This window comes from Leptinotarsa decemlineata, unplaced genomic scaffold (genome assembly GCF_025532065.1).
Source record: "Leptinotarsa decemlineata unplaced genomic scaffold, Ldec_3_MD MMD2_P_RNA_scaffold_14, whole genome shotgun sequence".
Taxonomy (NCBI): domain Eukaryota; kingdom Metazoa; phylum Arthropoda; class Insecta; order Coleoptera; family Chrysomelidae; genus Leptinotarsa; species Leptinotarsa decemlineata.
The window spans coordinates 571088-643176 of record NW_027412528.1 but is presented as its reverse complement, the minus strand read 5'-3'; the positions used below and the strand labels follow the sequence as shown (position 1 = coordinate 643176).

The 72089-nt window shown below is 32.0% G+C and overlaps 3 protein-coding genes and 1 long non-coding RNA gene across 7 annotated transcripts; 2 read left to right on the top strand and 2 right to left on the bottom strand.

Annotated features, from left to right (window-relative positions):
* The first annotated feature begins 11672 nt into the window (after positions 1 to 11672).
* On the top strand, positions 11673 to 12814 carry LOC141482687 (uncharacterized). Its single transcript, XR_012465665.1, has 2 exons — positions 11673 to 11840; positions 11901 to 12814. It is a non-coding gene; the product is annotated as an uncharacterized lncRNA (long non-coding RNA).
* A 953-nt stretch (positions 12815 to 13767) lies between these two features.
* Positions 13768 to 14851, bottom strand: Dph5 (diphthine methyl ester synthase). Its single transcript, XM_023162209.2, has one exon. It carries the CDS (start codon positions 14617 to 14619, stop codon positions 13801 to 13803), a length of 819 nt encoding a protein of 272 aa, XP_023017977.1. The 5' UTR covers positions 14620 to 14851; the 3' UTR covers positions 13768 to 13800.
* A 13589-nt stretch (positions 14852 to 28440) lies between these two features.
* Positions 28441 to 54852, top strand: Tmtc4 (Transmembrane O-mannosyltransferase targeting cadherins 4). The gene is made up of 10 exons (XM_074176315.1): positions 28441 to 28596; positions 36869 to 37095; positions 37145 to 37523; positions 37874 to 38086; positions 38141 to 38343; positions 40775 to 40952; positions 41011 to 41327; positions 49963 to 50104; positions 52796 to 53093; positions 54656 to 54852. The coding sequence occupies exons 1-10, from the start codon at positions 28594 to 28596 to the stop codon at positions 54778 to 54780; spliced, it is 2085 nt and encodes a 694-aa protein (XP_074032416.1). The 5' UTR covers positions 28441 to 28593; the 3' UTR covers positions 54781 to 54852.
* Positions 54853 to 55601: 749 nt separating this feature from the next.
* On the bottom strand, positions 55602 to 70008 carry LOC141482680 (uncharacterized). Of its 4 annotated transcripts, XM_074176327.1 has the most exons (4): positions 69990 to 70008; positions 67026 to 67132; positions 65989 to 66147; positions 58337 to 64509 (listed from the first exon to the last, which is right to left on the bottom strand). In XM_074176327.1, exons 3-4 carry the CDS (start codon positions 66137 to 66139, stop codon positions 64319 to 64321), a joined length of 342 nt encoding a protein of 113 aa, XP_074032428.1. In that variant the 5' UTR covers positions 66140 to 66147; positions 67026 to 67132; positions 69990 to 70008; the 3' UTR covers positions 58337 to 64318. The 4 variants fall into 4 exon arrangements, with proteins under 4 accessions (XP_074032424.1, XP_074032428.1, XP_074032420.1 ...); XM_074176323.1 differs by lacking the exons at positions 58337 to 64509; positions 69990 to 70008 and adding an exon at positions 55602 to 57531 and having other exon boundaries at positions 66895 to 67035; XM_074176319.1 differs by lacking the exon at positions 69990 to 70008 and having other exon boundaries at positions 66895 to 67035.
* Positions 70009 to 72089: the final 2081 nt, after the last annotated feature.

Sequence of the window (72089 nt, the reverse complement as noted above, 5' to 3'; positions counted from 1 at the left end):
ACAAAGAGGTTAATTAATGTACAATAGAAACAATAATGGGCCCAAAACACTTCCCTGTGGAATGCCAACATCATTATCTAACTCAGACGAAACTTCAGACTTGAAACGTACCCTTTGGCTACATTGCTGGAGGTAGTTATTTAGCCATTGGTATACCTTGCCCCTTATCCCATATTGCTTGAGTTTAACCAACAATATTTTACGATCAATGGTTTCGAATGCTCTCTTCAGATCAAGGAACACAGTAATTACATATTTCTTATTATCCAATTGAGTTTTTATATGGCATAAAGTTAATTGTAACGCGGACTCGCATGAAAACTGTTTTCGAAATCCTGACTGATTATTCATTAAAATACAATTTGACTCAACATGATGTAATAACTGATCGTATACAGCCACTTCAAGTAATTTTTCGATAGGTGGTAATGTATTGATTGGGCGAAATTCGTCAGCTTTATTGGTATTAGGAACTTTTTGAATTGGTACAATAGTGCTAATTTTCAAACTTTGTGGAATTTCACCAGTAGTTAACGATGTATTAACGAAATTCAGAATAGCATGTCCTATAGTTCAATAAACAAAAAAATAATAAATTGAATTAGGTATTCGCGGCCGAAATTTTCATTGTTACGATCTTCATTTGGGTTCGAAGGCCGTCGTGGTTTGGAACTGTATCCTAACGTTTCGCCAGCACGAGTGGCTTCTTCAGAGGTTTATTCATCTTGATGGTGAGCCATCGTCATCGGTGAACCATCAAGATGAATAAAGTTCTGAAAAAGCCAGGAATGGAAGAATTTCCAAAAGCCCACGGCTTTCAAACTCAAAAAGCAATGACACTGAAAACCTCAGCCGTGAAAGTCTAAACCATTTTGTCAATGAAATATATAATAAATGTTCAAAATGGCCACCACTCTGCTCAAGACATGATCTGATTTTTCAAATTTTGAAATAAATAAATAAAAATAAATAAATATCTGGTCTTATTGTTGTGTAACTCTTCACAATTCTCTTCTTCATATCCTGTGGAGGAGTATTAGGGTAGTGGCTTATACCATATACTTTTCTCATAACCCTATAAAATATCCATACTGGTTAAATGTGGTGATATCGCTGACCAGTTATAAATGCCACCTCTTCCAAATCCATTTATTGTGAAATTTTCTATCCAAATATATCTTCACAGATCGTTGGAAGTGAGCAGAAGCACTATCCAGTTGTAACCATATTCTATGTCCTATATTGAGGGGAACATGTTTAAAAATTTCCCAAAATTCATATTTCATGAACCTTAGAAAGTTTGTTCCATTCGGAGTATCTTCGAAAAAAATGAGGTCCATTTCCACTGAAAACACTAATGCTGATCAATGTTTTCTGTGTCATAATAATGAACATTGTAGCTATTCACGAGGCCTTTATTATAATATTATACCATTTATAATACATAGTCAAAAATTCATTCATTTTCTCCTACATGTTCACTTGTCCATAAACAAAAATCAATTCGATGCTATGACCATACAAATTCTGATGGAGCTGTATGTGATAGGGACGATTTTTATGTTTTCACAAGATTCTGCTGATGCTGGACTGACTTGGGACAGTGTAACTTGAAATTTGTCTGGAGCTTACGTTTGGATTCTCTACTACAGACCCCCCAAATTTGGTTTATTTATCGGTGAATCATCAAGATGAATAAACCTCTAAGAAACCAGCCACACATGCTGGCGAAACGTTAGGATACAGTTCCAAACTAAGACGGCCTTCACACCCGAATGAAGATCTTAAGTGAAGTTATCCACATCCATAGAGTACACTAAGAAAAAAATATCGAATTATTATTTTTTCATTTACCGACTGTGTTCACCTACTATTTTTCAATATGATATCAAAAAATTTCTTAACATGAAAAATCGACTTTGTACACCTACAAAATTGAAATATATTATTCCTGATGATCTATTCGACCAATAAAACTTCACGTTATAGTTTTCCAGGCCGTGTAGTATGTCTCAATTTTGATATTTTCATCTCATGTTCACCCCCTCAGACGGCCTGGAAAACTATGACGTGAAGTTTTTTTTTTGTCGAATAGATCATCAGGAATAATATATCGCAATTTTGTTAGTGTACAAAGTCGATTTTTCATGTTAAGATTTTTTTTTTATATTTTCAGTTTTTTTTTGTCGAATAGAGCACCAGGAATAACATATCTTAATTTTGTAGGTGTACAAAGTCGATTTTTCATGTTACGAACATTTTTAATATTTTCACTCCCTCAGATGGCGTAGAAAACTATAACGTGAAGTTTTTTCTGTCGAATAGATCATCAGGAATAACATATCTCAACTTTGTAGGAGTACAAAGTCGATTTTTCATGTTAAGAAATTTTTTGATATTTTCATCCCATGTTCACCCCATCAGACGGCCTGGAAAACTATGACGTGAAGTTTTTTTTGTCGAATAGAGCATCACGAATAACATATCTCAATTTTGTAGGTGTACAAAGTCGATTTTTCATGTTAAGAAATTTTTTGATATTGTCACCCCATGTTCACCCCCTCAGACGGTCTGAAAAACTATGACGTGAAGTTGTTTCTGTCGAATAGATCATCATGGATGACATATCTCAAACTTATAGGTGTACACATTCTATTTTTGAAGATAAGATTTTTTCAACTTTCCACCTAATTTTCACCCCCTCAGACGGCCTGGAAAATTATGACGTGAAGTTTTTTCTGTCGAATAGATCATCAGCAATAATGTTTCAATATTGTAGGTGTACAAAGTCGATTTTTCATGCTACGATTTTTTTAAAAATATTTCCACCCTATTTTCACCCCGTCAGCCACATTACAGAGTATTATTCTATTTGTGGTAGGTCCATGACAGAGCAATATAAAATAAAATACATATTCAAAAAAACTACAATTTAAAATATATTCCCTCATCTCTGATTATTCAGAATTAAATTGGGTGAAGGGTGCTCCCCAATGGCATGTGTTGTAGTGATGTGTTTGTTATCACACTATGTAGTTTCCCATGAACTCACACCGGCCTCCAAATACTCCCCCGCCGAGTGGAAGCAGTGTGACATCTAATATTTTCGAATTAGTATCTTGAACTTATGGGTAGGTAGCTCTTTAATGTTTGAGACATTTTTCATGATCAATCTGTATATTCAGATTTGGCAAGTTGTCATTTTGAGTACTTCAATAAATTAGAAGTTGTCAGTTGACCTTGTACAATTTTTGATCATTCTGATCGTAATCCGTAACTGTTTTGCAGCAATAAAAGTTTCTAGACGATTTTCGAAACCTTGTTTCAGTTACAGTCGAAATATTTGAGATTCGTGGGTGAGCGGGTAGCTTGTTCTAACGAATCAGTGACATTGTGGCGACAGTGACAGGACTTTGATTGATTCACGAGTTTTAAAACGTAGGACGCGATCAATTTGTATTTAAGATAAAACCCATTCAGTAATTACCGTTGACGCGTGTTTTATCGTGATGGAGCAGTACAAGAAGCATCGTAAAATTTTTCGCATGGCTTTTTCGAAATTCGCAAATGAGTTGGAACAGCAAATAACGGCAGAAGGAACAAAACCGCAGGATATTGAAGTACAATGGGATCTTCTACAAGAAAAATATGAATCTTTGCAAGAGGTCTCTTTTGGAAGCGAATGCCTCGGAAGATGAATTAGAAGCAGAGATGGATTCATGTTACACATATGCGAAAAGATTCAAGGTATTGAAATATGAATATGTACAATCGAAAAGAGCAATCAACGTTTTCGGGGACGACAGAGCTCCAGCAGTAAGTAAAATATCGAGTAGGCAGTCCGGAATATCGGATATGAGAAAATTCAAATTACCTACCATAGAATTTAAGAAATTGAATGGGGATATAAGAGATTGGCTTTCCTTCTGGGGGCAATTTAGAAAAATTCATGTTAATTCTGAGATAGATGCCGCTGATAAATTTCAATACTTGTTTCAAGCCACAGTTCCAAATAGTTGGGCTAGAGAATTAGTCGAAAATTTTCCTCTCAATGCTGATAATTATCAAAATGTCATTGATAGCTTGAAATCTCGTTTTGGCAGGGGTGATCTTCAGATTGAAGTATATGTTCGAGAACTTTTGAAACTCGTTTTGAATAATGCCATGTCGGTGAAGAAACTAGGTCTCACTAATCTATATGATAGAATCGAGACACAATTGCGATCACTCAAGACTCTAAGAGTTACCAGTGAAAATTGTGCTGCAATGCTGTTTCCTTTGATAGAATCGTGTTTGCCGGAGAATTTGCTGGAGGGATGGCAGCGTTCTCTCAGCTTTTATAGGAAAGATTCAAGTTCTAGTTCTTCTTTGGCGTCTGAACAAACTTCAGAAAGCCGATTAAAAAAACTTATGTTGTTTTTAAAATCCGAAGTAGAAAATGAGGAGAGAATTTCTCTAGCCTCTCAAGGTTTTGGTTTACACGCTACTGATAAATGTCCCAAACAAGGTTAACCAAAATTATCTTATTCGGATCTGAAGCGGCAGTTCAATATATATATATACCATCAGCGACTGGTTTAATGAACTGCGAAACTGTCAAATGTATTTTTTGTCAAGAAACGCATGAGAGTCACATTTGTTTCAAGGCACAAAATCATACACTCGAACAAAAAAGAAATGTATTGATCGAGAAAAATGCTTGTTTTAAATGTCTGAAAACTGGGCATACTTCGAAAAAGTGTCGAAGCCGTCTCAGATGTTTGATTTGTAGCAAATCACATGTTGTTTTGATGGGTCCGGAATTACAATCAAATAAACCCAAATTCGATCAGAAACCCGAGAATCAAAACGAAAGAAAATGTGAAATGGTACCTATGAATCACGTTGTGACAAATAACATAGGGACTCACGACTCACGTATTTTTACAGACTTTACGAGTCAAAATAACAACTGGTGAAAAATCTAGAGATGTTCGCTTAATCATAGATACAGGGTCTCAGAGGTCATATATTCTCAAGTCTACTGCAGAGTCGATGGGTTTTGAACCAAAACGGATGGAACAAATTATTCATTCGTTATTTGAAGGTTTAAATACCTCTGCGCAAGTATATCATTGTTATGATGTTAAAATAATCAGCCGTAATTATTGCTGTACACTTGAACGATCAGCATATGATATGCGATGGTATTTCTCCTGTGTTCAATGGACCTTGGATGGACGAGCTCAAGTCTTTAGATATTCAAATATATGATATTCCTGAATTTGATCCGATCGTGTTACTTATCGGGGCAGACGTAGCTGGGAAATTATACACTGGTCGAAAGCATAATGATATGTTATGAACAGTCAAAGCGATTAGACGTATGAGTGTGTGCTCCGCAAGCGATTGTATTTAAAACGCATAAATCTTGGTATAATTAGTGTGAAACAACAAAGTTGTGAACAAAAGCTGTACCACTTCTATTGATTGATATTTAGTATGGTCCTCAACCAGAAGGACTTCCAAAAGTTAGTCAAAGACACTATGAAGGCGATAATGTCGGATCACACCTTTATGGAGTCATTGATAAAAAATGTTACCAATCACTTGAATGTTAAAGTGAATGGAACAATGTCGAAACATCAAGAGAAGATAGAAAAGTATGAACTCAAGATGAAAGCACTTCAGAGTGAAAATGAAAATCTTCAATCTCAGTTAGATAAGCACGACCAGGTCTAGAGAAGAAACTGTGTACGTATATTTGGCATTCAAGAATGTGAAGACGAGAATACGGAGAATCTAATATATAATCTGATAAACAAAACCATGAAATTGAAAATTAATATATCAGCGACCACTGAATATTGTTATCGAGTTGGTCGTCCGATTATAAAAAACCAAATGGGGAAAGAAACCAAACAAAACCTCGAGCGATACTCATTCGTTTTTCAAATTATAAAGATATACAAAAAGTTATGTAAAATAGAACGACAATTAAAGGCAGTGTCGTGGTAGGTAATTAGAGAGGATCTAAGCAAAGCAAAACTCGAGTTGATGAAAGCAGCAAAAACCAAATATTTATATAGAAACGTGTGGACAATGAACGGTGATGTCTTTGTGAATGATGGCGGTAGAAGAAGGAAAATAATTGAACGGAGTGATTTGAACTGAAACATAATGAGATTACACGATTAGGCGCGGTGACACAACACAACTGATCTTTTTTTCTTTTGTATATACTTTAAATTCTAATAATCTTCTCGTAAATAATAAAAAAATACTCTTGTTACATTTATATATTTATAAACGTACAGATACACAATAGCTAAAATGGAAAATATATCTTATTATCAGAATTTTAGGGGGCTGAGAACAAAAAGGGGAATTCTTCATTGGAGATACTATGATTAAAGAGAATAGTCAAAGGTTCTAGAAGAAAAAAACAAGTACTTTTTATTATTTTTCTCGTCATTTCGTACATATCAGGGCAAGATGAATTTTTCAGTTTTAGAATAGCATCAAGACTTCACTTTCAGTTATTGGATGGAGAAAAAGAGAGTCTTATAAAAAAGAGAGTGCACTTAAAGATTTAGTCACATCTTTCGTTACCTTTTGTTTACCTCTATTGCTTTCCGTGTTTATCAAATTCCAGCATGTTTTAACTAAATTGTCAGATTTCAATATCAACTGATTATAAGCTTCAGCTTTGCATCTTTTCATCGCTTGATTGTATCTCAATTTGAAATTATTATAGAATTTTTTGAAAAAAATAGCATTTGAACTGTCCGAAATTGTTTTTATTATTGAGAAAAAGTCTCTCAAAAATTCTTTTAAACCATGCCCTTAAGTAACCTCACAGAGTAATAATAAGACATAGTGCCATGCCTGTACGGTGCCTGTATACCAATACATGTGTTTTGAAACAGGTATCGTACTATCCTTTTCTGTACAACTCATGCGCAGGGGTGTGGCGGGTAATGAGAGGTTATGGAGAGTTTGTTTACATTTGAAGTAAGTTGGACCATAAGACAGTGGCGGTTGGTTTAGTTGATAATCGGAGGGATGTTATCTAATAAATAAAAATGGATATTTGTTGGTTGGTTGGTTGGTAAGTGATGAAACTTGACATGTATAAGTAATTTTTCATAGAGAAGTTTTTTAGGCTATCAATTTTTCTGTAATTTGCCACTAGATGGCGCTGTAGAACCACTTTTTTGAAAGCACTGTTCTATAACGCTGCGCACGCATAATTTCGTTGATTCTGATTCTGTCAAAACATTGGAACAGCAGCGATACAGCAACATGTACTATAGTCTATTTCAAAAGAGTGTAGAGTAATAAAATCTCATTAAGTATTCAAAAGCGCTACAGGGTGATCCGTCAATAAATTCTGTCACTTCCCTAGTCCGCATTGCAAATTTATGTCGTTTCATAAAGAGCAGGTAGGTATCACCCTGTTTTAAGGGATTTGTCCATTGTTATCGACGGATAAATACTGAGCCAGAGGCGCGCTAGTGGGATAATTGCCAAAAGAATATGCATTCATAAAAATTATATTAAAGGAAATAAAAATTTAATACAGCAGAACAGTGTTATTAAAAAAATATAAAATGTAACAATAAAATATATACGAACCGAAATCGGGAAATACTCACAAACACACACGAACGAACTTTACGTATTGAAACACTTGTGGGGACTTTAAATCAATTTATTCACAAAAACGACAAGAACTTTACTGGATACGTTATTACAATTTGACACTTGAACAATACTAAAACTGTGAACTTCCCTTAACGTTTAACAACACTCTATTTATACCCTAATTGAATGTTCCAGAGATTACTAGGTACAATTTTCGAGAACCTTCCGAGAAAATAATTATTCAGACTACCCTTAATTCTAAACCCTAACCTAAGCAAAAGTGTCATTGTCACTGATACACTGGTCTCTGTCCAGATTGCTTATCCCGCTACAGTATATTTACAATTCAATTAAATTATTCTACATCAGTATAGTCTTCATCCGAAGAACTGTCATCATCCCCTGGTGTTATAATTATAGGGTCAACCACCTGATCGACCAAGTTGTCCAGTTCCCACATTTTATCTTCCTCTTTTAAAACATGCTGGATTGCTTTTTGCCAGTTTTCTGATGTGATTTCCATAATGGCTTGATCAAACAATACCTTGACATCTTTTATTTTGAATGTGGTATTGTGCCTTGCAACATATCCTTTAACTTGTGCCCATATAAGTTCTATAGGATTTAATTCGCAATGATATGGCGGTAGGCGCAGCACAGTTACTTTATACTTTTCTGCTACGTACATCTTCTACGGCATATTTCATGAAGCGAGATTTATGTTGTTTTACTATAGCTAGTAGTTCCTTCTTTACTGAATTCGTCTCAAACTGAATACCTTTATTTGACAGCCAGTTAATAATTTCTTGCTTTCTCCAAGCTGAAGTTGGTACCTTCTCTAAGCGCCTTGAATGGTAGCTTGCATTATCCATAACCACGACCGAATCAGCTGAAAGAAATTTTAACATTTCCCCGAAGTAGTCTTCGAAGACATCCGAATTCATGTCCTCATGATAATCTCCCGTCCGGCACGACTCAAAGCTTAACAAACCTTCTTTTAAAAATCCGTCTTCGCTTCCAATGTGAGCAATTATAAGCCTCTTCCATTTTCCCGAAGGCACTTTAATACCCGTCGAAAGGCCTTCTATGAAAGCTTGGCGAGAACTTGTTATATTTTTATCTTGCCACTTTTTTTTGACTATATAACCTTCGGTTATCCACGTCTCATCAAGATAAAAAATTTTCTTTTGCTCTCTGCGGTACTGCTTTATAGTTGTCAAATATTTTCGTCTCCAGCAAACAATTTCATCACTTTCCAGTAATAGTGCCTTTCGATTGTGCTTTTCCCAGGCAAAATTCATACTTTTTAAAGTTTTCCATAAAAGTTTTCTGGATATCAAAGGAATATCGTTATCTTGGCTTATCTCGATAAATATTTTTTCAAGAGTGGGTATTTCCTTTTTAAAATAAAACGAATGAACTTTTCTTCGAATGTCACATTTGGTGTCTTCATCTAAGATTTTTATTGGTCTTCCTGATTTTCTCTTGCATGGACTTACCTGGCCTGATATCTTTCTTTCTCGCAATAATTTAAAAATCGTGGACTGTCCAATTCCAGTCATTCGGGCACATCGCTCAACACTTTCTTGCACAGACAAACTAGGGTGATCGTGTTTTATGCAATCATATACATTTAAAATTATAACTTTTTCGCAAACAGATAGCGGAGAATTTTTTACACTTCTTTTCTTTGGAGTAAATGTCCCCATTTTATAACTTTTTCACTATTTCTATATCACAATATCACTGTACGTTTAATTGGTGTAGTAACAATTACTATTATAACTCGAATGTTTAAGACACCATTACAATATATTTAAACCCTTTTTCTTAATTACCTGGGTTTAATAGGTATTGCATGATTGGTGGGCAGGGTCAAAAAGGGATTATTATAATGACATGGCACCTCGGAACTAAGTGTTAACCCTTTTTTGAGAAATCATGCTCAAGTATATGAACCCAAATTGCATATTAAATAAGTTTACAAGAACCACTAAAATTAATCTTAATCTTTTTTTAAGAAATTTTACTTACCTAAATACATGTAGGTACTTAGTTTTAGACCAAATTACTTCCCAAAAATGGCCTTTTATTATTATCTATGTCTGTAATTTTTAATTTACTTTAATTATTAAGTTTAATAATCCTAAGATTTGCCTACGCCCATGGACGACAACGAAATTCAGGCAAATTTTATGACACTTCATGATTTATTACTCTACACTCTTTTGAAATAGACTATAGTATATTTATAAATGAATCAATTCAGGTGAAAACGTATTCTTTTCGAATAGTTCCTACAGGAAATTTGATTTATTATTTACTAATGATTATGGAAATGAAGCCAGTTTTTCTACCGCCTACTAGATTTTTATTTATGTATGGCTTTATAATAAAGCGCGTGGTTTACTGGGTTGAAATTTAATTATTCCAAATGAACTAATGCATAACAATGATAAATGTTAATTTCAAAAGTAATGAACTTTGCTTTATAAAATCAGATGAAGAAATTTGTGATTTATTCTCGATTTAGATAATCGGATATAAAGATTTTTCGATTAGAAATCATGAATATTTATAAATACGATTTAGGTTTGATATTATTATGTGATTCATTTAAAACTGGTATCTAGGGGTCTTTGTGGACCGACATTATGTTTTTTTTTTCAATAATTCACGCTGACGAATTCTATAATTACGAAAACTCGTTAATGTAAATGAAAAAAAACTGTATTCAAAAATGAAAAATATGTTTTTCATATGTGTGCCATAGGTCATATCCATTCTTTGCAACCGGTGTTATATCTGTTATTGCTCACTTAACAACTAACTTACGTCACACAAAGAATATGATCTCCGTTTTGGTTTTTCTTCCTTTGCACGAAACTTTCGAGTTGCATACAAACAATATTTAATAACAAATGACGGTTGTAATTTTCTCAACCTCTTTTTATTGGGCTATGTCAAATAATGAAATAATGTAAACCTAGTTTCAAAAACTTCATTTATAAGAATAAGATCAAAAAAACGATCATTACACACATCAAAAATATCCCCTTTCATAATTTCGGTCCACAAAGAACCTAGATACCAATTTTGAATGAAATCACAGAATAATATCAAATTATAATTATCAAATTCATTCGTCATTTCATGTTTGGCATACCCGACCTGCAAGAATTTCTGCCGACCTGCAAGGTTTATTTTCAATTTAATGAGGAATGTGGAATTTTTCCATACTCAGAGGATGGGGGGTTGAAATTTTTTTGTCGAAAATGATTAACCTGATCGAGATTCATGTTTGGCATACCCGACCTGCAAGAATTTCTGCCGACCTGCAAGGTTTATTTTCAATTTAATGAGGAATGTGGAATTTTTCCATACTCAGAGGGTGGGGGTTGAAATTTGTTTTGTTGAAAACGATTAACCTGGTCGAGATTCATGCAAAAATTTCTGTCCTCCTACAAGATTATGAGAGCAATGTCTATCTACTGAGAACAATTTGCTGACATGCAAAATAGTTATACCCTATATAAATTTATTTAGTTTCTGAGAAAACATTTATTTTATCTATTTCTCATTTCTTGCATTAGGGTTTTCTTGACTGTTTTTGCTAAAATAGTTATGACTGTGATAGGTCCGTAATTTTTCACATCATTCGTATCACCATTTTTGTAAATATTCCAAATTATAAATCATATTTTAAGATATTTGATTTGAGTTTAGCGGGAAAAGTATGAGTGACAGATGACATGGTGTGAGAGTAATCATATGTATATTTTACAGTTGTAAATCTGTCAAAATCAAAGGTGTCAAAATGAAATATAACAATGAAACTTTCTATGTTTTTTTCTATCACTTTTATTTGTAACTAACGTTACTGCGGTTTCGTCCTATAATGACATTTTCAAGCTTGTAACGGAACAATATACATCTCGGCATCATTTATAATCTACCAACAATTATTATAGAACTCTAACCAGAATTGGAAGGGTTGCGCCTCTCACCTATAGATGTCAGTAAGAGAATCAAAAGGTACGAAAATCTTCAGTTTTGATATTTATAAAAAGCCATCAACTCTGAAAAAACCGTGTGCTTCGATTAGGAACGAGATTAGGAATTCTTGTGATTCATTGAATATTTCATGTTAGAAGCCTTAGGGTGTGTAAATCTAGATATTTTTTTTTAAATATTACGTTGTTATCTGGTTCTAGGTGAGTCTAGTCGGTTTAATTATTGTTCGATTCTATTAACTAAAAATTCGATTGTTCTAGCTCTGTTATATTCAAGCAACCAAGAAATAAACTTTGTTTTGTGAATCTCTCAACTCAGTTATCTCTCTGTGAACCCACCTACAACCTAAACCCAGCGGGACTAAAAGAAGAGCCTTCTTTTAAAGTTCCTCTACAAACTACTACAATAAACAGTTTATTGTATTGTTTTGTCCTATAAGGACATTTTCAAAATAATACAATAAATAGTTTACCTATTGTTTCGTCCTGCAGTAACGTTAGTTACAAATAAAAGTGGTAAAAAATATAGAAAGTTCCATTTTTCATAATGATCTCCTACCACGTAGTAATGGCTACATCATTCAATTTATAAAAATAACAATATATTTTTAAGATACAAAAATTTTATAGCATTTCAACACACATTTCAAAAATTGTTAACATGATTTCGCAATTTACTACAAATCAATCCATACAGACACGATCTTCAAAAACTAATCACACTAGTCGTGAACCATACTAATCCAAAAAATAAATTTGATTAAAAAAACAACCTATCAGAAAAAAAGAACTTCAATACATTTGTCTTTAGATAAATGTAATTTTCAACTACAATAGAAAGTTTCATATCTTAATGAAGACGTGGAGAAAAAAAATTTATGTTGAGGTGGCAGTAACAAGATTTTATTGGTCAGAGAAGTAAAATGGACATTTGATTGACTAAGAATAATTAGTTTCAACTTCAACATTCAGTCTAACATTTGCCGAGTTTGTTTTTCTGTCATGTAGGTATTATGCCATACATTCCTACAAAATCGTAGGTTTCATATATACAGGGCTATTCAAGTTCGAGTCTACGCATGAGGTTTCGTAAATGGTAAGAGAGAGAGAGTTTTTGAGTACTATAGAATGATAATATGTGAGATATACTGAAACAATAAAATTTTTTATTTTTTGCTGAATTTTTTTGGTGTAACGGCATTGACTATTTTGGTCATTAATCTCGTGTAATATATGTATGTTTATTACATATGAATAGTAAGCTATGGTGGTGGCCATAAGGCAGACAACAAGAAAGAAGATACAACTTGAAAGACCAGAACTGTCATCAAAACGATGAAGTTTGTTCCCGTTTATGCTGTTTTCAAAGGCTGGTAACATCATGTTCTGGTTAGCAATGTTAATAACTTCCCAATCCACCTAGGGAGCATTATGGCTATTCGCAGTCCATCAGCCATGTAACGTTGCAGAATCATCATAACTTCAAGTTGATAAATTTTCACAAGAAAATTATTTGGTCGAGGTAGGGATCGAACTCACAACCTTCCGATCTTGAGTCGGCTGCACTACTACTCCAAAATTCACCGCTGTTACATCTTTTTTTGCAGAAATATTGAAAATCTGCTTACACATTGTCGTAACAACTTTTATTGAACTACCATATTATATAAAAATATTGAAGTTTTTTACAAAACGTATTGAACGTATTGAAAAACACACATTAATGTGAGATTTTCAGTTGAAAGTTTATAAAACCGCTTTACCATAGCATCTTGGGGTGTCACAGCTGCCCTCTTTTCTGTTCTCATGATGTTAATCAGAACTCAATGAGTAATAAAAAAATCGATTTATTGTTTAAAAAATGAGCTGGTACTGACCACTAATGAAAGTTCCGCGAAGTTCTTAGTTTCAAAAATATTAGAGAAATAAACTACCGTACGAGTTGAAGAGTTTGATTTCACCTTGAATTACAGTTTTCAAGAATTCTTTCATTCGGAAAAGAGTTCTTGTAGAATAAATATATCATAATTCTCAGATTGTCAGAGGATTCCTTTGCAGTTCTTGTGTTTCACTCTCGAATTTCAATAAAAAACTCTCCATTCCTATAGAAAAATTGAATGGAAGCAAATTTGGATAAAATATATTTTATTTAGAAACGTTATCACAATCGATATTGTTCTAAGAATTCTTGCTCAAGAGGATGTATTTCTGGACCTACTATAATGAGAGAATGTAAAGGTCCACCCAAGTCAAATTTCGACATTTCACGTAAACTACAGGCAACAATTTTTTGTGTATCTGAGCCTACTCTTGCAAGTCCTACACATAAAGTTTCATCTGTTATTACTACATTCTCAGCAGTTTTCTTAACCTTATGTACTATTTCAAGAAGTTGGTCAGAGGCTTCACTTACAGACATAAATCTAGGAGGCATATATTCTCTTTTCTTTCTGGTCAAACTTTCCACTGTAGGTTCTTTAACTTTAATGTCCAATAAACATAAGGTGTGTAACTTGTTTTGATAGTTTTTAGTTATTTTTTCAAAAAAACTGTCTGGTTTCCAGTTCTCAGTCCAATAAGGAATTGAAATGGTTTCTCCAAAGCTGTATAACTGTAGACCGCAGCAACCTACAGCATTTAAAATTGATGCATTATGAACTACTTGAAAGGAAAGGCCCCTATCTCGTGCTCTCAAAATGAGATCTGTATGTGTTGTTGCTCCAAAAGGGTCTCCCACAACAAGTAATGCAATATCTTGTTCTTCAGATCCACTCAATATATCATCTGCACCTTGTTCTACTAAATCTCTATCAGCTATCAATATTTTCCGTCCATAAAACTTCTCGAGAACTTCTACACCACATGTTAAAATTGAAGTATAGGCTTCTAAATAGACTCTATCACATTTCCTGACAATTTCCAGACCTTTCACTGTGATATCTTTGCAGTCTCCCAGTCCCAAACCAATAATATAAAACATTTCTATTTATTGTTGTAGAAAAAGGCCCTTATTTGCATTAAAATAATTATGAGGTGGCCAAAAATTTTATATAAACTGTGAATAAAGCGTTTTCAAAACTTCCCAACTTTTCCTGCTTGTAATTTTATTACCAGAATAACCTATTTTCAGTTTTATTTTACTTCTCTCTCTCTTCTCCCTATTTTTGTATGATCATTGCTTCCTTCTCCCTTCTCCGGCGCATTCGACCTCCACCACAGATTACGTGCCTCCACTACCACAGCCACAGAATAACCGCCGCCATGGAACAGAAGCTACATCCGGAGACGCAAGTCTTCTTGCTGAATTTCACTAGTTCGAACTTCCATTGTCTACTATAAAATGATTTGAAATCCCTGAAACAACTAAAAAAGAAGAATTAAAAATGAATAGCTGAAAATAACAATTATATTAACCAAAATAAACCTGAAATGAAATAATAGTGAAATAATCTACAAGTAAAAATAGAACAATAGAACAATTAAATAAATAAAAAATAAAGGAATCAAAAAAAATAAATAAAAATAAAAGTGGTGAGATTGAATAAAAATGAAGAAATGAGAAAAGAAAATAAGAATAAAAAGTTGAGAGATTCCAAGTCACGTTAGTTCACGACGTTTCGATTGTTAGTATCTACAATCGTCTTCGGGTGATGACTGTACTGATTCCTCCGAGAGATGACTATTTATAGGTCGTTCGAGTACTTTCACTTATCTCCGCTTTCCATTTTCCGCTTCACTGGTTTCGTGGGAGATGACCGTTTTGGCGGTAGTTGGCCAATTTTCGCTTGATGATGGGTTTCCATATGTTGCGTATTTCTACGCTGGCTTGGCTGAAAACGTTGTTGGACAACATGTATGCGGCTTCCTTGAATTTTCTCCTAAACCAATGTTTCTCTCTGTGCAAGATCTCAGCTTGGGACCACTCGATGTTGTGTTGATGGGTCCAAACATGGTCTGCTATTCCTGATTTGCTGGTTTCCCCTCGCTGTGTGTGTTTCTTGTGCTCGGCAATGCGAACATTCAATGGACTCTTATAGTTTCACCAATATAGGATTTTACGCACTCACAGAGTATCCGGTACTCGAACGACCTATAAATAGTCATCTCTCGGAGGAATCAGTACAGTTATCACCCGAAGACGATTGTAGATACTAACAATCGAAACGTCGTGAACTAACGTGACTTGCAATCTCACCACTTTTATTTTTATTTTGTTTTTTTCATTCCTTTATTTTTTATTTATTCAATTGTTCTATTTTTACTTGTAGTTTATTTCACTATTATTTCATTTCAGGTTTATTTTGCTTAATATAATTGTTATTTTCAGCTATTCATTTTTAAGTCTTCTTTTTTAGTTGTTTCAGGGATTTCAAATCATTTTATAGTAGACAATGGAAATCCGAACTAGTGAAATTCATCATGAAACATTGTCAATCACCTTCAAACAAAAGTCTTCTTGCGTTATGCAACCCTGCGTCCGTTTTTTGGTCTTTTTACCCCTTCTGTGTATTCTTCTTTGCTTTATTTTGTATCTGTTCATTTGTTTTAAACCATTCCTACAAATTTGATTCTTGACCATGAAAAAAAATTTGTCAGTATTAATATGCTTCATAACTTGAATGAAACCCAGTACAATCATATTTGAAGAGTTTCAACTTTAAAGTTAATAATCCTGGTTACCAATTGTTGGTTAACCATATGATCTAGCAACATTTTGACCTTCAATAGGGCATGAACTTCCAGTTCTGAGTTTAATCTGTCACTTTGAAGACTCCTTTGAAGTGCCATATCCGTCCAATGTATTAGTGACATCACCTTATCACCTTAATGTTTATTTATTATCTCATCTATGACTTATAACTTTCCTTATAAATGTATTGGATTCTTTAAAAAGTTTTCTCTGTTTTAATGTCATGTGTTTTCATAGCTCCATATCTCAATGAATATCTATTCTATTGTGTCGTGGTATATACTTGTCGATAGATAATTTTGTACAATATACATTGAAGCTGTTCATTCTTTGGCAATGCTAGTGTTAATCAACGCACTGTTTAACATTGGTTTGCGAAATTCTGTTCCAGAAATTTTATCCTCGAAAATGAGCCCCCAAGAGGTCGACCTACAGTATCCAGGGCGACGATTTGAGGACCCTGATGGATATATACTGACCTATCACAAATGGTGCGTGGGATGGCGGAAGAACTGGGCGTCAGCTCTGATGCGGTTTTTGATAGTTTAAATTGTATTGGAAAAGTCAGTTTGAAAAGTCAGTTTGAACGATCGACGAAACTTTTGTCACGTTTCGAGGTATTTTCTTTGCTTTTGCGCAACCAAAACGATCCATTTTTGGATCGGATCGTCACGTGTGGTGAAAAGTGATTTCTCTATGACAACAGGAGACGTTCAGAACAATGGTTAGACACCGATGAGCCATCCAGATTTTTTCCAAAGGCGGAAACTTACCAAAAAAAGACCATGATCCATGGTTACTGTATGGTGATCAGCGGCTGGTGTGATTCACTATAACTTTCTGCAACCGTGTTACTATCACAGAGTGCTATTCTGAGCAAATCGAAGAAATATACCAAAAATTGCATCAGCAGCTATTGGCACTGGTCTACAAAAGATGTCCGATCCTACTCCACGACACCGCCCGTCCGCACACTTCACACCTTCCTGCCTCACCCATCATACTCTCCAAACATCCCGCCAACTGATTACCTTCTTTTCAAATACTTCGATAGCTTTCTCTCCGGTAGAATCTTCGCCAATCAGGAACAGGCAAAAACGGCCTCCGTCGATCAGACACCGATTCCCGAGCACCCAATTGTTTTGCTGGCGGAATTAATCGACGTGTGTTACGTTGGCAAAAGTGCACCGATTCAAATGTCCCCTATTCCAATTAAATTGTATAAATATTCACTGATATAATACAGTACACTTATAGAAATAGACAAAACTATTGAAACAACCAAACATTATTTTCATTATACCCACCAATTTTCTTTCATAATCTATATATATATAATGATTTATCACATATTTTTTCCAACTATATTCACATGCGGCTAAACAATACATTTGTATCAATAGAGAAGAGAAGTTGCAAAACATCCATTGTAACTTTGACACAACACGAATTCTTTTAATTTTAAAAATAATCTGTAATAACGTACAGTAAAAACCAGATATGCACATTAAGTTTATAAGTATGGATTGTAGATGGGAGGTTCTTGTGAAATTTGTAGTGCAAAATTAAAGAAAAAATAACAATTTGTTGACTATAATTAATCTGTTTATTATATATCGTTTTGAAAGAATGAAGAGACAGAATTCATTTATACTTTTATAAGTAGTATCTTATCATCCAGGCAGAAGTAGCGGCCATCGAACACTGTATAGGAATGAGCTGAGCTCAGCGCTAAGCTCATTTCAAGTTTTCTCAAGACTGGTGGAAGTTGTCTAAGTGCACTCGAAGAGCTAAGTAACCAAAAAGGGTCACTCTAGTTTGGGTTCCCGGACATGAGGGTCACAAGGGAAATGAAGAGGCCGATGTTCTAGCCCGTGAAGGCGCATCCACGGCTATGATCGGCCCAGAACCCTTCTGTGGGGTAGCAAAACCGTGTATAAAACATCCATAAATTCATGGATGCAAGCTGAATCGATAGATTGGTGGAAGAGTTCATGAAGAAACCATCGCTCAGATTCGCGGAAGATCTGCTAAACGACAACCGTAAGGTTGTAAAGGTAGTGGTGGGTATACTAAAGGGGCATAGCCGACTCAGGAAACATATGAGCAACATGGGTCTGACAGAAGAAACCCAATGCAGGTTCTGTCAAGAAGAGGAAGAAACCGCACTGCACCTGCTCTGTGACTCAGTAATATTACTCTGAGATCTGTGAATGCGAAGCGATAGCAAGGCTGCGACACGCAAGATGAGGGCAATGCTGTGATGCGGAGAAGAGAAACTACGGAATCCCCGTCACGACATACAATACACTGGTACAGATATGTGACGTCACTTGTGGAACGTACAGAGATATTATGTCACATTGGTATGCGTAATTTGAAATATAATGAATGGCTGGTTTTCTATTACTTTTTTCTATCCATTCATATATGTTAATAGAATAGTAATACATTTTTAATCAATGATTGTTAGCAATGCGGTGGTTTCTTAACAATTGAATCGAGAAATATTTTACAGAGGGTTACACTCAGCCTGAAATCGTGTTTTTTTTGTTCTTTCACCATAATTCATGCATTTCTGTTAGGCAGTTACAAAAAATATTGAAAAAATTGAATCTGAAACGAAAAAATGTTGAAGAATTACCCATGTAGGATGTGGTTTTTGGGGTGTTAGAAAAAATTGAAGATGGTAGTGGAACCTGCCTAGGATACAAATCGTTATGGAGGAGGTTAAAATTGGTATATGGTATCCAAGTGAAAAGGAATACTGTTTTGGAAATATTAAGAATAGCTGATCCGGAAGGTGTTGAGGCAAGATCACGTAGAAGGCTAAAGCGACGTAAATACATAGTTCCAGGACCCAATTTTATATGGCACATGGATGGTTATGACAAACTGAAGCCATTTGGTTACGCAATCCACGGAGCTATAGATGGATTTTCCAGAAAAATATTGTGGCTACGAGTAGCTTCAAGTGATAACAATCCTAGGATAATAGCGTCATATTACTTAGAAACAATTAGACAATTGAAAGTTGTGCCAACATTGCTGAGAACAGACTAAGGAACAGAAAATAGCATAGTTGGATGTTTGCAGAACTATTTAAGGTATTATCACAATGACAATTTAGCAGGATTCAACAGTCATATTGAAGGAAAGAGTATTTCCAACCAAAAAATTGAATGCTTCTGGTCACAAATGCGACGACAGGGTATAAGTTATTGGATAAGTTTTTTCAAAGATCTCAAAGACAGCATGAACTATAATGCTAGTGATCAGCTAATTGTGGAAAGTCACAGATACTGTTTTGGTTCTATTATTCAGGGTGAACTAGACCTTTTGGTGAAAGAATGGAACACACATACCATAAGGAAACAAAAAAATATAGAACTTCCATGTGACATACCACAAATTATGTATGATATTCCCCAGCTATTTGATACAATTGACTATGGAAAAGATGTGGAAGAAACAGAAATTAATTATTTGGAAGAAACTTTTTCACAAAAGCCACTTATGTATGATCCACTCATTGAAGAACTATTGAAAATTTTATTTTCCGGTATCAATCTACCAAAAACATTGAAAGAAGGAACGCGTTTGTTCTGTTTTGTTAGAAACAATTAATTTCTTTTTGAAATTCTTTTATTACTCTACAATATGAGGATGAGTTTTGTTTCATTTAACAGAGAATATATTGGTTATGTGCTGGGCTGTATCGATATATTCAAGAACTATCCACATTTCTCATTTTAACTATTATAATTATGAATATGCTTTCATTGCAGCCACAATAATTTGTGAGCTGTATTTTATTGTGATTCGGGGGAGAATGATTATGAATATCTCCAATAAAGCAGTTGAATCTATTTTAGATCTTATATGTCATTATTGTCATTCCAACCCGCCAGATTCTATTACAATAGGGGCCAATTAATAGAGGACTTTTTCGTAAAAAAAATTCTAGTATAAAACCGAATGTGCCATATGAAAAACAGTCAATATTTCAATAGCAACTGTCACTTAATAATTCCTTAATAATTACCTATGTGTCTTTGAAAGTGGTTGACGATGTATTAGTACGAATACAATTATTCGAGTCTTCCATTGTCTAGAAAACAAAGAAAATTTTCTGTATCTGTCAAGTGAATTCACACACTTGATTAAGACAGTATATGTTACTGTTGAAACGTCGTGACTCAAACACATGCAGAGAATTCATTTTCTTGGTTTTCTAGATAATCCAGAAAAATTCTACTTGCACTTACCTATGTATTATTTATTTAATATTTGACTGAATAAATATCACATGTCATACAATAGAAAGAAATTAATTTTTACAAACATACCTAAACCATGGGTCGTAATGGTGGATCATTCGCTTCTAAACCATAATACCTTGGATTCAAATCCCAGTAAGGTCACCAGTTCCCTGCGTTGCAACCCACGTTAAAAGGTATGCTTGTACAAGCCTCTCAAACACAAGGAAAAAAAGGTATTTTGAACACAAATATATTAAAAACATTATTACAAATGATAATAATAGTGAATAAAACAAATATCTTATTTACTATCCTAAACAAGAGAGACAGAAGATTTGACTTGGTCCCCTTGTTCAGTAACATTAAATTTGAGTAACGGGTAACGAGATAGGGTACACCCCCCATTTTTCTATAGTTTGGAAAATACAGGTTTCAAATTATTAGGTTACTATAGTACTATAATTCTCTTATCTTGACTGGAGGTAACCACAAACTCATTTTTTCAAATAACAATATAACCATTTTTTTCATTATCCGAAAGAGGTTTGAATTTATGAGAAAAATTGGAGGTACAGTATAGATTATTTAATCGTTCAAGGTAAGCCATAAAAATCAAACATAAATCATGCTACTAGGAAACATCATATATAATGTGTGGCTTGTCACATGCAAGTTTTTTTTTTGTTTCCTTATAGTATGTGTGTTCCAGTCTTTCGCCAAAAGGCCTAGTTCACCCCAAATAATAGAACCAAAACAGTATCTGAGACTTTCCACAATTAGCTGTCATCATAATTCATACTGTGTTTAATGTTGAAGTTAGTATGTTGGCAATCCTGTAATTGACATGTGTCATCTGTTAGTTTTTTTTTTTAGCTCTGTACTCGTGTGAGTTGCATGTTGTATGTTATGTCGACGAAGTGATTACTTATTAAAACGTTAATCAAGGTGTGCCTTATTTAATTGCCCAGTATCTATTTGATGGTATTTCAAGGCGCAGTTCAACAGGTTATGGGCCCAGACAACCTTTTCTTGGACTTTTGAAATACTAATATAGAATTGGGATAGAGGTTGAAAGCGTCAGAGGAGTGAGTGATTATTCTGGAAACCAAAATGGCGATGGCAGTGTCACTTGGACAATTGAAACAATTTGATGGGACCGGTTACTCAAATTGGGAGTTTCGTATGAAACTAGTACTGGAAAATAATGAGGTACTAGATGTTCTGGAAATTACGGACGAAACTACGAGACAAACTGCAAAATTCAAGAAACAGGATGTCAAAGCTAGGAATATCATAGTGCAGGCGTTGGCGGATAATATCCTTGATAGTGTAAGAGATGAGAAATCTGCAAGAGATATCTTTTTGACTCTTCAAAAGACATACACAAAAAGTGGACTATCAGTTCAAGTGAATTTACAGCGAAAGCTCAGAAACATGATGTATGAAAGTGGTTCCCTTGAAAGTTTCATAACGAAATATGAAAAGACTGTTCAAGATTTGAAGAGTAGTGGTGGAAAAATCCAGGATGAAGAAATTATTTCCCAGTTGCTGGCTGCGATGCCTGAACATTACCAAGCTATTACTACTACAATAGACGTTCTATACAGCCAGAACCCTACTGAAATGAATTTTCATTTTGTGAAAAACAAACTTTTACAAGAAGAAGCTCGTCAGAATAATAGTAGTGCCTCTGTTAACAGCGAGGAAGCAATCGCTCTAGTCAGTGGAGGTGGAAAAAAATTCCGTCATGAAAATAGACAAAGACAAATACACAATGTGAGAAACATAAATAATAGACACAGTGTAGGCAATAGACAATATTTTCAAGGTAACAGTTCTAGCAACATAAATTTCCGGTATAAGTGTTACAAATGTGGCAGACCTGGACATAAAAGAGTTGACTGCCCGGAGCTACGAGGAGTGGAAAAGTCACGCACTTATATCGCTTCAGAAACAGAAGAAGAGGACATAACCTTTTTGGCTAATGTTGGTCATACTGAAACAGGGATGTGTGTCACTGTCAACAATGTCACTTCCCATAATTTTGACAACTCCACAATTATTTCTTTTATTGTTGATTCTGGGGCAACAAATCATTTAATTTGTTCAAATACAGGAAAATATTTGAAGGAGGAAAAATTCGTGGATTATTCCATTGGTGTGGCCAAAAGGGATGTAAAAATCAAAGCCAACAGAAGTGGAAACTTGTACTTGAAAAATAAAGACAATGTGAACATCAAAATAAAAGATGTTCTGGAATGCTGTGATTTACCATACAATCTACTTTCTGTAAAAAGACTACAACAAGAAGGCTTCAAAGTGATTTTTGATGGCAATAATGTGCAAATTGTTGGGAAAAAGAACCAAGTTGTAATTGAGGGAAGCATCAGAGGAAACTTGTATATTATTGACTTTGTACTTGAAGAAGATTCAGCAAATATGACTTCCAATGAGAAGAGTTCTTTGTTACATAGGAGAATGGGTCATTCTTCCTATTATCCCATAACGAACATTTGTCAGGTGTGCATGGAAGGAAAACAAACACGTTCCTCATTTCTGAAAGTTTTGCCCACTGAAAAAAAATCTAAAAGAATATTAGAAGTGGTGTCTTCTGATGTAGCTGGACCATTTGTTCCTGCAACTTATGATGGAATGAAGTATTATGTTTCATTTACTGACCATTTCTCCCACTTCACATGTGTTTACCTCATGAAAACCAAAAGTGAGGTTTTAGAAAAATTTAAGGAATATGAAGCAATGGTTTGTAATAAGTTCCAAACCAAAATAAGTAAATTTAGATGTGACAATGGTGGAGAATATACCTCCAGAGATTTCAAAGACTTCTGTAAGAAAAATGGTATGGAAGTACAATATACAGTCCCTAGGACACCTGAACAGAATGGTGTTAGTGAACGTCTCAATAGGACACTAATGAATATGGCTCGTTGTCTGCTACTTGATTCGCAGATGTCAAAGTCATTTTGGGGTGAAGCTATCAGATGTGCAGCTTATCTTAATAATAGATTACCAACCTCAACATTAGAAAAAGGCCAATTACCAGCAAATATTTGGTATGGACATAATGTAGAACTCAATAACATCAAAATATTTGGATGCACAGGCTACGTTCACATACCAGAAGAAGATAGAACAGACAAATTTCAGAAACATAGTATCAAAATGAAAATGTTAGGTTATGCACCTAATGGTTTCAGAATGTGGAACTCTGAGAAGAAAAAGTTGGTTATAGCTCGAAACATTGTATTTGATGAAAGTGAAAACAATATTGTGACGCCAACACATGAGCAGAATGAAATTATTTTGCCCCACTTGATTGAAGAAAACATAAATATACAAGAAGAAAATGAAGTCCAAGTTGAAAATGAAGTCCAAGCTGAGCAGGAAGGAAATGGGGCAATTAGACAGAGCATCAGAGAAAGAAGAATACCAGCTAGATTTCAAGACTATGATGTGGACCTTATGATTGCTTTGGCTACAGGCTACTTACCATCTGATATACCACAAAGTTATGATGCTGCTGAGAAGGATGAAGGATGGAGGAATGCCATCAAAGAAGAAATATCAAACTTGACCAGGAACCAAACATGGGATATAGTACCATGTCCTCAGGATTCTACTGTAGTGGATTCACGATGGGTTTTTACACAAAAAAACATCAATGGTGAATCTACAAAAAAAAGCAAGGTTGGTAGCAAGAGGTTTCCAGCAAGATGAAGTACCTTATGAAGATGTGTATACACCAGTGGCACGTATGGTAACAATCCGAATACTTCTAGTATTGGCTGTGGAGAGGGATTATCACATGGGCCAGTTGGATGTGAAGTCAGCATTCCTAAATGGAAGTTTGGATGCTCCAGTTTACATGTACCTGCCTGAGGGAGTCAATGGTCCACTTAATCATGTTTGCAAGCTGAAGAAGGCCTTATATGGACTCAAACAGAGTCCAAAGTGCTGGTATGAAAGGTTGAATGCATTTTTGAACTCATTGAAATTCATATGTTCAAAGGTAGACCCGTGTCTCTACATTAGAGCAGAAACATATTTATTGATATGGGTAGATGATATATTTTTAATTTCAGATGATAAAGACAATTTGAATTTGGTTATGAAACAGCTGTCACAAGAGTTTGAAATGAAAGTCATGTTTGATGATAAATTGTTGTTTTTAGGTTTAGAAATTGAAAGAACCCAAGGAAAAGTGTACATTACACAGAGAAATCTTATAGAGAAAATTTTGATAAAATTTGGTATGACTGATTGTAAGGGAGCTTCTCTTCCGATGGTACCAAAATTAAATCTAGAACCAGAAAGTACTTCTGTTTTACAGAAATTGCCTTACAAGGAATTAATTGGCAGTCTTATGTACATAATGTTGGGTACAAGACCAGACTTGGCTTTTGCAATAACATATTTCAGTCAATTTCAACATAATTTCAATTTATCTCATTGGAAACACTTGAAAGGTATTCTACGATATCTAAAGGAGACAAAATATTATGGTTTATGTTTTTACAAGTCAAATCAAACATCATTCACAATACATGCCTCTGTTGATGCAGATTTTGCGAATAATCCTCTAGATAGAAAAAGTATTAGTGGTTTTGTTCTAAGACTTAATAATAATACAGTGCTGTGGAAATCAAAGAAACAATCTGTAGTAGCATTATCAACGTGTGAAGCAGAATATGTTGCACTGTCTGCGTGTTTAACTGAATGTTTATTTTTAAAACAGTTGATGAAAGATATGCTTATTGAAGTTCAACCCATTTTGGTATATGAGGACAATCAGTCATGTATTAAGATTGCTAAAACATTAGAAACCAAAAGATCTAAGCATATAGATGTTAAACATCATTTTGTAAGAAATTGTGTTAGGGAAGGTGTTGCACAGTTGATTTATGTTCCTTCTAATCTACAAATTGCAGATGTTTTGACTAAAGCATTACCCTTATCAAGATTTCTTATTTTTAGGGAGAAAATGAATGTTATCTCAATATTACAGAATGGGTGAATACTGAATATATTTATATTTTAGGCATATGCACTTTCCAGAATTGGGGGTGGGTGTTGAAGTTAGTATGTTGGCAATCCTGTAATTGACATGTGTCATCTGTTAGTTTTTTTTTTAGCTCTGTACTCGTGTGAGTTGCATGTTGTATGTTATGTCGACGAAGTGATTACTTATTAAAACGTTAATCAAGGTGTGCCTTATTTAATTGCCCAGTATCTATTTGATGGTATTTCAAGGCGCAGTTCAACATTTAAGATCTTTGAAAAAACTTATTCAAGAACTCATAACCCTGCCGTCGCATTTCTGACCAGAAACATTCAGGTTTGTTGGAAATTCTCTTTTCTTCAATATGACTCTTGAATCCTGCTAAATTATCATTGTGATAATACCTTAAATAGTTCTGCAAACATCCAACTATGCTATTTTCTGTTCCTTTGTCTGTTCTCAGCAATGTTGGCACAACTTTCAATTGTCTAATTGTTTCTAAGTATTATGACGCTATTATCCTAGGATTGTTATTACTTGAAGCAACTCGGAGCCACAATATTTTTCTGAAAAATCCATCTATAGCTCCGTGGATTGCATAACCAAATAGCTTCAATTCATCATATTTGCCATATAAAACTGGGTCTTGGAACTATTTATTTACATCGCTTTAGCCTCCTACGTGACCTTGCCTCAACACCTTCCGGATCAGCTATCCTTAGTATTTCCAAAACAGTATTCCTTTTCACTTGGATACTATATACCAGTTTTAACCTCCTCCATAACGATATGTATCCTAGGCAGGTTCCACTACCATCTTCAATTTCTTCTAACACCCCAAAAACCACATCCTCTATGGGTGATTCTTCAACATTTTTTCGTTTCAGATTCAATTTTTTCAATATTCTTTGTAACTGCCTAACAGAAATGCATAAATTATGGTGAAAGAACAAAAAAAGCACGATTTCAGGCTGTGTGTAACCCTCTGTGAAATATTTCTTGAATAAATTATTACGAAACCACCGCATTGCTACCAATCATTGATTCTAATTTAATTACTACTCTATTAACATATATACATGGATAGTAAATAGTAATAGAAAACCAGCCATTCATTATATATCAAATTACGCATACCAATGCGACATAATATCTCTGTACGTTGCTCAAGTGACGTAATATCTCTGTACGTTCCACAAGTGACGTCACATATCTGTAACAGTGTATCAGTAGCATTGTATATCGTGACCGGGCTTCCGTAATAAACCAAAGGCTGCCAGCTATATGAAGGGGTCAGTGTCAAGGCTATGGAGTCTCATCAAAGAGATCAAGCTAGACAATGAACTCTAACAACCAAGGAGCATCATAATAGGAGATCTGAAAAGGTCGCAGTAACTCAGGCTATGGGTTAGCTCCCCGACAATCTAATCTTATCATTCAAAGAGGACTATTGTAGTTGTTCACACCAAATATTACTGTGAACCGACAAAACTGATATGAATATTCATTATTGCTTCAGACACTAATAGGTACTTTCAAAACTTTTATAAAATCAGACGTTACCTAAAAAAAAAATCGAAATCCACGTTTCTCTTGATATTCCGTTTTGTGTATTATTTACAGTGAAGACACGCCTGAAGAAGCTATTGTGTAGCCGAAACACGTGCTGTTTTTTTTAAACTATGTAGTGAAAATCCCACAATGAAGTGTCTCTTGAATTAATTTAATTCAACTTGATCTTTAGCATCAGTGTTAATGGTTTTAACTTGCGTAATCTTCTGAATATATTTCCAATCTACAGAATCTTCTCTGTGATTTTCTCAAAAAAATTATGAAACAATTTCAACGAACCTTTTTCATGATGTACGAAAAATCACTCACTAGCAGCGCTGGTAGTTCGGTAGGGACAAACACTGCCTAATCCTCATATAAACATATGGTAAAGTACAATTAAAAAAGAATGTTTTTGAAACAAAAAGATGTTTTAATGTTACAACATTAAAACGTTGGCTTGCATGCCGTAATTTAAAAGTAACCAAAAAAAAGAAGTGAATTATAATAGACAGGTTAGTATACAGACTCTAGTTAAAGAGTAGCGGTAGATTCAAACTGTAATAAAAGAAATTTAAAATAATTATGAATTTCAGATTTATTTTCGAGTGAATTATGAATCAAATATAGATGGTAATGAAATATATTTAATTAAATATAATAAATGAATATAGTTTAATAAACGATTGATGTTATACCTATCTAATTCTTATCAATTGGTAATTAACTATGAAAAGCTTACTATTCATTTCATGTTTAGAGCATACATATCAATATTTATTTATTTATTGCAGTGTTGAATCTACTCTTCTCGACGTATGTATCCATTTTTTACATCTAACCTCATTAATATGAGGTTTTATAAATGGTATAAAAAACACGTTTTCTTCCGGATATCGATTATATGACGTACAATTCGCAAAATATCAATGCTTTGTTGGCATTATACTTTTTTTATATCAGAATTATATTGTTGAATAATAAATTAATATTACGTAAATACCACTGTTTTACGTGTGAATAGTTTATGTTTGTCCCTACTACTAGTGCTGCCTCTCGTGACAGGTTAGCTGTACTATTCTCAGGAAAAAGGCTCATTCTACCGAAATAAATGTATGTATAACCCCAATATATTTTAAATATTTTCTACTTTTTTGGTAATTTTACCTTTTTATCGAATATTTGTTTTGATATACTTCATAAAAATGATGGAATTATTTCAATTGAAATGATAGTAACACTGGATGTGGCAGAGTTGTCAGTTGTCACTATTTAAAGTGGTAGGATGGCAACATTGTCTGTAATCGATTTATTTTGTCTGTTGATAGGTTATATTTAAATTCTCATGTCTTCAATTTTGAAAATTTAAATACCGCTCAATGATGATCAATGAGTAATGGTGGAAGTAAAAACTAGAATTTAATTTAGGAAGCAATGGTAAGAACATTGGGGCAAAGAAAATATATTTCCTATGTATATTATATTTTCTTTCAATTATTTAACATATCCCAGTTTAATGTATTTTTGCTATTAAATTAATATTCAGGTAGCGACCCTGTATGAGAATAAATTGTAGTTAACTCTTATTTAAAATTTGTAATTATTTGGTTTCCAGTTTTTCGAAAAAAATCTGCACCATGGATATTTTAGGTTACTTATTTGTATAACTTTTCTCGTTGGGTTTAGATTTCCATGTGTACTTGAAAGATTTAACCTATCTAATAAATTATTGTCAATAATTTTCTGAAAGATACTTTTTGTGAAGGAGTCTGTTTTTACTGTTTTTCGAGTCCACAATCTAAAAAAATAAATGAAGCTGAATCAATAGAGAATCTGCTGAAGTGTCAAAGGTCAAACTGAAAAGTTCCAATTGGAAAGTCATTGTGTAATATAAGCTACTGAAAAGTCCAATTAGTCAGTAACTTGCCGTATTCATAAATTTTGCCTACAAATTGAATAATCAATGAAAAAAATTAAATTTCTATATTTTCAGATGGTTGACATTTTGGAAAAGGATCATTTTCCATTACCGTCATCAAAACCAAAAAAAATCACTTGTGGATAACGCCTCAATTGCAAACAGCTATATTTCTTTATTAGGATTATTTTCCGAAACGTTGACTATCCAAGATATCTTGAGAACTTTAATAGAATTATTAAAATGATTGAGATCCTTTGATCTGGTATAGATAGAGCAAAACTTTAGTCAAATATTGGTGGGAGAGAGTAGATTGATCTTGTCTGCTTAAATTTATCGTAACATGTCCCCTTATGAAGTTTCCCAACATTCTACTCTCCTTTATTAATCTTGATCAAACTGCCTATGATCATATTATCTTCGTCAATCTATTGAATATCAGAAGGAGAAAAAAAGAAATCGAATCTCTTATGTCATTTGCCATTTGAAGCAATTAGTAGGGCATTTTTGACCGCATATTTTTTAGTCTAATAAAAAGCAATTCTAATTATAAAAGTACGTAACAAGTTTTTTTGTACTGTGAAAATGAAATAATCATAGGGGTTGAATGCTATGGAGATATTAATTCTATTATTCGAAACAAATGAATAACAAAATCTATTTAAAAAATGTGTTTTTCCATCAACTAGATGTCGCCCCCTCAAGAAAGACACTCTAGAAGTTGAGCTAAGGATTAACGAAGTCTTACCTTTTAACATACAAATATGAAATGTATTCTTAGAAGATGCTCAAATGCAACTCTTTTCTTTGTTTTTCTGACCATTACTTAACTGCCGCTCATATTACACTACCTATACCTAACTACTATAGTTTTGTACCTAAATACTTAACCTAAATACAGTGCTCCAAAGTGGAAAAGTTCAAAAGTATATCTGGGTACACAATCGATCCTCTGATGTTAAAGCTTAAATGCACATAACCACAGAAATTTGTTTTGTATTTTCTCAGTCCTAGAAATATCTGTATGATGTAGGAACTCCATATTCTGCAATTACATTTTAAGATTGAATGTACAATATTTCAAAAATATTTATAAATAACTTGTCTGTGGATCATTAAAAAAATCCCTGTAATTTGAAATACTTGGATACAATGTGATCATGACATGTAAAGTTTACCTTAGTATCAAACAATACTCCCAAGTCCCGAACGCTATTGGTCAACATCAATCAATCAATCAATTGATGAAACCAGAGTCCAAAAACAAAACAGTTATGATTCAACACCATAACATCGCCTAAACTTTATCAGATTGGTTTTGATTTAATAAGAATATTCAGTAGGGTTCACAATTCTTGAAAGTTATAACATTCATTTATATCACATCAAAAAGATTAAACGGTTAAGTCTAACTGTACAGTTCTGCAGTTCTGTACAGTAAAATTTAAACATCAAATGATGTTCACACTCTTAACAAAGTATTGGTCCTATATAAGATCCTGGAAGAACTCCAGATGATATAGAACATTGTGTTGATATGGAACGAGAATTTTTAACAAACTGAATTATATTCATTAAATAATTCCATGAGAAGATCATGGTTAACGCTGTTAAAATCTTTAGAGAAGACCATATAAGCAGAGTTGATTTTATATTTTCTCTCAATATCGTAAACAAGATTTTGATAAGTCAATAAGTCGATCTACCAGATGAAAAGCCACGTTAGTGTTCAATAATTGTTTTCTGTGAAGAAGTCTACTTAAGAAGTAGAAGTCCTTGACATTAGTTAAGGAAGACATTCTGTACAATATTACCAGACCATATTTGAATTTATTATAAGTAACTGCTCTATAATATCCGGCGGTGTGTTGTTAGGTCCTGGACCCTAATTCTTCTTGAATTTTTTGTCAGCTGCTAGTATTTTCTTCCTAATAATGTTTTTTAATACAGCGTTTCTATCACAGATGAAATTAACTGATTGGTAACCCAGAACTAAGTGATTTACGGTGTTTTCTAATGTCTTGGCTTCCAGTCACGATCTTGTACCCGTCTCTCTCAATATCTACTTTATCACATTTAAACGTTCTCATTGCAGTTGACTGGATTTCTGTGTTTAATAATCTTTTCTTTATTTCAGAAATAGGTTTCCCTAATATACAATAAAAAAAAATAGGAAAAGATAGAACAGAAAAAGTAACTAATATATGCTATTCAGTAATTTTAAAACTATTACAAGTAACAAAAAATAGTTCTATCGCTCCGTGCTATTATTTTACAAATAATATTCATTATTTCTACTTAGTAATGCTAGTTATATAGGTAACATTAGAAGATTTATACCGAAACAATTCAAATATTTCACAATCAAAACTAACATATGAAACATAGATTTACAACTTTATCCAAATGTAAGTTATGTTTCTTTTATATATTTTAACAAATGTCTTTTGAAGACATTTATTGATAAACAGTCTTTTACGTCAGTTGGTAGGTCATTAAATTTAATGAAGCCTTTAAAAAATACTGAATTCATACTACTTTTGAAATTTGTTTTGACAATATGTAGAGTGCAGTTATTGCGAGTATAGTGTTCATGGATTTCATAATTGTAGTTGACCATATTCATGAAATAAGAAGGAGACAAATTATTTATTATCTTATAAATAAATATCATTGCGAAGTACAGTAACCTTTGTAATACGGGCAGCCACTGAAGGGTGGATAACATTGAATTTATTGGTGTGTATCTATTACATCTCAGAATAATTCTCATGCCTCTATTTTGCAATTTCTGCAGTTGATTAATTTTATTTAAGTTCATAGAGTATATGACTGATGCACAATAGTCAAAATGAGGCAGAATAATTGCTTTATAAACTGTTATTTTAGTGGCTGTTGATAAATTACTAGCAATTCTTGAAAAAAAGTATAATTTTTTTGAAATTTTTTTATGAACATAGTCGAAATGGCTATCAAAAGAAAGTGTATTGTCGAGTTGGACTCCTAAGTATTTTATATTTGTGACGATCTCAATTTTCTTGTTATCAATATTTATGTCTAAATTATTTATCCCAATTTTGTTGTATTTAAATTTATTAGTAATTATCATGGCTTTGGTTTTAGTTACATTTAATTTCAATTTATTGATATCGAGATATCTTTTAACACTGACTAGGATGGAATTCATTTTGTGAATAGCTCTATCCAAGTCTGTATCACTACATGCTAATAATGTATCATCTGCAAACAGATTTATGAATTCACAGTCCACAAATAAATTAATATCATTAAGATATATTATGAAAAGCAGTGGACCTAAAACACTACCTTGAGGAACACCCTTGTCATTTGTGATTTCATTTGAAAATGTATTGTTAATTCTTACCCTCTGCTTTCTATTAGACAAATAATCATAAAACCAATTGAAGGTCTGACCGCCTACACCATATCTCTTGAGCTTAGCAAGAAGAATATTTCTATCAATTGTCTCAAAAGCCCTTTTCAAATCGAGAAACACAGAAACAACATATTTGTTGTGCTCTAGTTCATTATTAAATTTACTTAATGACAACTGGAGTGCTGACTCACAGGAATGGTTTTTTCGAAACCCTGACTGTCTTTCGAATAAGATTTGATTGTCATTGATGAATTCCAACAATTGGTTATAAACAGTAATTTCTAAAATTTTTTCTAAGGCTGGTAGTGTATTAATAGGTCTGAATTCATCAGCTTTTATAGTATTACTGATTTTTTGGATTGGAATAATAGTACTGGTTTTAAGTCCCTGTGGAATTTTTCCCGTTCGTAAAGAAGTATTAATAAAATTAAGTATAGCATGACCAGCCGTTTCAAATATTTGTTTAAGTATTTTACAACTTAGTATTTCATGAATACTGTGTTTATTATCCAAAGAATTAATAATTTCTCTCAACTCCTTTAAAGTGATTGCTCTAAATTTCTTAAATGGTCTGTATAGGTTGTGATCTAGGTTTGACCATAACTCTTGGGTTTCAATGCTATCCGTTATTAGATTAACACTATTAACAAAATATTCATTGAACTCTTGGGCAATTTCAGTTTCATTTTTTATTATTATGTGATAACCATTTTTTTCAAATTTTATATGTCTGGGCATTTCTTGTTCTTTGTTATTGACCAACTGTTTCAGTGTTTTCCACATCATTTTTGGGTTATTTTTATAATTATCTACTTTCTCATGGTAGTAGTTCTGTTTATTTTTTTTTTAATAGATTAACTACTTCATTTCTAAGCTTTTTGAATTTTTCCCATAAATAATCTTTTTCAATTTCGTTAGCTTTTACAAAGGAAATATATGTATTGTCTCTCTCTTTGATTTTAATTAGAACTTCATAACTAAACCATGGGAGATGTGTCTTATACTGACAAATTCGAAGAGGAGCAACATTTTCGACTATGAGAGAACATTTTTCCATTATTTCATGGTATATCACCTCAATATCAATAGAATCCAATGACCAATTACATGATATAAGACTATTTTTAATAAGATCAAGATTACGGTCACTAAAATTTCTGTATTGTTTTGTTATATAATTGCTATTTGTTTTAACTGACGAAAAATTTACTGATATCAGTAAATGATCTGTTATACTCGGATATAAATGTACATTTGACACATAATTATTTTCATTTGATATTACATAGTCTATTAGAGTTTTGGATTGTATTGTAATACGGGTGGGATCAGTGATAGTTTGCTTTAATCCATATATTTCAAGTAGTTTTTTAATTTTTCTGACAAAAAGTATTATCAAGATAATTTAAGTTGAAATCACCTACTAAAATAAATTTCTTATTAGATGTCACCAAAATATCACATAAATCATCAAAATCTTCCAAAAATTTAGCATCAGAACTTGAAGGAGAGTGGTACATATTTCCAACCAACCAAATACTAGATCCTAAATTAATTTTAACCACCTTACACCAATAATTACCTTCTAGAACAAACGTTTTATAAACTGAAAATTCAAACTCTTTTTGAATATAAATCACTACGCCTCCAGTATGGCGGTTTGATGAATTACAACGAATGGTAGAATAATTTTCTATTCGTAATTCAGCGTCCTCAATGTCTGCAGTTGTCCTGGTTTCTGATAGTAAAATTACTTTAGGATTGTAGCATAGAATGCTCTCTTCAATTTCATCCTTATGCTTTAAAAGACTTTGAGCATTCATATATATAATATCACTGTTGAGTTGTATATCAGGGTACTTTAAATGTTTTTTCTTCTTTCAAATTTATCCTTATTAACGATTGTTGGTTTATTGTTAATATATTTGATGGTTTTGGAGTTATCACCATTTGCCATAATTTCTTCCAGTTCTGATTTGATTTTACGAAAATACTCCCTTTGTGCAAAGGTCTGATCTGCTGAAATTCTGATACTGGGTATACTGACAAGTGATTTATTTTTTAAAATTTTTATTGCTTCATCTGGAGATCTTAAAATAATTTTAATTGGTCTATTTTTATTCATTATTACTTTTCCTAGACGGAAACATTTTATTTCTTCTTTTTTCACTTCAAACACTTGTAGAATATTTTCAACAGCTGCTTTATCTTGTGAAGACCTCTCACTATTTGTATTGGCTCTTGATTCATTGACATTGTATATTATTATATTAGAAGCACGTTTCTGTCTTTCAGCCAATTCCGCAATTATTTCTTCAGTGTTGCTTACTCCTGATGCTTGAACTTGTGTTGTAAACTCCTCTATTTTTTTTCTGAGCAAGTTATTTTCTTCTTGAAGAGACTTATTAACTGCAATAATCTCATTCATATTTTTCATTAGCATTGGTATTTGTTTGAAGTTGGTTTTACATTCAGGACAAAAATACATCACAAGTCGTTCCTTTTTTAGGGTTACTGCTCTTATTTGAGTTGTTGAAAGCTTAGTACAACTTTCATGAATCATGTCGTTGCAACAATCACACATTATATATTCCTCTTCATCGGTAATATTTTTTTTACATTTGGTACAAATCGATTCATCCATTTTACTGTTTATATTTAATAACCTAACTTGTTGATGAAGCACGGCACTGGTAAACACTTTAACTGCTGTAGTTTTTGTTATTTTTTTTATGCATACACTTTTTATCCAAAAGAGGTTAAATGAGTATTTCCAACTGCTTGTTATGCAAATGTTACTTTATAATTTCTGCATATTATAACATCATAATAAATCTGGGAATGTTACCTTTCTAATGATATCAATTTCAATATTTAAAGTTTTGTTTAACCCACCGAAAGTCGAAATTAAACCTCCGAACGAAACTCGTAGAACACGTAGAACTCGTTCTAAAGAACTTTCTTACTCTTGTTATACTTTTCCCATGTGTCCATCTTTCTATTATCTATAAAATGCTACATTCTCTTGAGTTGTAAAATTTGTCCTTGAGTCAACAAGTCCCTCCGAAGTCCAAGGCCATAGTCACAGCGTCATTGGTGTTCTGTTATTTGTGGAGAATTCACACTGAAACTTTACTTGTGGTTCATGAAGAAGTATTCGCAGAAAATCACATAAGTCAGCTCCTGTGTCGATAAGGAATGACATATTTGTACCGACATCAGGAACAAATATGTAGTTTGACGTAGGGCTCGCATCGTCGTCGTCGCATCGAACGCGCAACTTCTAGCGATCGTGGTTTTTCGATCGCTATTGTGTAGTCCAATTTATTTACCTACCTTTTTGTAATCAACAATTTACGTTAAAAATTAAAATATTTTTTATAATATTACTATCCATCCGTTTTTTATGATCAGAAGCTACATGAAAATGATTTTTGAATATTTTTTCTGCTATTGTTTAAAAAGTTGTTATAAACAAATGCGTTGTTTATAAGATAACTTAAAATAAAAAAATATTCTCAATAAAAAAAAATTATTGTTATAGACGGATTTTTTAATTAACAATTTTTTTCTACCACTTGTAATTAATATTGAGGAACCATTTTTTTTTATCAAAATATATTTTGTTCTTTGATGTTCTCATTTAAATTTTCTTTGGTTAAACAATTTGTTATGAAAAATGAAATTTTTTTATATATTTTTTTCTCACTCTACACAATGTAACAAAAACAACCATTTATAATTTCTTGAGAAAAAAACTTATTTATATTTTATATCGAATTTTAAAAGTTCTGTTTTTTATTCCATCATTCTCATCTCTGGTTTTTATGTTTAAACTTATTATAACTTATAAACTAATTGATATACGATGAAAAAACTTCGAACTTATTCATTCTCTTTTAATTAAAAAACAAATTCAGCCTCAAATTCAAACTCTTACCCAATTATTTATTTCATTTATATCATTCGTTTATTAAAAAATTCAGTTTTTTCAATTTTTATGGTTGAATATAAATATGACTATATTACTCATGTAACTTTTTATCCGTATATTAGTCAATAATTTCAGCTTATCAATTTCAATTCAAATCTTTCACTTTATGAATTATGAATAAAAATTAGTTAACAAGAATTTTTTTCCTTGCGTTCATTAACCTAAGCATATTACAAAGATGATTAGTGGAGATATCTTATTGATGAAACTGAATTAGATGTCCATAAAAAGTTTTGAAAGTCAGCAGTCTAGGAGAGGCAATACCATTGCTACTGATGAGCTCATATCTAATGTTATGTTTCTAATTGTTTGATTCCATGTTGGCTGAGTATGTTCTACTCATAAAATGTCATAGATTGATTTCATGAAAAGTTAATAATATTTATTTGTTTAATTATAGGAAAAATCTACAAAATTGATAACAATTTCTGTAGCAGCCTTCATCTGTTATTGTAACACTTTGATGGGATCTTTTGTTTTTGATGATAATGAGGCTATTGTGAAAAACAAAGATGTGCTGCCGAATACCCCTATTCAAAACATATTCAGGAATGATTTTTGGGGTACAGATATCACTCTCAATAGCAGTCACAAATCTTACAGACCCCTAACTATATTGTCTTACAGGTAAATCTTATATAAACAAAAAGTAGGTTCAATAAAAAACTTTTTTCAGATTAAATGTATTGTATTCTAATAATAAATTGGATGCTTTCCAATTTCATGCCACAAATGTGATTCTTTATGGATTATTATGTCTACTAACAGTACCAGTTTTTGAACTGTTTCTCAAAAAATCTAAATATGCAACAAATATACACGACATTGCATACTACTCCAGTTTACTATTCACTGTTCATCCAATACACACTGAAGCTGTTGCTGGACTAGTAGGAAGGGCTGATATATTGAGTTCAGTACTTTTTTTTATGGTCATTTTACTATACCAGAAGATTCGCACTTCAAGAGGAGAGGCAGTCATACTTTGGTATATTATTACCGGACTTCTTACATTTTGTGCTGTTCTATGTAAAGAAACTGCCATCTCAGTTTTGGTGAGTGACATTAAAAAATATTTTAAAGACAAAAGTTAATAGTTTATTATTATTTTTTAAAATTATTTCAAATCATTTGCAGAAAACTGCAAACAAAAAATGAAATTGAATAATTCTCTATTGAAAACACTTTCCCAACACCAGAACAAAAATACAGTCTCTGGACGCGCGTTTCGCCAACTAACTTAGCGAGAAAATTATTATGAGTCATAATAACTCAGTCATAATGAGTCATAATAACTCAGTCATAATTTCTTTATTTTTTCCATAACTTGTGTTTTTTAGTGTTTAGACAATACACTATTGATGTGCTGTATTTCATAACCTTCTTGTACATTTTTAATTTTTAGGGTATTTTGATAATATATGATATTTATCGTGAAAAAAGGAGATCCATTATGTGGTATCAGCTATTTAATTTTCCTTTAATATTACGAGCCTTGAAGTTGCTTGTTCTTGGATTGGTAATCATGTTCTACCGTTTCAAAGTCATGAATTTTGAAGGTCCAATATTTACAAGCATCGATAATCCAGCGGCTTATGCTCAAAGTATTTTTACTCGTGTAAGTTATGAAAAATATATTTCAATAATGAATTTATTATTTTATATTTTACAGGTTTTTACTCATAATTACATATATTTGTTAAATTTTTTGTTATTAGTTTGGCCACAATGGTTGTGTTTTGATTGGTCAATGGGATGTATACCACTAATAGAAACAATGTGTGATATCCGAGCGATTATTGTAATGATAATGTGGTTTGTAGGACTGTATGCAGTGTTTACGTTGCTGAGGAAAAATTATCAAAATGAAATTTTGTAAGTATTTCTTTGAAATGTGGGGAAAGGAATGTATTCACCATTTGGCGAAAATATTTCAATTCTATGAACCTTGCATATTCGATAAATAGTATCAGACAATCAAATATTCAAGATCTGTTAGTGAATTCAAAGTTTTTTATTATTATTAGGTAAATTTTTTCTAGACGATTGAATAAGCAAAACAAGAATTAACGAATGATTTAGAAGTTTTTCAGATTCATCATAAGCTTGTTCATAGTACTTTAATTTTTCTACTTCACAGTCATTTTGTACATACCTACTTTTCAATTATAAATCAACTAGTTATCACTTATACATGTTTCACTTCTTGTCAATAATTTATATGTTTAATTCATTGTTTTAGACTCATTTTTACTGCCCTGAAGAAGCTTCCCATTAGAACCGAAAGCTTGGCAAAATAAAGTAGAGTTTTGATTTTGATTTTTGACTGAGAGACGCCGTTAATCCATTTTTCTTTTTCTATACATATATTTATACAGCAGAAGAATTAGTGACTGGATAAACTATAAATCAGTTCAATTTGTGAGGTTGCAGTCAATAGCTGGGCTGTTACAAAGAAAGCTGTTTTTTATATGTCAAGCTTTCAGTATATTTCACACCTTCGTCAGGACAACTACAATAATAAGATTATATATCTTGTAAAAAATATATAAATATGAAGAACTTACTAACGTGATAATAAAATAAAAAATGGTTCATAAACAGATAGAAAAAACATGAAATGATGACATTTGATTAAATTTTGTATCTAGTACAATCTAGTAATTCTAGTATTATTCAGAATTTTCCCACTTGACATTGTCAGTCAAATTTTGATCAACTGTCATCATTTCATGTTTGTTCTATCTGTTTTTGAACCATTTTTTATTTTATTCTGACGTTAGTAGGTTCTCCATATTTATATATTGTTTACAACATATATAATCTTATTATTGTAGTTGTCCTGACGAAGGTGTGAAATATACCGAAAGCTTGACATATAACAGCTATCTTTATCGAGGGCTGTAATATAAAAAGGACATAATAAATATATATATATATATATATATATATATATATATATATATATATATATATATATATATATATATATATAAAAAACATAATAACGGATAAAACAGAATACCCGTGCTATGTGAGAATATTAAATTTGGAAATTTCAATTTTGAAAGAAGTCTTCAACATCAAAATGACAACTTTTTGACATTGAATAATGTGAAATACTTTTTCAAATTTTTTATTATCGTTTATTAAAGAAAACAATATCAACAAAAAGACAGACATCGACAACCTCAGCAAAATTTATTCATTTTTACTAACAAAAAATATAAATCCGAATACATCCTGTAATATTAACACAGTATAAATCACCATAATAAACGATAATAAAAAATTTGAAAAAGTATTTCACATTATTCAATGTCAAAATGTTGTCATTTTGATGTTGAAGACTTCTTTCAAAATTGAAATTTCCAAATTGAGTATTCTCACATAGCACAGGTATTCTGTTTTATCCGTTATTATGTTATATATATATATATATATATATATATATATATATATATATATATATATATATATATTTATATTTATTATGTCCTTGTTAGATTACAGCCCTCGATAAAGCTAATGAACATTAGCGAAAGCTCGGGCAGCTAAAAAGAGTAAATATTTATTCTAATCAGACCGAATCCCCGAAAAACTACTATTCTATATATATATATATATATATAGATATATATATATATATATATATATATATATATATATATATATATATATAAATATTTTGATTGATACAACTAGTTTTCCTTTATTTTCATACAATAATTAGAAGATATTAAAGCTTCAAATCATGTGCGTAAAATTAATCTTTTTCAACATCAGAATAAAAATATGGTTTCTCGACGCGCGTTTTGCCAACTAAGTTAGCGTCCTGACTTGAGTCATAATGATCTCCTGAGGACGCTAACTTAGTTGGCGAAACGCGCTGGTGTTTGGAAAGTGTTTTCAATAGAAATTACAATTCATTAATTTTCAACTGAATGGAAAAGACTGCCCATGATGAGTTTTATATTCAAGTAAAAATTAGATATATACAAGTAGAAGATACCTTAGGTCTTAGGTGTTCAACAACTGGAATTTCATGATCATTATGTTCTATTATACTTGTGATGCACTGTTTGGAATCTTTGGTGTAGTAAAGAATATTACTGGAGTTTTATCCCACCACCAAACCGTTATTTTAACACCCCGACACGTGTTTCGATTACCAAGTGATCATCTTGAAGAGGAAGATTATCTTCAAGATGATCACTTGGTGATCAAAACACGTGTGGAGGTGTCAAATAACGGTTTGGTGTTGGGATAAAACTCCTGTGATATTCATGTTCTGTTATGTTTTCAGAGATGCACGAATAATGGGTGTTTGTCTTATTGTTCTACCATTTTTACCTGCAGCAAATTTGTTTTTTCCTGTGGGTTTCGTTATAGCAGAAAGAACACTGTTATTGCCTAGTGCAGGATTTTGCCTTCTAGTCGTTATAGGATTGAAAAAATTACAGAGAAAGGATGATAATAAGAAGGTAGCAAATTGTTAAGTGGGTGTGCATCTTATGATATTTCAAAAGATTTGTATTTCAGATGTACCTGATTTTGCTACACATCTTACTCATAATATTTACTTTTCAAACGATTTTAAGGAACATGAATTGGCTCACAGAAGAAAAACTCTTTACGTCTGCTCTGGAAGTGTGTCCGTTGAATGCAAAGGTTCATTACAACGTAGCAAAAATAGCAGCTGACAATAACAATAAAATTTTGGCTATTTACGAGTATGAGAAAGCTATTGAACTGTATCCCAACTATGAACAAGCAATGAATAACTTGGCTAATCTACTAAGAGAAAACAAACAATTCAAAGACGCAGAACTATTACTGAGGAAAGCCATAACTATAAGGTGAATTACATATTAATTTTCTTACTCTGTGGAATATTTATTTATTTATTGCATGGGATCACCTCTTTTATAATAGTACAAGCATCAAATTTAATAAATATTCATATACAATTTGAAAATTATAGAAAATACTGAAAATGTAAAAGTAACACTAATGTTTTTCTTTATTCGTACTATTACATTTACATATCTCAATTCTATCAATCAGAAAATAAATAAAACAGAAAAAAACGGAAATGAATCCGCGCGTGGCATGAAATTTTTGTCCAAACATTAAACGTGAGCAATCATCTGAAATAAAAATTTTCTCCAGAGATATATATATATATATATATATATATATATATATATATATATATATATATATATATATACATCCCGATATCAATATGGCATCCATACATTGAATGCGCTGATAGGGCGTCCATCATAATTTGAAGAATTTACCGAATATATTTCATGGTAAGTACTAGAAAACTGATTTCTGTAGGCTGGCATGACATTTTTACCACCATAAAAAAATTAAGTTCACTATTGATTCGATAGTAGAGCGTCCGTCCGTCAAACATTCATAAGAACTCCTCAGTATACACCATCATCAGACATCTGATTGATAATAGGGAGTCCAATAAGTATATTTTCATACATGAAATAGATTATTGGGAATCCTTACAACGTTGCCAATATTTACCGCATTAAATGTAGGCAGCAAGTGGGTTTTAATTTCTTCACATCTGTTTTTCAACAAGCGTTGTGCCAACGACAAATTGCGTATGGATTTCAGGTAGCCGGTATGTATTTCATTTTTACATAGGTACCAAGTGATATTGACTGATCATGAAAAGTTTATTCCATAACGAAATTTTCAATATCATTCGATAATTTTTGTCTTGGTTGGCATATTTCCATTTTAACACTGTATGATATTTAAGCGAGCCGAATATAATGATAGGAGAAGTGAAACCGACACATGCATGGTGTGATTATTGAAAGTTCAACTTTAATTACAAAAAGTTCATTGTATATTTCCATTAGAAAACAGCAAGAATTCAAAGTATTCAAACTAGTTGAAGACGCCAAAATGACAGACGATAGGATAAATAATATGAATTACCAAAGAATGTAAATATTCACGGCCGTAGATGACAGTGTAAAATCTGTTTTCAGCGTTTGCGTGGTTTGCAGGTTTTTATGCCTGACGTTTCGTCTACTACTGCGGTATACATTATCAGAGGCGATGTGGTAACGGTTGCAAAGCCCGAGTTCGTGGTCGAGTTGTTGTTCCCGTTAACTGAGTTATTGAGCATTGAAAAATTTGGTTGTTGAAAATTGGACGTGCCTGAGTGTTTTGTTGAGCACAGTCATATTTACTCAGTGTCATATTTATTCCATTTGGCTGATACACACTACACAGGATAGCCATCTAGAAGGCATCAAGACCTGTCAAGATTCATTTCCGTGTATGGTATACGATTTTTCGAGTCATGCATTTTTCAATATTTCTTTAAGGACTGACCTAAATATTTTTTAATTTTTTCTAGAGTTTTTCGTTTTTAATACGCTTTTATTAGGTCGACCTGTATGTATGTATGTAACTATGTAGTCAAATCTAAGAAAACTAATTTAACCATCTTTTAAAGATCGTAGCGTTATGAAAATTGGCAGTTTTATGTGATTTTGATGACAATATGGTAGGTACTCTGGAGCTGATCTGATGATGGAGCCGGAAGATAGGCACTAGGATTCCATGATGAAATATCGTATCATAGTCGTGTTTGGTCTTGTAATGAACGTGAATCTCTTTTTATCAATGTGCTCCACAAGATCACATTATAAAAGTTCAAAAACATTATATTTTGTTCATTATGATTTTTTTTAGTAACATAACATATTGTTTTAATTTTTCTATATATTTATCATTATATCCTGTTTCTGTATCAAATAAAGACATTCGGTAAGTTGAACAAACTGTTTTAGCGCAATTTGTTTATAAATTGTGTATGACCGTATGGGAATTCAAAAAATTTTTATCTTCATAATATGATATTCAGAAAAAAATACGATTTTTAATTGTTTATGAACGTTTTTTTATATATCTCGAATGTTCAAATGATTATTCGGAGAATGTTTTCTATTTTGAAAATCATAATTGACATTTCTCTACAAATTGACAGAAACATTTTTCATAATTAATTTTATCATTTATTACCAAAACAATTTATTATTAACGCATTCTTAACCGTCAGAGTTAGTATCTGAGTTTGATACGTAGAATGCCTGAATCAGTTTTCGATATACTGGATGGTTAGTATTTTGTTGATCAACAATCATGCCGTACTCGAAGTTGAAATTGTCATCATCCCAACAACATCGGATGCACTCATCACTGTTTTTCTACTGCTTTAAGTTTTACTGCAGTTAGATACCTACTATGCAACTACAATGAACTAGTTTCAGTAATTCTAAACCTGCCAATGATTCTGGTGTTTTCATGGACAAAAAGAGAGTCTCAATTTTTTCTCATCCCCGATCTGTAGCTGTTGTAAGATTGTTCAGCTATGTTCGAACTTGACTAGTCTGATCAAGAAGTGCTTTTTTCTTCTTCAGCAGTCTCCGAAAATTATGGTTGAGGTGTCATTCGATTCGGAATAGCGTCTAGAAAGTTTTTGGGAACGGACAACTTTCGGAAATGAAAATAGCAAAAGTTATAAACAATTTAGTGAAAAATAAAAAACGGGTTTAGTTATTTCAAAACTAATTGAGATTTTCAAATTCGAAAATAGGAAGAAATTTTCTATAATAAAGTCTTAACTCCCGGAACTGTATGACCAATATTTATAATTTTCCCGAAGCCCTGAAAATGAGATCGTAATCGGATGTTTGGCCGCCGTGAACCGTGCCTGTTTGGGCCGTTTTTACAAAAAAAAAATTTGGCATATAAAATTTATAAATCAAGGAATGAAAGAATTCAGGCAGATACTCAAATGCTAAATTAACAATAATCTGTCGGTGAAAATGTTTATTGCAATTATTCGATTTATTACGCTATTGTTAATATTTTTATTTTCACCACTAGTTGACAATTTTTTTTTAAATGTTTTTAAATGTTTTCAATTATTTGGAACAAAAAAAATTAAAATTTTTAAAATTTTTCATTGTTTTATAAATAAACAATTTGTAATAAACAAATGAATTTTTTCATTTCATTTTTGTTCTTGTTGCAATTAATGAATGAAAAACAACCCTGTATTTTTTTTAATTTTTTTTTAATTTTTATCGAATTTTATAAATTTTGGCGCTCTATAATCAATCTATTTTTTCATCATTTGAATTATTATATTCATTAAACTAATGGAGATACAATGAAAAATCGCTAGACTCATTTTTTCTCCATTAATAAAAGAATATATTCAGCTGAAGTTTGATTTTTTTTATAAAATTATTCATTCGAATTATTCTAATTTTTTACAAATTTTTTTTTGAAATATTGACAATTAGTGGTAAAAAAATTGTAAATTAACAAATGCGGTTTTTTGCATTGCACACAATTTTTCAAGAAACGCTATTTTTTTTAATCATAATTTTTATTAAAGATTAGGATCCAAAATAAATTCAAATATGTTATAAACGCATTTGTTTATAACAAATTTTTAAACAATAGGTGATGAAAAAAATATTTTTATGTAGCTTCTGATTTGAAAAAAAAATATACTAATAATAATAATCAAAAAAAAATTGTTCTTCGATTATTTAATAAACTTTTTAATTCAAAAATGCAGTAAATGGTTAATAAATAACTGAAAAATAATAATTTTTCAATATTTTGGAAATAAATCAATTCCTAACCGTTATAATCATAACTCTATGGAAGGAAAAAAATTCCACACTTTTAGTTTGAAAAATATCACACTTGCAATAATGATAATCGAGTGATAAAAAATTGTTAATTAACAATAGCATAATAAATCTAATAATTGCATTAAAAATTTTTTACCGACAGATTACTGTTAGTTTATCTTTTGAGTATATGACTGAATTTTTTCATTCCTCAATTTATATATTTTATATGCTATAAATTTTTTTTTGTAAAATTAACCTAAACACGCACGGCCTACACGCGGCTAAACACCCGATTTAGAGCTCTATTTCAGAGCTCCGGGAAAATTATAAATATTGGTCCTACAGTTCCGGTAGTCAGGACTTTTCGATAGGAAATTTCTTCCTCTTTTCGAATTTTTTTTTTCGATTTTGAAAATTCCAATTAGTTTTTGAGATATTTCCAAAAAACTGGACCCATTTTTTATTTTTCACTAAATTGCTTATAACTTTCGCAATTTTCATTTCCGAAAGTCATTCCGAAACATTGGCAAATGTTTCTCTGAAAATAGCTCAGCATTCTTGGATTATTCTTTCCTTCAGTGGCTTTATTGAATCAGATTGCGTCGTCTTTAAAACAACCTATTTTAAGTAAGTGGCCCAGAGGAAAAAATCTAGAGGAGATAGGTCCAGGGATGTGAGAGGCCATTCAGTAGAATCTCTTCTTCCAATACATTGATCAGCATAATTATTATCTAACCATTGAATAACTGGAACTACAAAATAATAAGGTTCCCCATTCTGTTGAAAATGTAATACATTTTCTTTCAAAGATAAATTGCCGTGTATGTCTCTGTGATTCTCTAATTCATGAACTATCCGAGGTTCGATAGATCTTTCTAGCATGTGATCATACATTTCGCCATTTACATTTTCTTCTATATACAGTGTGTAACAACGAAAACCTAACAGAGCCGTTTTTGAATATAAAAAGTAAGATTTTCAAAAAAGCTCGGACACGTCGATTTCTAATTGAAGGGGGACACCTTTCAGACTAATCAGATTTTTTGTAGTACGCACCCCCTCAGAGAGGTGCGTCCGACGACCTTTATTTAGATGGGGAAAGTAGGTCGAGTGGCACCTTGTTTTAAAGGTCTTTCGAATACCTTCACAACTCTGTTAAAAGAAAATTTTTGTAACGATTAGTTTTCGAGATAATTTGAAGTTAAAATTGCCATGTTGATAATACATTAGACAGACCACTCGGTAACTTGTATGCCTAAATAAAAAAAGTTTTAAGCAGTTCTTCTTATCAATTTTTTGTTAAATAACAACGTTCGATTGTTTTGTTGAAACGGGTCGTGTATTGTTATTTGTTTAAACATTTCTTTCACTACTGCCGAAAGGGTTTCAGTTATTGCTTCATTTTTTGGCAACGACCAAAATGCTAATAAAACATCAATTTTATTTAACGAGCAAAAACCTGGTAAACACCTAAGCAGAAATCACGTTCTGGATTTGGTCACAAAATTCAGGGAGACAGGTTCGGTTTTAAATGAAAAAAGTGATGTTCAGAGAAGGGTAGTGAATGACGATAATGCGATTGTAGTGTTTGGTCAAGTCATCGCCAATCCCAGGTTAAGTACCAGAGGTTTATCCGCAATGGCAGGAATAAGCCATATGATCGCATGGAGAATCCTTAAAAACCACAAATACCATCCTTACAAAATTAAACTTGTTCGTGAACTCAATGAGGATGATTTTGACCGAAGACAGGAGTTTTGTGAGGGCATGAGTGAAATATTAATGCAAAATCCCGAACTGCTTTATAACATCTGTTATTCGGACGAAAGCTCATTTTATTCAAATGGTTGCGTGAACCGTTACAATTGCCGTTATTGGTCGGATGAAAACCCAAGACAATACGCAGAAATACATACCCAACATCCCCAAAAGTTGAATATCTGGGCCGGAATATTAGGCAATCATATTATAGGTTCATTTTTCATTGATGGAAATTCAACCGGTGATTCTTATTAACAACTTCTTGAAGAGGCAATTCAACCTTCATAAGTAGGTGCCACTCAATTTACCTAAAATGTAATGGTGGTAACCAACCCCATCCCCCGGAGAAATCTCCTCGTAATAAACAAATAATTCGACATCAAATGGACACGTATTAGCAGGTTGTCATAAAAAGCAAAAATTTATTTTTTTTATGAGAGTTCTGAACGTAACTTGCACCTTAAAAACAATTTGATTTATTTTAAAAAGAGTTGAACTCAATGCAAATACCTTTAAAACTTCAAATTATCTCGAAAACTAATCGTCACAAAAATTTTCTGTTGACAGAGTAGTAAAGGTATTCGAAAGACCTCTAAAACAAGGTGCCACTCTCCTTCCCTATCTATCCCTATCTATTATCGAGACGAATAAAAAAAAATAGAAGAGGCGTAAAATATTCAAGTCTTAATATTAATGCTACGATGGTAAAAATCATGTTTTTGAAAATTTACTAAATTAATAATAGAAAATAAAATTTATTCTGAATGAATTCTTTTATTTGATGAACCAAAACTTACTGCATCGAATGTAGCTTTGAAGAGTACCATTGAAGAGCATATCTTAAGAGCTTTCAGATGATGTATCACAAGTAGGTGGTTGCCTTTCAAAAATATGAAGTTGTGGTGGCTGGGGGCAAGGGTGTGAGAGAAAAAACAAGTTAGTCATCACATCATTTGTTTCTCCCTTTGTATTATGAAAGTTGTTTTCAGCGATTTCTTATATTTTATTTGGTTGCTCAGAGATAGACCTTGTAAGTTTTCAAATTGTCACCCTGTGTATGAAACCGGCGCCGACCTACAAACATACCAAATCAACGATATTTCTAACAAATCATTGAGACTTCCCTCTCGCAAAAACTATTGCATTGTTGTCAGTTATATGGACGCCTCATAATCGCTCACATGTATGAAAAATATACGGCACAAGTATACGCGTACCTCCCGAGCGCCACCAAAATAAAAAAGACTCAACTAGAATATACGCCAATACATATAATTTTGACAATGAAATTGATAAATAGGCGCCCATCTGAAATTTTGTCAGATGGAAGATAGGGAACCTCTGAACTGCCTGGCATGGTGAAACAATTCGGCGTCCATATATGGACGCCTCATTGAAACCGGACGCCCGATTGATAGAAAATTGTAAATGTACGGAAGCTCTATTGATAGTTGGATATATATATATATATATATATATATATATATATATATATATATATATATATATATATGAATCTAAAAATTATCAATACTAGAAGATTAAAATTCAAACCAAAGACTAAACAATTTGAAGTGAAATAAGATTGTAAAAGCTTTAGTCAACTCACATTTCTAAAATATTAAATTTTATATCAGATTGGCACTAAAATCACATTAGAATACTCATGATGCACTGTTTGGAACCTTTGGTGTTGTAATGAATATCACTGGAGTTTTTTCCCAACACCAAATCGTTATTTTTAATACTTCGACACGTGTTTCAATCACCAAGTGACCATCTTCAAAAAGGAAGATTAAAACTAGAAACTAATGCGAGCTAATCCTATTTATACCAACCTAAATTAATTTTACAATTTTGCCTTATCTATTATTTTACAATATATGTTTATATAAAACAATTTTTAGCTATACAAAGATTAATTTCACAATATTGCCTATCCAAATTTATTTTCGCAATGTGTCCTTAGTAGTAATCAGTAAACCCAACAACATTATTTTATTTTAAAACATATTTTTGTTTAAACAAGTCATACACACAGAGCCTTTTGGGAAGTCCAAAAGACAAAGTCGAGAATTCGGAAAAGTCTGGAATTTACGAAATTAAATGTAAGGACTGCGATGCAAAATATTATGGACAGACAAAAAGAATTAAAGTAAGATATAAGGAACACATAGCACACTTAAAATATGGAAGACCTGAAAAATCAGCAGTCGCCCATCATATTTTGCAACAAAACCATTCCATAGTTCATTAAGATTAGTTAGACAAGTTAACAACAACAGGCAACTAGATGCCCATGAGAGTATAGAAATAAGTAAACACAATAATATTATGAATAACGATGACGGACCTATACCAAAGAGCATACTATATAGCTTGTTAAAATAAAATAATGTTGTTGGGTTTACTGATTACTACATAAGGACACATTGCGAAAATAAATTTGGATAGGCAATATTATGAAATTTATGTTTATATAGCTGAAAATTGTTTTATATAAACATATATTGTAAAATAATAGATAAGGCAAAATTGTAAAATTAATTTAGGTTGGTATACCTGTATAGGTAGTACGCCTGGATGGTTTACCTGTATGGGATACCTACCTATATAGCATAAATAGGATTAGCTCGCATTAGTTTCAATCTTCCTCTTTGAATGTGATCACTTGGTGATTGAAACACGTGTCGAGTTGTTAAAAATAACGATTTGGTGTGGGGAAAAAACTCAGTAATATTCACATTAGAATAATTACATCAGAATAATTACATCTGCTGATTATATTATGAGAAACACCTCATGCAAGTCTATAACATACTCTCCTTGTAGCTTTAAAGCTTTCTAGTGTTTTTAATGGAATAGTTCTGGATATAAAAACCCATTAACTCTGGTGCTGATTTCTCCACATTATATTAATCAGGAAAGCAGCAGATATTTCATTTATTCATGAAATTCATGCTGTTTCACTAGTAGTTATTTTTGTTCAATATAATATATTCTTCAAGTTTAAGACCTTATCACTTTTCAAAAGGCCCAACTTTGCTGCAGCCTGGATGAATCTTGGAATAGTACTGACGAATTTAAATAAACCAGAAGAGGCAGAACACTGTTACAAAATGGCTATTAATCACCGAAACAAATACCCTGACTGTTATTACAATTTGGGAAACTTGGTAAATACTTTTGACTAATAGTTTAGATACGAAGGTAACAAGTACTTGCTTATCAATTGATTTCTATGCAAAAATGTTATATCTACTCTGATTATTGTATGAGAATTTGAGTACCTAAAACATTTAATACGAAAATAATTACTCTGAAAATTTTTTGCCAAAAAAATTATCCTATCAAATTTGTCTATTTCTAGTCATGTGTGTCGAAATAACCAATGAAACCATCATTACACTGATAACTACCCATGGATAGTTTTCACGGGTAGTTATCACTTATGTCATGACATTGCTAAGCAACCAACACAATAAAGTTGTTTGACATTTCAGTAATTCAATTTATTTCGAAAATGTCACTTCCTCGCTTTGGTGTTTCTATGCAGTAACCGAGGCAAATACACCAAGATCAACGGAATATCATTATACGAATTGTTCTTTTAATTACTGTGTGTTCAATAAATAATTTTGTTCGACTTGCAAAAAATTTTCTCACCGAATATCCCTCGAACATTGATAAATAACTCATAATTTTATCACAACTTCCTCAAGCACGTTATTTTAGGTAACATCCCTCCACCTTCGGCGTCGGGATGTTACCAAATAACGTGCTTTCGAAAACTATGATAAAATTATTTCGTTAGTTATCAATGTCCTTGGGATATTATAGCTGAAATGAGCGCTGTTTTGATGGCGTGTCTGTCAGTAGTATATTGGCATTGTTTATTATTATACGCTATTCGTGTCAAACAAGACAAAGCCTACTACTGTCACATATTCACATGTGGTAAAAGTTGTTTTATAGTAATGAAAGTAATCTTAGGTTATTGGCTGGTAGAACTCAGTAAAACATTTTTTGAAATTGTCAATTTTCAAGTTTTAATTCTTGTTGTTTGTTATTGAGAAAGCTTTCAAATGAAATCCTGCAATCACTATGCTATTGAAAAAAAATATGGGGATAGCTGCTGCTCACATGGGGGTGACTTTTCCGATACGAATTTATTAAAATTATGCTCCCTTGAAACAAAAATTGAGTTGTTCTTGAAATTTTTGAAAAATCGTCTGTGTGTGCATGAGTTGAATATCTTGTATATAAAACAATGTCAATATAAAATGAATTTTCAGTCATTTAATTTCCAAAGGTGAAATCATAACTGCTGGATTCTGTCTGCTCAATACAAAAATATTTGATGAAAGGTTTTGAAATATTGGAGACTATGATAGGGTCTGAATTGGAAAACAATGTTCAAGATAATGTTCTAATTGTTTGGTCAGATTTCAATCATGATCCTACTGGACTTTAACCTTCCTATATTCTTGTTGTGTTCATGAACATAGGTACTGGCTTAAAGAGAACAAAATCCGTTTTAGTAGGCCGTGGTCCAATGAAACCTAAAGTGCTTAACGTTTCATCTGCTACTGCGGCAGATATCAGAAAGTGGTATGTGCGTTTACTGCGAGAACGGAAGTTGTATCTCGAAGTCTCAGTAAAGAATAATTGGCGAGCTAAGTGGTCTGTTGTATTTAAACTTTCAGAGGGTGGTGAGATGATGGTGGGAAAAGTGGTAACTCCAAAGATAAAATATTACTGTCCTTCTGTTTGAATCAAGACATGCTAACGAATTAGATCTGGTTTTCAGGAATTTGAACGTTAAAGTAGCCTTACAAACTTCTCGTTCATTCCAACAAATGTTAGGTAACTCCAAAGATAGGATGTTGGAAAATGGAAAGTCGGGGATATATGAAATAAGCTGTGAGGACTGTTACAAAAAATACATCGGTTAGACGAGCTATTGAAACTCGTTTCAAAGAACATATACCAAACATCCGATTTCGGAGACCAGAAAAATCATGCCTTGGAAAACGGCCATAGAATAAATGAGAACCATCTGAAGTTGTGGCGATTGGTACATGACACTAAATTTTTGGATGCTTTCGAAAGTCTAGAATTTGCAAAGTGTGGCACGATGAACTGTGAGAAAGATACTATTCCAAACAGTCCATTGTTTCGAAGAATGTAAACTTTTACGGCCTTGATAACTGTATGAAAGCTATTTTCTGGGTTTTCTGGCCGTGGTGTGCAGGTTTTTATGCCTGACGATTCGTTTACTGCAGATCACGGCCAGAAAACCCAGAAAGAGGCTTTCATACAGTCCATTGTTTATCATTATATGACTTTCTTTGTTAAAATTAGCGGAAACTTTCACGATAACATTTTCAGTGACAGACAAAAAATGTCTTTCTCATAATCTTCTTCCCCATCATTGAACATATTTTCTTGACTTCTTTCATTATCTGATTCAAATGATATAGCACTCCCTCAAAGGAGAAAGTCATTCTACAAATCCAAAAATATCGTGATAACATTTATAGAAGAATCACTATGCGCCAAAAATATTGGGAATAGTTTGGCTGTATTACTTGCGCAGGACTCACACTTCACAATTAGAGACAAAAATGTGACAAAGATACTCACGCCGAAGTCTCAGTTGATATTTTCGCAGTTCGACTTTTTTGTTAATTTCCTGAAGTAAGTCGGTACGGAGCCTGAGTCGCGCGCGAGTAACGGAAATTTAAAAACTGAAATTATCTGACATCCACAAAACACGTTCAAATAAAACATTAATGAGTTAAAACTGTTGAACAAAATCTTCATGAAAAGTATTTATCCAAAATCTAATAATCTTTTTGAAAAAGTATTTAGATTTGAAAAGACCAGAGGAAGCATTGAAGGCATGGGAAATGACCGTTCTGTACCGCCCGTCACATGTGGCAGCTTGGAGTAACACACTAGTGTTGTTGGATAGTCTTCAAAGATACGACGAAGTTCTTGAATTAGGCAGAACGGCCCTGATGCATAATCCCAAGTCAGCTGCCTTGCACTTTACTTTTGCAAATTCTCTAGGGAAAATTAAACAGTTCGAGAAAGCAGAAGCTCATTTTTTGGAAGCTATAAATATGAATTCTGGAAATGGGTTGTACTACTCAAATTTAGGTAAAGTTTTCATTTATTTCAATATAAGAAAATCTATTGATATTATTTCTAATGCAATTTGTTGAATGTATATAATCAAACTTCATTAATTGAAGTATAGGCTAATTTCAAGAGTAAAGGTCAGATCAAAGTTTTGGTTCATAGGATCATAATACAGAAGAATAGAATAGAATTCGTCATGAAATTCACATGATTACCATTATAAAATTGTATCAGATCAGGTTGTGGTTTGGAATACTGAAATTTTACATTTATAAAATACATACAGTACAATTATTAAAAATGTTTTTAGTTTTTGCTCAAAGCATAAAGTTCTTTTACAGCTGTAGAGTTTTGTCTATATCCAATATGTCACTGAACTTATAGCATTTTATACTTACGTATTTGGTAGCATGTTGTGTAATTTCTAAATGGTAAAAGAGTTGGTGAATGTTAAGTTTTTGCCGTATGTTTTAAGAGTGTAAATCGGCATTTTCCTCAAAGTAGAATATTTAAACTTGGTACAGTTAAAATGTTTACTTTCTGAAGATTGGCCTACCAAATGCTGTTGGTGATATTTTATTCATAGTTGGTAATATCTATAAAAACTGTTGATTTCCAAAATTCAAGCAATTAGGAATCACACGTTGAAAGGTAAGACCTCGTTAGTCCTTAGCTCGCACAAGTTTCTCAACTTCTGAGAGTTGTCGTTGGTATGGGGGCGACAGCTGATTAACGGAAAAACATATTTCAAACAGATTTTTAAACAATTTTTTTCGAAACAAATGTTTCTCGAAGAGAAGAAAGAAGTAGCTAAGGTTTCGTATCAATTGGGCACACAATACGTTTTCTCTTGCTACTTGTAACCATTTCAGAATTGCAACTCCCATGTTATTGCCTGATTCAAGTTTTATTTTGATCAATACAGAAAGCCAGGAATACTTAGTGGTGAATATTTTAAGAAAAATGAGTATGTTTCTGTACTAAACTACAAATTAACATTTTTTTATGTACTAACTTCAATGAAGAATAAAATTCTATTCTATACACTGCACCATGATTACATTACCGTTATGTTAAATTTACGAGTCTGTACATGTTATATAAGGGTGTTTCCATATTAAGTAGGTCACATTGTCATGAATTAAACCGCATTTTTTATTATCCTATATATGAATATGAATCTTTCAACATTTAGGAAGGGGGGATGGCTCTGGGCACGTTTAGTTATATATACTACTGTAATGTGCTAACCAGCATTTGTCTTTAGTGGACCAGCCAAGCCCAACACATATAATGGCTGGTCTTCCACCAAAACAAAGGCCTAAACAGTTAGGTACCTTCTTTTGGAAAATTGCCGATGGTCTGAAATTCTATTCATTTTGTTGCAACTTAAATTAATTTTCATTATAGTTGTCTATGTTACTTGGCCAAATCCAGAATTTTGTTTTCTTGTGAAGGATAACAAGGAGAGGTTAATGTTTTGAATTTTATTTGAAATATTCATATCCCTAGTATTATTATCTCTCATCGACAGTCATTTAGACTGCTTTAATGACACTCGTATTTTGTTTCTTTTTCAGGTGTTTTGTATCATCGTTGGGGTAAAGCAGAACTTGCTCGGGAAATGTATAAGAAGGCCCTACAAATCGATCCAAACCTAAAATCTACCGAACTCAATCTCAAAAAACTTTCTGTGGCTCATTGACGGCAATAAAAAAAAGAATAATCATTTCTTTCTCATTGTATATAATTATATTATTTATTGAAAACTTTTTCATACCGCTTTTTTTCATTTCCAAATAATTTATCAAAACCCGTCATCAAAAAAAAATCCGAAAAATTCAATATGAGTAGTACAAATAAATAATCACTTTGAAAAACTACTCGTACTTTGAAAATTACTTCAACGTCAATTTTTTTGGTAACCATTATCCCTTATGGTTGCCATCTAATCGGACTTGACAATACCGCCACCATTTCATAATCAAAGAATAGTTAACACTAAATAGTATACAACACTTCAACATCATTCTTCATCATGACGATGCCAACTACCACAAGCAATTGGTTATTATTTGAAGGTGAAAAACATCAAATCGGTAACTCATATTTTCTGTATTTTCCTAATTTATTGAGTTGCTATCTCATTTTCTTAAGACAAACCTAAAATGCGTTAAAGCGATTTTAATTATCCAAGTAAACTTCACAGAGTGGAAAAATTATTCTGAGAATTGGTTTGAATTTATTCAAACCAATTATTTTTGTTCTAAAAACTGGTTTTTCTATACTTTGTAATAACAAAAGGTAACCATCGATTACTAATTTTAAAAACATTGTTCAAGAATTTCAAATAACAGTTAAAACTGGAACCCCTTGCATAGAATAAATCCTTATCGATGGACGGAAAACTGCAGTTCCAGTGATTGTGAGAAGTGCTTCTTTTGGATTCAAGAATTTTGTAAATATAATTTGAAAAATCTATATTGAAATCATGTGAAATTAAGGTTCAGATGAATTAAATTCAAATATATTTTCATTATATTTATTCAATTAACAAAAAACATTCCAAATATATAAAACTTTTGGTGGAGGTGAATAATTAATTTAAACAATGAAAATTCAAAATGTTTCAAACCTTTATAAGGGAAAACATTAAAAAATATATTAATACATTTTTTAAATTAATTACAACACGATAGTAAATTATCACAATACACTGGAAGTAAAAGGTGAAAAAACTAACAGATTTTTGTATAAAGTAAAATAATATCACAATGATCGTTGATACAGCTACAAAGTTCAGGCCATTCTATCTTTAAATATATCTACAAAACCAAATGTATTAAATTAATAAATAATAAATACTAAGAAAATAGTTCCTAATTTATTGAGACGGCTTAGAAACATGAAAGTCACTATCAATAAATATAATCAGTAAATGAAGCTAATGTTTTCCAACTTTGTAGGAATTTTTGTTCAACAGAACACAATGGAAAGATCCTCTACAGTTTCTCATTCAGATTGTATTACTTTTTTCCTTAGAAACCACTATCGAGGAAAAATACTCATGCATAATATTTCACATATAACTGCCAATAATTGATGAGGTTAGTAGTTTCTAATAAGCTTGCCATACACATTTTGAAGCTTCTCTTTCAAGGAAACTATTTTACTAATAATTTTATTTATAAATATGGTAACACAGTATTTGTTTCTGTTATAATATAGTTGTAACCGAGCTGGAAGAAAGTTTAATTTTCTATGTTTTTTTGCAATATTTATTAGATAATAAAAATATTATATTTGACAAATATGCAATTGAACACCAAGCCATATTTTCATTTGAGATAATTTAAGTAGTTACTTTTATAGCAATTAATTTTGTTATAAATAATATGGGGGACAGTTTTTCGAAATAACAACGTTGATCAACGTTCAATGTTTAAACTGAATAAACATTGATACCCAAGTAACAAACCAGTTAATTTAACTTCTTGTACAGTTCAGGAATTGTTTGTTTTCTTCTGTCGTTAAGTATGAGTAGTTTTCCTTCCTATAAATTTTAAAACTTCAAAATCAACCTAGGTAATTTCTCCACTGAAAATGAAGGCCATTTGGGAAGGCTAGTTTCTTTCCTTCCAGGATTGCCATTTTGATCAATTTTGTGATACCTCTTATTTACAACTCAAAATACTTCAAAAGGTTATGTTGAACATGAGTTCGATTTCTTGAAAAGATTTACAATTTTACTTTATTATCTCTGATTCAGAAACTCTGATATATATATATATATATATATATATATATATATATATAAGGCGCCATTATTTCAACAATTCGAAAACTCAATTTTAATGACTTTCATGCTCTAATACCAGACTTGGCAAGAATTTGACGATGATATATAAATAATATTCAGTGAGTGAAAAGTACATTAAATTGAATAAACAATACATCATAATACTATACACACACGTTAGATTCCACTATAATAATTTAAAATAATATTCAACTATTTACAATAAATATGAGATGGGCTTGATTCCTGTGATAACTACATCTCTATCAGAATTCATGAATCATTCCTCAAATATGGAAAGTGCTTCCTGAATCAAATTCAACATATGTTTGGTTGAAAAATATATATTTCTCAGATATTCCAATTTAATTCATTGACTATGTATTGTGTTTTCTTGTATTGAAATATTGAGTATTCTAAGTTACGAGATTACGTTCCTTTAGGAGAAACACTTTACACAAAACTAATTTAGTTCTTCTTTTAATTCCTCTAAACGAATAAAGAAGAGTTACTTGAACATCCCATTTCCTGAAAAATAACCCTTTCAGCTCTTACTTGTCCCTGGTTGATGTCTTTTGTCCTCTGACGACTTATCATTTGTTGAAAGTCCTTGAAGTTTCGATGGTAAGTCAGAACTGGTGACAAGAGCATGTTGTCCTAAACAAATTAATTTCATTTATTTGAAATATTACTACAATGTTTCTTGAAACATCAGTATAAGAACATACGACTTTCACTGCTGAAGTCACAATTAGAAAGGACAAAATCTGGGCCGGTAGGCTATTGTTGAAAGGGACTTGTAGTACCAAATGTTTTTTCTGCTGCAGAAGACATCTTCAGGGTTTAGGAGTTCACCACTGAAGATATTAGTGCGGGATCCCTCGCCCTTTTTCGTTATTTATTACTAAAAAGCCAATTTTCCGTGAGTAGCTTCATTTTGACGAGACGCCCAATATTTGCCAGTACAAAAATTTCGTAAGTGGTAGCTAACAGGGGGTAATAAGAACGTAATTTGTTGATTTAGCGGTTGTCAAAAATTCATTACTAACTGGTTTATTTTCAAATAATTCTGAAAATAATTATCTGAATTAGCCGAAAAAATATTTGTCATACAAAATGCTCGATTTGATCAAAGAGGTCTCCCCTTTGCAACATGTACAAAGACATGAAATATAATTACTAACCAGCTTAATTTTATTTGATCAGTTACTTAATATTTATATAATTTAACACCCACATTGTCCTACAAATTGCGTGGTACGTTTTTCTGGTCCGACACTCAAAAGTTGTAGTACAAATATGAGATGTAAAAATAATTACTGTCAAGTTGAGTTTTCGTGAGTAGCTTCGTTTCAATGAGACGCCCAACAGTTTCCTTCACGAAAATGCTCGATTGTGGTAACTGAGAGGAGGAGCAGATATATAATATGTTGGTTTGACGATAATAAAAAATTTATTACTAACTGTTTTTTATTCTCAAAATAATTATTGATATTAGCAGAAAAATCATTTGTCCTACAAAATTTCAGATTTTATCGAAGAGGTACCCCCTTTCCAAAATGTATTATCAACGAGGTCATGAAAAATGATACACCCACGTTGTCCTACAAATTGCGTGGTACGTTTTGCCGATCCTCCAATGGAATTCGAAATTTATAAAAATGGATTTATTCTCTACATTTTCACAACCCTCGCTTTCGAGAGAAACGCTAAGAAATCAAGAAATTCGCTAAAGATATTTGGCTTTCTTGTCGAACTTTTCTATCTGCTGGAAAGCATCATGAACACAAATATTGTAATGTCGTACTACCGGAAAATTGGAATGACGAAAAAATCGGGTATCATTCCTCTTGCTATAAAGAATTTAGAGTGAAATCAAAATATTAGTGTTATGAAAGGTAGGTCGATTGAATATTTTTTCATTTCATTTTTAAAATATGGAAATTAATTTATTAAGTAAAAATTTTCACGTAATTATGTAAAAAACATTTGAGTATTTCCATGATCAAATTATTGCAATATTTTTTAAACAGTCATTTTATGAAGTGCATTATACTTCTTACAAAATTTAATACTATTTAATTTACTTTTTTGAAAAACTGTCCAAGGTAATAATTACTTTTTTTCTTTGATGGACGATATCTCCGTGGCAAATTATCGTACACAATTTTCCAAAAACGCAATGGTATTAAATTTTCTGAAAAATCAATGGGGTGAAATTGCGAAAAAAAAATTCATATCCGTGGACCATTTTCAAGAGAAGCTAAATTTGTGAAATATTTTTATTTCTGTTGTTCTCTCTGAATTACTTCGAAACCGTAAATGATAAAAATTTGTTTTGGTTGCATCCGAAAACTAGACACTTGAGACTACAATTTGTTGTTTTTTTACTGGATGACGATCTGCTTTCGTGTTACAGTCTGAAAATTATCAAAAATTTTTTTAATCCCGCAATTTTTGTGTCTAGTGTACAAACTTCACTTATCAACAGAGGACGGGTATAAGCTATTTGAAAAAGGCTATATATTGGACCACTCTCCATTTTGAAATTCTGAATACCAACCTGTACTTTTTGTAGCAATGTGGGTTTACAGAATGTTGAGAAATAAAATGAAAGTTCAAATTAAACTCACAAGGTTCAATACTAGGTTCTATCCTATTTCTCCTTCACATCAACCACTTAACAACTTTTGTTTGAAGGTGGTTGACAATGTTTCATGGTGAATTTCATTAGTTCTTACTTCTATTGTCTAATATGATATAAAAAAATCATTTTATATGATATTAGACAATGAAAGTCCGAACTTATGAAATTCACTCAACAACTATTGATACAAGGAGTAAATTTACTTTATTTGCAGAGTGACACCACAACATAAAACTACAGAATTTTACAATGCCATTTTCTCAGATAGCAAAAAAATCATGAATTGGTGTAATGCAAATATCAATATATTATTTCTCAATTATGAATGATTTTTTTTTAATAGTCCTAATATACATATAATTGAAAAAAACAAATTAAAATATTACTAACATGTACATAGGCCCGTGGATATAAATTGATATATAATGATAATGTTATATAATATTGGAATAAATATTAGTGATTAGATCATGTATGCATAACAAGACTAGTTTTAAATTCATTAATTGTTTTCGCATCTTTTATGTGATTGGGTAGTTCATTGTATTCTTTCAAACTCTTATAAAATAATGATTTCATTGACTTAGTAAGATTGTATTTTGCTAAGTGAAGTTGTTGTCCTATATTCCCTCTTGTTGGATGATTATTAATTTGAGATTTAAAGACAATAAAACCATTAAAGTATTCTGGCATCAACTTATTCAAGACTTTAAAAATGAAAATCATAGATGTCAAGTATAATCTCTGTGATAGTGATAACCATTTTAATGAGTCCAATATGAAAATAATATTTGTTTATCGGTTACGCCTTGAAATTATTTGTATTCCTTGATTCTGCAATTTCTGTAGACTTAAAATGGGCATTGAAATAAATAGTGTTACCTAGCATGAAACCCAAATACTTAATATCGTTTACAAATGTAGATTTTTCACCATTTATTGAAAGTATATATTGGTCCATATTAATATATTTTATCTTATGTGGTGTAGATAATAGCATTGCTTTAGTTTTATTTATAATAAGTATAAGTTTATTGCTATTTAGATAGGAATGAATTGTTGCTAGTGAGTTGTTCATTTTCTTGATAGCACTATCCAAATCACTACTTGAAATAGATAACATTGTATCATCAGCAAACATGTTACTAAAGTCACAAGAATGGAAAAGGTGCATGTTTTTATAGCGTGGATGATATTCCCATAGCTTAGAATGCTAATGTAATTGAAAATACATTATGCAACAAATTTCTTGGTATATTTATTGGAAAAAAACCCAAATTTTAGGCCAAATTCTCTTTCTGGATAATACACTCTCGTGATGTTATTCATTGAGAATAACATCTAACGAACTAAGAATATATGCAGCTAAAGCTGGTAGAGTCTCAATTGAGATATAGGATTGTTTACTGGGGAGTATGTTCTCCTTTAGGAGTCTGATTTTATCTTTTGTCTTTATGTCTCAGATGAGACAAAACTATTCATGTCACGATGACAGTAAGTAAAAATATTCATACGTCTATTTGATTTAATCCTTATTAATCTTGTTTGAATTGAAAGCTGTATATGTTTAGGAGAGAATTACTTTTGAGAAAGAACGGTTTTGGATTTATACTTCTCCATCTTTATAAAGTCCTGCAACATAGAGATTCAATTCCATAACGAATGTTTGAAGTACAAACTGAATTAGATAAAAGTGTTTTTTGTATATGTGACATCCTGTATTTTATATCTTCGATATACGCATGTCATCCCTACTTCTTTCTTATTCTAAATAGAGTTCAATTTGGGGATCGATGAGTGTTGTATAGTATCGTATTTTTGTCTGCTTTTGGAAATATAGCAATTACCTAAATGGCATTTTATTGCTTAAACCTTAGTATAGTTCATTGTTCATATAAAAGTATTGTTTCAAAATTACTCTTTATTTCATGTAATTCAATGTTTTTATGAAAGTTGTTTCAAGAGGGCTTTCTCTTCCAGTTTGTGTCTGAAAGTAACTTCTATGCATGATCTACACATTTTTGTAGAGTTTATTTTTTTAAATTAATTGCTTCCTTCCTTTCTTTGGGAGATCCCTACATTTTTTATAGAAAGATGGAGATGTAAAAAGCCAAAACCTTTCTGTTCCAAAAAAAATTTCAGTTAAAAATATACCCCTTTGAATTAAATAGAAATTATCTTGAAAGAAATGCTATATTCCTATTATTTATTGTGAACATCAACGACTTATGTCATTTTATGGCACATAATTGTTGACGATACAATTATTTGCTGATCTTATAGAATCTGTTGATAAGTGACAGAATTCTGCAAAGTGTCGGTTCATACATAATAAAATCAAGTTGAATGAAAGCAAAACCCAAAATTTTATTGTCTCTACATATACAAATTATCGTATGATGTTATACATAAAATCCGATCATCCCTAACTCCTAACCCTCCCAATGATTAACAAATCATGATCAATAGTATAAATTACACGACTGAAAGTCATACAACAGTCCAAGAACATTATTTCTATCATTCAGTGCACTTTAGATAAACTCTAGGTAATCGGAAATTGCTGAGCTGGTTGATTTGTGTTTATGGAAACCATTCTGATTTGCTGGGAGGAGGTCGAAATGATTCAAGTACTTGGTCAATTTACCACAATAAAATGCTTTGAATAGTTTGGCGATTTGACTCTGTATGCATATAGCCCTATACTCATGTATGTCACAGGGAAAGCACTTATTTTTGAATACATGTATACATTTTGATTCCTTAACATCTGGAAATGTTCCATATGCGAAACATTCATTTGAAAAATATGATACATTTTCTGGACAAGAGTACAGACATATTTAAGAATTTTCCCGTTTATCTATGCCAGCAGACTGCCAGCTGGATTTTTTTTTGTGGAATTTGTTAATTTTTCTATCATCATTATTAGGTTTGCTGAAAGTTTGAGAAGAGTCTATAAAAAAGTCATTGATTGATTTACTTTTTTCATTGGATCAGTGACCGACTGTTCTTGATTATCAACAATATGGACCTCATTTATCTGCTTAGTACGATTTCCCTCTTTATTAATAATTGATATTAGGCGAATTGAAAAGTCTGTCATAATTTTTTTGTTTTTGAAAATGTTTTACTCAGCATTCACACTTTTTTTAAAAACTGTTTATATGCTGCAATGTAGCTCTTGTATTGTATGTTTTTTTCACCCTTTCCATTTCACAAATTTGTACATGAATTTTATTATTTCAGGAGAATACAATTTTTTTGTTATTTTTAAATTTAGTTTAAGTGACGGACATGGAAAACAGACTTCACTGGAGATATGTTGTTGAGATGTTATTGGAATCAGTGAATATTCGTTTGTAGAGTATAGAGTTGATATATGTATGATCGGATAGCACCTGTGCATAGCTTATTTCTGTATTTGAGAAGATATTGTCTATGCAAGTTGCAGAATGGTCAGTTATCCTTGCCGGCTCTTTGATGTAATGTTTTATATTGTGCACTTGTTACAAATTTCTTAACCACATTTAATTTATACTACATTCGAGAAACTTAATACTTATGTCACTAAAGATTATAAAAGTATCCTCTTTGTTATAGAGTAATTGTTCTACCTTGTTGAAAAAAGTTTCAAAATCACTATCTGGTGTTCTGTATGTGTTAATAATATACAATGCGGTCCTAAAGTAACGGATACATTCATTTTCTACGTGTTTATTAACGAAAATGAAAAATCCTGAAACAGGTCAATTTCTATATCTGAAAATCAACTGTTTCAATTATTCAACTGCCCCATCAACCCCATAGATGCTATAGCTACCCTTTTAAAAATTTTGAATAGAAAGGGGTAGCGTGTGATACCTCGTTTGAAAGGGTTTCCAATTCTTTATTCAGCCATATGGTATGTTTTGATTTTTTAAATAAGATAATCAAGAAAATATAGATTTTATTTAAAACAAACATATCTCCCTTGGGATAAATACCAGTGACGATTGACTAGTCTATTAGTTTGTCACAAAAAGATAAGACGTATTTGACATTCAGTTAGTTCGCTAGACTTCTCCAATTATTTGTATTGTATTTTGTTATAAATCCTTTCTTCCCAAAACTGGGAGATCAAAACTGAACGTCAAGAAATTGGATTTTTTTATTATCTTTTGAAGAAACTCACATACACCAACAAGAGAAGTAGCTGGTGATGAAGATGAATGTAAAATTTCTGTATTGAGAATTTTGAAAACACAAATACCATCCATATGAAATTCAACTGCATCAAGAACTGAATGAGGATGACCCTGATCGTAGATTAGAATTTTGTGAAATAATGGATAGATGTCAACAGAATCCGATGTTTTTCAAAAATATTCTTTTTTCAATGTGGCAACGTTTATCTTACATGGAACGGTGAACAAGCAATATTGTCGGTATTGGAGTAGGCCTCATTTACACTGGATGAGGGAAGGTCACACGCATTATCTTATTGAAGTGAACGTTTGGGCTGACATACAGAATAACACAATAATTGGACCATATTTTTTTAGGGGACAGTAACTGGGGCCAGTTACTCGAATTCTTCACATAATGTTTTAATATCTGATTTACGACAACTTTTTCCTGATCGTGTTAACATCGCAGATATTAATAGAAACATATGTTTTCAACAGGATGGAACTGCACCACATTATAAAACAGCAGTAAAAGACTTTTGATTTTTATTATCTGAAATATATCTATATCTGTATTTATATCCTGGTCCCGGATTTCAGCTAGCGGTAGCTAGAGCTGCCTACGTGGTCATGTTTGATGTAGCCTGAGAATTCTAGGTCTTCTAACTGGAACCACAAATGTGCGGTTGGCTCCTGTTGTTGACTTCGTGCGTATGTGTTGTTTTCTATTTTCGGTAAACAAGTGTTGCCCATTTTTACATTTGGCTGCACCGCATTGATGAGGCCAATAGCCAGTGCCCCCTTTCTGGAGTGTTGTGTCTACAAATCGTTTCATTTTTGATTTATATCATACACACTCGATAACATCTGTATTTGTATATTTATATACTATAGTATATAATACTGAGAGAATTATTCCCAGCCAAAAATCAGATACGTAGACAAGTTCTTTTAGATGAGGATATACTCCTATCAAGAAAGACAGGCTATCCCTCCGGATGTTTTTGTTTCTAGGTTTTTGACATGCACAACTCCTTATTTCCATTACCACTTTCGATGTTATGTTATGTCATTTTAGTTCTGTTTGAATTTGTAGTAATTTTGGTGCAATCTGATTCACTTTGAGAAATGAATCACCCTGTAATTGTGAATTTTCTGTTTTCTAGCTGTTTTATTAACTCTCATTCATTTAAAAGGTTTTGATTGATATGTTTGGTTTTTACAACCCAGCCTTTTTCTTTTTGATTAATACAAATGTTCCATATTTTTGTTACTCATATTCATAGAACTATAAAGTCTTTCGAGATTTGTTATATTGAATCATAAAACATTGAATATTTAAAATAAATACTACATTTTTCACTTCTTGAACGACTCATTTATGTATATCTATGGAAAAGTTACCTGAAATGATTTATTACTCTGCTGCTTAAGGAAATATTATACTATAGTTTAACATTTTGATGCTGAAACAAATGCATACAGAGTGTATACCAGATGCCACAGCCAAGATATACCATTTGGTATGTAATTCACAGAGTTTTTTTCAAGAATTGATACAACTAAATGTTTTTCTTTAATTACTTCCATTCCATTGATAACTATTCTGTTCCAAATTCTGCTGTTTTCCTATTTTCTATTTTACTTGTACCCATCCCGTTCCTTTTTGCTAACTTAGGTAATATTTCTCGTTATTCTACTTATTCCCTAGTTATTCTAATTAGTCTCTGTGATACATCCAATTCTCTTGTAATTTTCTGTCTTCAACAGAAATCTCCAAGTAAAATTATTATTTTGATTTATTCTTATTTAGACTTTATTGAACATTTTTCTTTCAATTTATCAATAAATTCAAAATAATTAATGTTTAATGATTCAGATAGATGTTGGGATGATCGAAACATAATTCAAAATTCTCTTTCAATGCTTTAGAGATTTTACTGACTTTTGTTTCAATGGCTGCATGCCTCTTTCCACTATTCAGCTTTCAATTTTTTGAAGCAGGATATAATCTTGAAATGGAGCAGACAGAATCTAATTGTACTGTTTGTAGAATGTAAATTTCCTAAGGTTCACTATTGTTATTTTCTGTTGATTCAATTTTCAAAACAAACAATCTTGAGTAGCAATTATTTATAAGGTGGCAATATTTCTCTAGATTCTAGAGAAAAGAGTCTTTCTGATCTGCTTACCAAGTCATCTTTATTTAGAAATCCATTATCACATTTTTGGAGTACATGTGTAGAAATCTAAGAAAAAAATTTCAGCCTTCAACAAGCATCCTTAACTGTTACTTACCTAAAATATCAGGAAGGGCATTTCGCCGACCGGTACGTCCAGATGATAGAAATTCTTGAGCATTAGTAGGACTTTCAGGTGTGACAGGTATATTATTTGCAGAGTTACTTGGTCCTGCATCACTCTGAGAAGCCTCCATCACTGCTAGCATGTTTAATACTGAAGCGGAAAAAGTTCTCGTAAATGGAAGTATTGAACAATATTACAACTGAAAATTAGTGCTTAGTGGCGAGACATGCAAGAATTCATTCGTAATTTCCTGCTATATGAAATTATTTTTTGAAAACTATCAATATTTGGACTTATATGATTACACGAAGCATATGATGCTATTAATGAAAGCTTTCCATTTTTAAGGGTTATTAAATGTTTTTGCCACACTATTCACAATAAAATAATAAAGAAGAAAAGATAATCGAAACTTTCTATGTTTTTTACCACTTTTATTTGTAACTAACGTTACTGCAGTTTCGTCCTATAAGGACATTTTCAAACTTATACATCAAACTTAAACATTAATGTATAAGTTTGAAAATGTCCTTATAAGGACGAAACTGCAATAATAGTTACAAATAAAAGTGGTAAAAAACAGAAAGTTTCAATTATCTTTTCTTCATTGCGATTTCCTACCACGTAGTAAGGGCTACATCCATCAATTTAATAAAATAATACAAAAGTTAATAAGAGATATTCGGAGAATTATTCCCAGCAATTTTATTATACCATACTGTCAAATGTGACTCCATTCAAAAGATAATGCATGCTAGTTGTAGTATCTATTTATAATTGGAAAACTATCATGTTATCATGCGATGGGGTGTTTAAAAGTTAGTTAACACCCGTTAAGATATTCAAACCAACGCAAGCTTGAAAAACCTTAAAGATCACTCATTGACTGCTTCCTACCTGATTTTCGAGTTAATTTCATTTTTCTTTCATGTTTTATTTGTTTATTCGTTTTTGGGTTCAAATTCAAACCCACAACACCGTTATTTTGTGACATTGACGCGAACAATAGCACAATTAGCAGAACCTACCATTTACAATTCGAATATTTTGGTCACAATAAATACTTTCATTTTGAAATATAGCATTAACAAACAAACACCGCCATTTTCGAAGAAACGTCAAATGAAGTCTGTACCTGTACTCTCTCTCTCTCTCTCTCCGTTTGGTTGGCCCTTGCTTCCGATCAGGCGCATTTAGCCAGTTCTCCTTCTGTTACACGTTACTTATGTAACAGTCGCTTCGTCCGGGGTTGCAGTTGTCCTGCTTTATGCAGACTGCTTCCTTATTGTGTCACTTTCTTCTTCTTTTGCTCTCTTTATTACTTTTTGCTGTCTTTTGTCTGTTGTATTCGGTGTAGGTTTGTTAGTATTTTCACATATCACAGATAGAAATTTAGACGAAAGACACATACAAGGGTGAATGATACAAGGGTTTGTCTTTAAACGATACAATTACCTTTTCTTTCTTTTATACTTTAATTTGATTGTGTAGCATAAATTGTGTTATGTCCTTAATAATTTTTAAATTTAAATTCCTAAGTACTGTAAACATATCGAACGGTGCTTTGATTCCGTTGTTAATAAATTTTTGATATAAATCTTGTCCGGGGATACTGTTGATTGGGCATTCTAAAAAGATATGATTTATTGTCTCTATTTGTCCGCATTCACAGTTTGGACTATCACTGACCCCTATGCGATATAAATGTTGTTTACAACTGCAGTGTCCTGTTCTCATTCTAATGATACTTGTTATGTGTCTTCTGTCCATATTTGGTATTTTTGTGTACCATGGTTTTGTTGGATAGTCAGGTTGGACCCTAAAATACATTTTACCTTTGTTTTGAATTTCGTGTTTCCATTGGGTGTAAAATGATGTATTTATTATTTGTTTTATGTGGGGTATAAAGTTTTTTTTATCTATTTTAATATCCAGCGGAATATTAAGGTGGTTACCAATTTTTGCTAACTTATCAACTTTTTCATTACCTTCTATTTGTTGATGACCTGGTATCCAGGCTATTTTAAATGTTTTATTATTATTTGTATTTGTTCTTATTTTATCTTTTATGTTTAATGTAATAAAATCATTGTTTGCTGTTGAATCCATATTTTTTATTCTTTCTATTGCACTTTTAGAATCTGTTAATATTATATTTTTGTGTAAGTTTTTTTGAATACAAATTCGCATACCCTCATTTATTGCAATGATTTCTGCGTCACATATGTTTGTATAATCGTTTAATCTTGCTGAAAAAGAGTAGTCAATTATTGGTATGTATATTCCCATTCCCACCCTGTTATTTTGTTTGGAAGCATCTGTATAAATGAAATTATATTCATTTTCATATTCTTCTGCAAATTTTAGAAAATCATTTTTTGTATTTATATCATTTTTTTTAAGTTTTGTATCTATTGTCTCTACTTCTTGTATATAGGTATCATACTCAAAACTAAAATTTGGTATTATTTCATTTGTATATATGCTATTTTTAAATATTTTACATTGTTTATATGCCTCTATCAGATATGGTGTTTGGTGGGGTTTCCAATAGTTGTTTTGTTTCCCTTCCATGATAGTTAGTATTTCCAAAATATATATAATAGGTGGCTTAAAATCCATACGTTTTATTACATACTTATGTGCTAACCATTTCCTTCTATGTTCTAGATTTATTACTCCCGCTTCCGCAAGTATAACGTTTCTAGGTGTAGATTTCATACATCCTAGTATAATCCGAAGACCTTGTATATACGTTTGTTCTAGTTTATTTAGGTTTTTTTTTGTGCATGGGTTGAAAAGTATAGCCCCATATTCTAAATGTGTTCTCACTAGGCCATTGTACGCCATTTTCATTGTTACTGGGTCCGCCCCCCACCATGTTCTACAAAAACTTTTGATTACGTTTATTCCCTTTTTTGCCTTATTTATTATGTTTTCTATGTGTTTATCCCATTTTAGATTATGTGTTATTATTGTTCCTAAATATTTAACATCACTTGATATTTTAATTTGAGACTGCCCTATTTTTATATCTAACTGTTCTATGCATGCTCTCCCTCGTTTAAACAATATTGTTTCACATTTTTCCTCTGATAATTGGAAGTCATGCTCTTTCATCCATGTGTTTATTTCATTTAGAATAATGTTCATTTTGTCTCTGATATCTATTATATTTTTCCCTTTACATATTACCACTAGGTCGTCTGCATACGCTATAAGTTTGGCATGTTTAGGTATTATATCGAAAAGTGATTTTATATATATGTTAAATAGTATGGGACTGATTGGGGATCCTTGTGGTATTCCTTTTGTATTTATTTGTGGACCGTGTTTATTTCCTTGTTTATCTATAATTAAGTTTTGTCTATTATTTAGAATTCTGAATATTACTTTAGCTATGTTATTATCTATTCCGTATTTTATCATGTAATTGTATAGTTTATGAATGTTGACGTTGTCATATGCTCCCTTTATATCTAAGAAAACTGCTATTACATTATCATTGAGGTTAAATGCCATTTGTACGTATGAAATTAGATAACTAATGCAGTCCATTGTCCCTAATCCTTTACGGAATCCCATTTGATATCTAGTTAATATTTGATTGTGTTCGATTTCCCATTCCACCCGGTTTCTGATTATTTTTTCTAATATCTTAAGCCCGCAATTAGCCAATACTATCGGTCTATAACTATTTACGTTTTCTATATCAATATTTATTTTTTTAATTCCTATCAATAAATAATCTTTCCATGTTTCTGGTAACTGGTTTCCTTGTAATATTTTATTATATATTGTTAGTAGCATCAATTTCAAATTTCTTGGCAGATACATAAACATGCTGTATGGTATACCGTCAACTCCAGGTGCTGTAATTTTTTTGCATTTCAAAGCTTTTTCTAATTCTACAAATGTGAATGGTTTGAGTGTTTGTTGATTATTTATTACATTAAATTCAGGCTCCATATCGCATATCGAATAGTCTGTACCTGTACCTCTACTCTTTCTCTTTGTCAGTTTGTTGAATTTCGAGGTCAGGGGAAGTTCTTTGACCGATAGCGTTTTTCATTGATTAAACTAGTAGTGATCTCGTGTCACAGTGACCCTCCAGGAGTTCTGTCAAATTACAATATTTGTTGCAAGTATAATGGAATATCAATTTCAGCACATTCATTCAACATGACTACTATAATACTTTAACAAGAAAGATCAAAATCTAATTTACTGGCTACTTTAATATATAATACTATTATTTTTATTATTTTAACGCCTTAGATTGACAGAAATAATTGTTAATTTAATGTAAATGGTTATTCTGAAAACAAATCATTATAAATTCAATATGAAATCAGAATAAACAATAAATGAGCATTTATAATTCAACTAATCTAAAAATAATTCAAGATAGTCTTATGCAGTTCACTATAGTTGATCATGATCATAATATCCAAGAAACCTTGAAATACTCAAATATTAGTATATTTCCCCACATTCTTAACAAGTGTCTAATACAAATTTAGGTCAATTGAAATCATGTGTGAATGATATGTGAGGCCACTGAAGTTAAAGATCTATTATGAAAGCTGGAAGAAAGAGAAAAGGAATTTTTTTTACCTATGCTTCACTTTTGCCCAATTTCCTTCATCATTACTGGAACTTATTATTATGTGATGGATTTTTTTATTTCTTCACACGGGTATTTGAGTTCTATTTCAATTTTTCCATCATTACTCGATGATTAAAATAATCGACTCAACATTTGTATTTTATATTTATGGGCCATGGTTCTGCCAAGCAGAGCCAAGCAGAGCCACACGACCTTAAAACGCTAGTGCTGAGAAATATACACCGAGTGCAATCCTCGTATAGGTAACTGATATTCCAATAGAACATGTGGAATGCTACTTGTTTACCAATGGAACATAAAAACACACCCTGCACTGGTTTTAGCAATGGAAAGCGCTCGGAAAATAATCATTCCTCAACAAAAGTGCATGTACACAGCAAACTCCACTCATGTATACTTTGCACTTTACAACTTGACTAAACATTCATCGCATCAGAACCATCAGCATAGTCAAATAACGGTACCATATGCCAAGTATTGTAGGCTGGATTCTAATCCTTAGAGTTAAACTCATTTACATCATTTTCATGACATTTTCCCTACATTATTTTACACCTCATAGTAAGAAACTTGGTGAAGGCTACAATACGCTCTTGAGGCTTAGTGATGACCATTTCTCTGGCGATTTTTTTAAATGATATATTAACAGTGTATGATAGATAGATATATAATCTTTTTTGGTTCTTCGGTACAGCCTTGCAAGTGTAGAACTTGTTAAATTATAAACGCAGAGAAAATTTCAGAGGCAAAAAAAGATTACTTATTTGGCAGTTACCTATATAGAAACAATTTTGCAACAAACCACCGTAGGGATTATTATTGATGATTCTGGTTTGAGCTTTCTGTCGATTGAAGGTTCCCAATTTTCATTCATACAGCAATACAAACCCCGTGAATGTGGTTTCTAAAATACCTTGCAAAGCAATTTTCCAATTTTTGAAAATATGTTCACTACCCACAACAGGAGCTCAAATATGATAGAAACAAGGTACAGAATGGCACGGTTTTCCTTGAAATTCGACATGTTATTTCTTGTGAAAAAATGTATGAGATATTGACTGACAACAAAAATACTCTTTGTATGTACTCTCTCAATAGGTCCGAACAGTAGAAACGCAACGGTAAGTACATTCATTTCAATGCGGTTATCTCTTTGGAAAAAAGTCATTTGGTAGAAGGTAACATCTCCAACTCATCTGCGATTCTGTTTCTGTTAAAATCTGTTTTTTAGTTAACCAGGTGTCGCCCTCCTACGAACAACAACTCTGAAAAGTCGAAACTTATGCGAGCTAAGGACTAACGATGTCATACCTTTTAACGTGTAATTCGTAACACGGCTTGGACAATGGGAAGTGAAAATTGATCGCCTGACCTTGCGGTTCGAACCACCGGTTCACACAGCGATGGATTGAGTGAATAAAGCAAACCACCCAAGTCCACGCACAGTTATCTACTCTCAGGA

Excerpts from the sequence above, each read along its gene's own strand:
- Tmtc4 (XM_074176315.1), top strand. Across the intron at positions 37,524-37,873 it reads AAACTGCCATCTCAGTTTTG|GGTATTTTGATAATATATGA; the intron begins GTGAGTGACATT and ends TTTAATTTTTAG. Across the intron at positions 40,953-41,010 it reads GAAAGGATGATAATAAGAAG|ATGTACCTGATTTTGCTACA; the intron begins GTAGCAAATTGT and ends TTTGTATTTCAG.
- Dph5 (XM_023162209.2), bottom strand. The coding sequence starts at position 14,619 with ATGTTTTATATTATTGGTTTGGGACTGGGAGACTGCAAAGATATCACA.
- LOC141482680 (XM_074176319.1), bottom strand. The coding sequence starts at position 66,991 with ATGTCACAAAATAACGGTGTTGTGGGTTTGAATTTGAACCCAAAAACG. Across the intron at positions 66,148-66,894 it reads GAAATTAACTCGAAAATCAG|TATTAAACATGCTAGCAGTG; the intron begins GTAGGAAGCAGT and ends TTTCCGCTTCAG. Across the intron at positions 64,510-65,988 it reads TGCCCTTCCTGATATTTTAG|ACACAACACTCCAGAAAGGG; the intron begins GTAAGTAACAGT and ends AACGATTTGTAG.